The sequence below is a fragment of the Arvicanthis niloticus genome, chromosome 24 (genome assembly GCF_011762505.2).
Source record: "Arvicanthis niloticus isolate mArvNil1 chromosome 24, mArvNil1.pat.X, whole genome shotgun sequence".
Taxonomy (NCBI): Eukaryota; Metazoa; Chordata; class Mammalia; order Rodentia; family Muridae; genus Arvicanthis; species Arvicanthis niloticus.
In genome coordinates this window covers 35,742,026-35,802,973 of record NC_133432.1, presented here as the reverse complement: position 1 = coordinate 35,802,973, position 60,948 = coordinate 35,742,026, and the positions used below count along the sequence as shown (strand labels likewise).

At 47.1% G+C, this 60,948-nt stretch overlaps 2 protein-coding genes across 4 annotated transcripts; both read right to left on the bottom strand.

Moving 5' to 3' along the window:
• Positions 1-486: 486 nt before the first annotated feature.
• On the bottom strand, positions 487-15,959 carry Arpc1b (actin related protein 2/3 complex subunit 1B). 3 transcript variants are annotated; one of them, XM_076923710.1, is made up of 11 exons: positions 15,832-15,911; positions 14,617-14,704; positions 7,718-7,800; positions 6,806-6,910; positions 5,775-5,997; positions 4,716-4,823; positions 3,574-3,780; positions 3,396-3,471; positions 1,827-2,032; positions 984-1,074; positions 487-821 (listed from the first exon to the last, which is right to left on the bottom strand). In XM_076923710.1, the coding sequence occupies exons 3-11, from the start codon at positions 7,779-7,781 to the stop codon at positions 783-785; spliced, it is 1,119 nt and encodes a 372-aa protein (XP_076779825.1). In that variant the 5' UTR covers positions 7,782-7,800; positions 14,617-14,704; positions 15,832-15,911; the 3' UTR covers positions 487-782. The 3 variants fall into 3 exon arrangements, with proteins under 3 accessions (XP_076779825.1, XP_076779823.1, XP_076779824.1); XM_076923708.1 differs by lacking the exon at positions 14,617-14,704 and having other exon boundaries at positions 15,832-15,959; XM_076923709.1 differs by lacking the exon at positions 14,617-14,704 and having other exon boundaries at positions 15,750-15,906.
• Positions 15,960-22,081: 6,122 nt separating this feature from the next.
• Positions 22,082-45,143, bottom strand: Arpc1a (actin related protein 2/3 complex subunit 1A). Its single transcript, XM_076923660.1, has 10 exons — positions 45,004-45,143; positions 38,628-38,721; positions 37,462-37,566; positions 34,131-34,353; positions 33,175-33,282; positions 29,905-30,117; positions 26,239-26,314; positions 25,866-26,059; positions 23,695-23,785; positions 22,082-22,466 (listed from the first exon to the last, which is right to left on the bottom strand). The coding sequence occupies exons 2-10, from the start codon at positions 38,689-38,691 to the stop codon at positions 22,428-22,430; spliced, it is 1,113 nt and encodes a 370-aa protein (XP_076779775.1). The 5' UTR covers positions 38,692-38,721; positions 45,004-45,143; the 3' UTR covers positions 22,082-22,427.
• Between the last annotated feature and the right edge of the window lie 15,805 nt (positions 45,144-60,948).

The following is a 60,948-nucleotide window of genomic DNA, read 5'->3' as shown; positions in this document are numbered from 1 at the left end:
AACCCTGTCTCAAAAAAACCAAAAAAAAAATAAATAAATAAAAAATAAAAAAATGGGAGCTTTGCATGGCTTGATGCTTCTGGTTGGGTGATTTGCCTTACAGAAGGATGGATCTCACCTAGGGAATCTTTGAGGTAATTGTCAAATCATCATCAGTTCAGATGCTATGTAAAGGCTCACCCAAAGACAAAAGGCCTTAGACTAAAATAGAAATAGGGGATTGCATAGAAACCAATGAACATTTTACCAAAAACCCAGTGCCTACATCATAGTGGAGAATTAAGAGATTAACACTAAGGTCCAGAGTAAGGCGTACCCCGTTTGTATCAGAATCCCACCACTTAATGAGTGACTTGAAACAGATGGTTCAAGGCTGGTCCTGACAGCTGAAGCCCAGGCAGGAAGAGAGGATCCCTGTATTTGTCAGTTTGGTTTCCAGTGGCCCCATACATCAGATCCCTTACATCAGACACAGGCAGGCCTGTCCACATTTGGTCTGTTTATTAGCCCACATTTTGAAGCAGTTCATGACCAGCATTGTGCTTTGGGTTTTTTGTCTTGTTTTTGGTTTGCAATAAATGAAAGCATTTCTTTAAAAGGCACATTTTTGTTAAACAGGCGGGAAAGTTCCCCACCTGCCGTTTCCCCTCCTTGGAGAGAGAGCAGCCCCTTTTGTAGATCTGTACTGTACCCTAGAAGCATTCAGCAAAGCAGCCCTTAGCCTCCCCCAGCCCCTCTCCCTCCTCCCCAGCGGTTGAGATGAGGGCAGCATTGCTCACAGCTCATTTGATCTTCAGGTCCTTCAAGGCTGACTCCAGGCTCTGCAAGGAGAGAATGTATAGGCTGGTTCTCCACCGTCTGGCATATATCTCACACCCATCTCAGCCCCAGCACAAAAGGGTGCCAAGTTGGAATCCCAGCAGAAAGACATGCAAGCCAAAAGGTCACGAGCTGTTCCCCAGCCCAGGCCCAGAGTACCTCACCTTCACATCCCAGATGCTCATGCCGCCATCCATGCCCGTAGTGCAGAACTGTGAGCACTTGGCCTTGCCCCCGCTCAGCACCGAGATTTGACTGTAAGAAGGCTGGGTTTAGGGGCCAAGCAAGCTTGCTGGCCATGAGTTCCCAGACCCACTCCCACGAGAAATAATACCAAGATGAGGTAGGACCAGCCAGGAAACAAGGCTTGGAGGAATAGAGTCAGGTGAGGGAAACAGTCCTAGCTATGGACCAGGACACTTGAGGCCCAGACCTGGCCGAATGGGGAATGGAGAATGCGGAGAATGCAACTGATGTGCTGCCTTGGGGGGAGGGGAACTAGAAAAGGGTCTAGGAGGACACACAGTGCCTGATACTGAACAACCCTGGAGGCTGGGCTTAGTCTAGACGTTGCGTCAGACAGCCTCGTAAGGCTTAGCTAGCCAAAGTTCAGCAGAGTACATGCTTCCTAGTAAGATAGGGGTGGACCCCTGTGGCTGATAGCTTTGGGGTTTTGGAGGCTTTTCCAGAAAGGTTTTGATTCCTTCAACTGGAAGGAATCTAGCAAGATACCTACCCCCAAGAAGCCCACCAGTCACTCTCCTGCATCCTAGAGGCTCCAATGTGCCTAGGCAAGCCCTAGCCGGCCAGCAATGGCGAGCCAGGATAACTGCAAAGTTCCTACTGCTAGAGCACGGCCTGGAAGTCTGCCTGCTTCCCTCTGGAGTCCTGACTTACCCATCATGCCCATCTCCCCATGCCCACCCCAGCACTATGCTATGTAGCTTCACCTCCCTCTGGCTCCCACCCAGCCCTCTGAAGTGGTTCTTGGGTCTCTGTGGAAGCACCTGACACTGTTCTTGTGCAGTGAATCCAGGCCGGCCCCTGTGGCTGCACCCCCCTCAGAGCTGGCCTTCTTGTCGAGGTTCTGGAAGCGCTCTCGGGCGGTCATGCCACGCTGGGAGCTCTGCTTGGGCACGTCCAGCCGGCCACCAAAGCTCAGTGTCCCCGAAGCATTGTCATAGGTAAACAGCACCGGGAAGCAGTCGTGGCCCTAAGGAAGGAATGAGTGCCACTGAAGATCATCTGAGGTAGGGACCTCAACCCCAGATGTATCAAGTAGGGGCAGATGTGAAGGTCGTCCTCCCCGCACTCCAGCAAGGCCTGCACCTACTTCATGTATGTTTGGGGCTCTTTCCCAGGGCAGACTTCTACCCCAGCTGGGTGATCCTCCAGGCAGAAAAGAAGCTCTCCATATTAACAGAATAATAGACAGAAGGAACAGTAGCTTTGGGGACACTTGGTGACCCTTAGTCCATTCCCAGGGGCCTGCCTCTAAAACTTATACATTTTGTTTTTTTAATTTGGTGTGTATGTGCGCGCGTGCGCACGCGTGTGCCATGGGTAAATGTAGAGGTCAGAGGGTAACCTGTGAGAGTTTGACACTCCTTTGACACTGTGGGATCCAAGAATTGAACTCAAAGTCATCAGAGATTGGCAGTGCCTTTACCCTCTGAGCGGTTTATAGACCACAGGCCTGCCTTTTCGGTTAGATGCAACCTTGTCATTTGTACTAGTCAACGAGAGCAGAAATGTTAGTCTTAGAATGTCTCATGTACACTCCAGACAACTGGGGAAGCACTGGAAACAAGGCTTCCATCGAATCCCCCTTCCCCCTAACCGCCCCCCACCCCGACAGATGTGCCAGCAAGAACATCTGCAGTCCCAGCTACTGGGGAGGCTGAGGCAGGAGGACTGTAACTTGGAGGTTTGTAGAAGAACGTTTTGGCTGGCATAACCTGCAGTGATGGCACCTCGGGTTGAAGTAGCCTTTTGTCAGTGATTGTTATCTGAGATATTCTGAAGTTCTTTTGAAGGATTCTCAGAGCCTTTGCAGAAACTTAGTCTCCAGGCATGCCTGACAGACCAGGCTGTCTTAGATGGCTGAGAACCGCTTAGGTGATGGGTCTTTCAAGACAGCCCCTAGATCAGATAAGAGATTTTGGTGCATGGAATTGACTTGCTAAAGTGCTTTTTATGTTACAGTAAAAAGAACCTCTCGGAAGCTGTCAGAGTTCAGTCCTTGAGGAGCTGATCCCACGGCTGCTGAGAAGCCAGATTCACCCAGCAGTGGCTCTCTTCCTTGATCATTATGTAACCCAGAACAGAGTAAATGAAAGTAAATGAAAGGCCAGCATGGAGAGCGTAAAGGGCAAAGAGAAGACTAGCCTAGGCTACACAGTGAGACTTAAAAATACTTTGGGTCGTGCATTTACAACATAGGAATTTTGTTACCACCTGGTAACCCAAACTATTCTGCGTATTGTATGGATGAAGGAAGGCAACCAGGAGGGAAGGAGGGAGGAGTGAAGAGACTACTCACCAGCCCTGCCTTTGCCTCCCCAACTGACACTTACCGCTGCCACAACACTATTTTCTGTGATGAAAGTGATGGCCAGAAGTGGTAACGTCTCAGAGGCCAGGGTTGCCACACTGAAAGAAAGACTGAGTCAGCTACCCACCCCCACCCCCACCCCATCCTGCTCTGGGCTTTAGGCACAGTTAATCTCCCCGCATCTCTGGCCCTATACTCACGCCATCTTCTTCTCAGCATCAGCCAAGCACACGGTGCTGTCATGGCTGACCCAAGCAACTCGGCTCCCACTGGCCGAGAAGCAGACGCCATGCACCCAGCCACAGCTGCTGCTCGATTCAAACATCAGCTCCCCAAAGGGCATCTTGGAGCCCCACGGTGTAGGGGCTGGCCGTTCCTCCACCTCCTTGATATAGGCAGAGAAGATCCTGGACGGGAAAGTGAAAGGAGAGGGCTTGGGAGAAGCCTGGGAGGAGGTCTGCCCCCAAGCCAGACAAGTACACTGAGCTTGTGGACCCTACACCTGATCCCGAGGGACTGGCATATTCAGGCTTGATGGAGTCTGAGCCTCTGCTCTTTGTTGCTAAGATGGGGCTGGAATAGGAAGCCTCCTAGCTCAGCTTCTTGTGACCTGGCATCCTTGGGGTCCTGACCTGAAAGCTGACTGTCCAACTAGTATGGTTACAGAGGATGTCTCGGTCCCTGCAGGCTAGGTATTTACAACCAGTCCCCGGAACAGCTCTTGTGCTCCGATTCTGCCCCCTCCTCTTGGCCCAGACAATGCCCATCTACACTGGAGGGTCATAGATGATAGCCTGGGCTACACAGCAAGACACTATACTATCTCAAGAAAATGAAAGCAGCGGGAGTGTGCCAACCTAAAGCCTTCTGAGACGATACAGTCTTTGGGCCCAGCATCAGGAAAGGGGTCTCTGGTGCCTATAGTTTCCCAAGTGAGAATTCAGAGACTTGAAGAGGCCTAGTCTGCCTGGAGCTGGTAGGAATTTGGCTTCACTGGCCAAGAGAGTCAGGTTATAGGTCTAGAAGTGAAAATTAACAAAGCAAGTTCTGTTGAGGTTACCGGTCATTCATACGCTAGTGGGAATAAGTACACACCATTGTCCTTCAGTAGAAATCAGGACAGCTGGAGTGGAAGAGGTAAGGGAGGAGGACTTGGGGAGACTTTGCTGACTGACATTCAAGAGATGGCAAGGACTCCATCCACCCTGAGGTGCTAGCAAGCCATGATGGTAGCCATTTGAAACTGATGTCTCAGGGACCCCAGATCACCTTGCTGAACATCAGGAGTAAGCCCTGCTGTTTGCCCGGTAGGGGTCTCCCTTCCAGGTAGATGCCTGCTCACCTGCACTTGAAGTCACAGGAGCCTGCAGCCAGGAGCACGTTGTTGGGATGCCAGTCCAGGCTGAGGACAGTGGAGCGGATGGGCTTTTTGATGTGTTTGCACACCCACCTAGACACATGGGTAAGAAAGGCAGGCAGGTTGGTATAGCGGATTGCGGCATCCCGGGAACAGTAGGGTTAACAGGTGCCTCAGGTAAGAGGCACAGAGCACCCACTTCAGGCAGTGATATACTGGGTTCCTTCTGAGGTCAGAACTCTATGCCTTGCCACACCAAGTACATACGATTATGTGGTTCTAAATGGTTAGGGTGGAATATAAATTCTATTTTCCTAGACTCAAAACTGTCCCTGTCCTCCAACACAGGGGAGATTAAGACACAGGTAGGACAGGCATCTGGCACACAATAATAGAGAATCGAATTCAAGGGTAGTCATGGCTACCTAACAAAACCCTGACTCCAAACAAACAAACAAACAACCCAGGGTTGGGAATGTGGTTCAGTGGCAGGTTCTTACCTAGCATGCATGAAACCTTAGGCTCCATCCCTAACCCGGCACAGACCAGGCATGGTGGTGCACACCTGTCATCCCAGTACTAGGGAGGCAGAGGCAAAAGGATCACAAGTTCAAGGTCATCCTGGCTATACACTGAGCTTGAGGTCCTCCTAGCCTATATTCAGACCCCATCTCTTTTTTTAAAAAAAAAAAAAATGTGGCTAGGTGTTCATGAGTGGTCCCTGAAGTCTGACACCTACTGACACTTAGGTGTCAGGCCCAGTTCACAGTCCTTCCAGGAAGCTGGTGGCAGTGTGTGCATGAAGCTCGGCGTAGTATCCCCAGAACTAACTAGTGTGGTCTATGCCCCTTTTATTACCAAGTCAGAGCTGTGGAGTCGCAGTAGAGAGGGCCCTCTGCCTCACCGAGGACAGGTGTACAGGGACATTCTGATCCTGCATCATGTAAGTCTGTAGTTCGGGGCTCCACCAGCACCCATACCCCAACCCAGATTCCTCCACCCCCCCCACCCCCCAGCCTTCTCTAGCCCCGACCAAGCACCCACCAGTCATTCTCCTGCTCAAAATAACAGATGGAAATGACACGGGAGCCGCTGCCCACGGCAAACTTGTTCTCATTGGGGGCCCAGCGCACACAGCGGGCAGCTCGATTGATCCGAAGGATGACCAGTGTGGGCTTCCACGTGCGGCCCTTCAGTGTCCACACATAGGCATTGCGGTCTGTGCCGCAGGTCACAATGCGGTTGCTCTCAGGGGCCCAGTCGATGCCTGCAGGATCAGGTCAGAGGACATAAGACTAAAGGCACCCAAGCTCCAGTGGCCATGTCCAGATCTTTAACTCTGGTGCCCAGGGTCTTGTTCGCGCTAACCAAGTGCTCTACCACTGAGCCATGCCTCCAGCCCCTCACTGGAAAATTGTAGGCAGGTGCTCTACTGTTGAACCATGACCCTCGCCCGACTGGGGGATTCTATGCAAATGCTCTACTCTACTGCTGAGATCCAGACCAACTGGCTCGGGGAGAACTCTAGGGAAGTGACTGCTAAGTCACACCCCCAACCCCTCACTGGCTTCCCCAACCCCTCACACTCTAGGCGTGACTAATAAAGCTTATGGGGTGGAGGGGTTGGGGGGAGGCTGGCAATCTTCACTAGCTAACACCAAACGTTTTGGGGGTAAAGGCAAGAAACAGGTAAGGACCGTGTCTCCTGATGCTGGGCTGTCGATCAAGCCTCTCCTGAACATCTAAGTTATGTACACCAATATAACTTCTTTACCACCTTTTAAATTTTATTTATTTATTTATTTAGTGCCTTTATGTGTGCCCCGGCTAGTTTGTGGAGGTCAGAGGACAACTTGTAGGAACCGGGGTGTTCTCTGACCGTGTGGGTCCTGGGGATGGAACTCAGATCTTCAGGTTTCATCCACTGAGCCATCTTTATGGTCCCTAAGTCAGTGGGAATCAGGGTTGTTTTCATTGCAACCCCGACTATCCCGACCAATACTGTGATGAGTAGCCGGCCATGCTGGCCCTGCCCCGCCCCCTTGCCTCCTCCCAGGAGAGCAGCGCTGACCCACCTGTCACCTGCCCATTGTGCTCCTTGAGTTCGTGCACCTTGTTCCACTTGGCGCCGCTCTTCTCATAGATGTGCACCTCATGGTTGTTAGGGCAGATGGCAATCTCTGTGGGGAGACAGACGTGAGCTTAAGGAGGCGGCGGCGGCGTCCGTCGGCAACCACCCTCCCCACCTCTGCTCTCCGCTAGAGTGCTCTTCAAGAGCCAGGCTGTCCTCTGCCTGAAACCCCTGATGTCCTGCTGGGCCACTCCTGTACCTAGCACCCAGATTCCCCCACAGCAGTCTCAGGACCCTGGAGCCTCACTTCATCCCGCAGCTCTGTGTTAGCAGAAGTCCTGTTACCGCTGTTTCCATGGTGTTCCTCTCAGCCCTGGGGCCCTCCTATCTACCATGCCCTTAAAGTTTCACTTTGTGTGTGTTTGCGTGCGCCCGCATGTGCATGCGGCATGGCATGGGAATGTAAGTCAGAGGGCACCTTGCAGTCGTGAGTTCTTTTGTTCTGTCAATCACACTCATCAAGATTGCCTGGCAAGCAATGCTGAGCCATCTCATTGGCCCATTTGTTGTCTTTGGAAATAAGTCTCACTGTGTATGTAGTTCAGGCTGGTCTTAAACTTATAAGCCCCTGCCTCCCGAGTTCTCGGATGCTATAGATGTGCACCACCACCCACCAGAGCAGATCCGGAAGCCCAGGCTGTTAAACAGATCCACCCAACATGGCAACATCTCCCTTACTACCTGCCTGGCCACCTCTGCCTGCTCTTCAGTTCTAGGCCCCTCTCACAGGAGCAACCACGTGAGTCTAGCTGCTCCCCACCCCTCATAGCTGTCCCACTGTCCTGTCACTCCACTGGACCCAGCTGGTCCCAAGCAATCCCGGTTCGGAGGCTACCCTGCAGAAGTGAGCACTCACGCGTTCGGTCCTTGTTCCAGGCATGGCAGCTGATGGGCTCCACCAGGAAGCTGTGGTACGCCATAGTCACTTGTCTCCTGGACCTAGGGAGGGAGGCAGAGTGCAGGTCACCTGTGCCCTGCTCTTGGCTGGGAGGAACAGTCTGCTCACCCTAGTTTCCTGACTGGCCAAGTATGTTACAACCTCTTGAGTCCCAGTGTCCCTCATCCTAAGAGAGCATGTGTCACAGAGAGCTTGGGTCCTGAGGCAATGACACTATGTGAGTGGGGGCTAGGACCCTGAACCACACAGGCCTGCTACTTTTCACCTGTGCCTCAGTTTCTTCATAGTATGGGATACACTCCCCCCTCCCCCACAGTCCCATATAAGAACAATGTAAAAATTAAACAATATCCCTAATCCATTTAAAGCAGAGCCTAGCTCACAATACAGTTGGGCCAGTCAGTGCCTGATCCTCCCTTCCCAGGCCCTGTGGGTTGAACAAAGCAGATAAGACAGCTGGCATTCCGGGACCAGGCTCAGAGCTGGGCTCCCACAGCTTCCTCCCCCACATGTTGAGAACCACACTAGCCCCACGTTCGGGCGGCCAAAAATGTTGCGGGCCAAGCAAAATGTTGAGGCCCGAGCTGCCCCGAGTTTGGGCGGCCGCTGTATCCCGGCTTAAGCTGCCGTTCCGGTCCGAGGGTCGGGGTTCAGCAAGAGAGAGAGTGAGGACAGACTCGAAGAATGGAGACCAGACAGTGATTCAATCCCGTTTATTCTTCAGTCTCTCTTCCTAGTCCAGTCCCAAGTCTTGAGTTCCTAGTCCCTAGTGCCTCCAAGTTCCAAGTTACTTCTTCCAAGTTCTCTTCCAAGTGCCTGCTACCTAATGCCTAATTCCTACTCCAAGTTGTACTCTCTGAAGTGTCTGATTCTCTCTGCTGTGTCTCCCTAATGTCTGATCTCTCTCCGTCTGCCTCTGCCTTTTATATGTCTCACTTCTAAGCCATGCCTTTTGGTCACACCTTTAATCATGCCCTTAGGTCTTGTCTCTAAATCTGATCTCTAGGTCACACTCTTAAGTCACACACCTTTAATCTCACGCACCTTTAATCTCACACACCTTTAATCTCACACACCCAAGGTATCTAAACCAAGATTATCGGAGTGTGCTCAGCTGTTGTAGGCTATTGTAATCCAAGTCTCATGTCAGGGTATATGGCTCAAGATGGCTGCAAAGCTGATAGCCGCTTTCTGCTAAAAGTCGGCCCCCAACACCCACACTCAGGTTCAGAGATCTCGGGACTGAGGAGGGACACCCTGCCTTCAGACTCCCCAACAGCTCCACACGGCTAAGGAGCTGCCTCTGGGCCCTTGGCTAAGGAGCTGCCTCTGGGCCCTTGGCTGGCCCGAAGCACGGCCCCTCCCCCAGGGCACTCACCAGGCTTCTCCCACATCCTGCTAGACCTGCTTCCTAGCCACTCCTACCCACAGTTCATGCCTGGGAGCTCTTCTCTCCAGTTTTACTCCACTACAACACCCATCCAAAAACACCCAAAGTCACCTCCCCTAAATCCCTGCTCTGCCCAACCCCTCCCCCCCCCTCCCCAGAGTCAGGATGTTTCGAGAGAATATGGAGAGACATTATGGCACTGTCTGCCAGCTGTGTGTGCACCACAGCCAGCGTCACCTGTTGTCTCAAAACCTCATTTCCCATCTGAACAATGGAGCCTACCTCCACCCTGCCCCTACCCCACCTCCAGCTGATGGGAGAGTAGAGTGGGGTGGTATACCTAGGCTGGGCTTGACATCACATGCCTGTGATTCCAGCAATGGAATAGTAAAAATCTGAGGCCACCCTGGGCTACCCAGACCTTGTCTCAAAAAACAACTAGGGCTGGGGATGTGTAGCTCAGTGGGCAGAGCGCTTACCCTCCTCGGCACCACATAAACCAGATATGTTGACACAAGCTTAAGAGGCAGAGGCAGAAGAATAATCGTAAGTTCAAAGTCATCTTCAGCACATAGTGAATTCCATCCAAGCCAGTCTGAATTCCACGAAATGCTGTCTTATAAAATGACGACAACACTGCATAGCCGGTAGGTGATCAGGAAGTGGTCTACCAGGCTAGAAGGATGTATTCAATGGGTAAAGGCACTTGCCAACAAATCTGACAACCTGAGTTCACTCCCTAGGACCCAGATGATGGGAGGAGAGACCCGACTTCCTCAGGTGGTTGTGTAACCTCCACATGCATGTGTACCACAAACGTGAGCACGCATACACACATACAAGTAAATAGAAAAACAGTTTATGAAAGAGTAACACAGAAGAAGCCAGTTGACAAACCATGCTTTCGGTCCACAAAATGCATGATGCCCACACCTCTATTCATCGAGTCATGCCCTCCGTGGCCTCACAAGCTGATCCTGAGCCACACGGGCACACTCCTGCCTCAGGCCTATGCTCAGGCAGTTCCCTCAGCTTATAATGTTCTTTACACAGACACACACACACAGACACCCTGCTCTGGCCCACACCCTTGGCCATTTTCAATCTGGGCTCAGTTGCATCAAGAACCTTCCACAGTGCACTCCCCAATAAGCCCCGCCCCTGGCCTGTACAGATCCTGCTTAGAGGTGAAAACCTCGATTCCAGATACAACAGGGACATTCTAGAAAGTTCCTGGTATGGCATAGGACACCTGTGCCAATAGAAACCAGGACTATCTGTGTCATCACAACCGGGTGTAACTCATGCTGAGGGACCCAGTGCCCTCTTCTGGCCTCTGCAAGCACTGCAGTCACATGTGCATACCCTCAGAGACACACAGTTAAAAATTAAAAAAAAAATTTTTTTTAAAGTAGAAGAAACTCCAGTTTGGATCATAGCACTGTCATTGGTGGCTTTATCAGTCTCATACAGTTCCCTTTTAGTACAAAAAGCTTTGCAAAGGCATGTACCCCGAAAGGAGACACATGTCTTTATCCCAGCACTTAGGAGGCAGAGGCAGGAGGATCTCTGAATTCCAAGCCAGCCTGTTCTATGGAGTGAGTTCCAGGACAGCCAAGGCTACCCAGAGAAACGCGGTCTCAAAGCACAAAGAGATCAGCAGAGGAAGCTTGAAGTCAGCCTGATCCATAAAGCAGGTCAGTGGGGCCCGGCTAAGCCAGAAGCCACTCCAAAGCCCAGCTGAGCTCTGCTTGGTCTCTCTACTCCAGTAGAAGTAGATGCCCATCTTCCTGGTGGCAGATAGAAGTCCAGGGCTGTAGCCTGGGGGCAGAACCTGACTTCCCAGTGCATGATATTCTGCTGCCCGCTGCAGCAGGTTCCATGTGTCTTAGTGGATAATTTAAGACAACTGGAGGAGCCCTGACCCCAGTTTCCAGGAACCTAAAGGTTCTGTATGGAAGCAGTAAACAGCCGGTAACACTAACCAGAGGCATAGGGTGACTGAGGAAAAGGTTCACACACATCGGCCAGCCAATCACACGTTAGCAGGAGTGCTGACAGCACAGGGGAGGCAGAGAGGGGAAGACTCATCTTCTCATCGTGTCTGAAAAGCAACCCAGCTAACTAGCAGTGTCCCTGACGGCCCGAAGAGAAGAGAGGGGCAGGGAGTGTGACCCACTGCCTGTCATCCACCTTGATGTAAAAAGTATACCATAGCTGCACAGAATGGCACACACCTTTAAAGCTCAGGACTCACAGCAGAGGCAGGTGGATCTCTGTGAGTGCAAGGCTAGCCTGGTCTACACAGAGTTCCTGGACAGCCAGGGCTACACAGTGAAATCTCCCCTTCTCGCTCATGCGTGCTCTCTCTCTCTCTCTCTCTCTCTCTCTCTCTCTCTCTCTCACACACACACACACACAGAGAGAGAGAGAGAGAGAGAGAGAGAGAGAGAGAGAGAGAGAGAGAGAGAGAGAGAGAGAACCAGAACCAGGAGTGGAGTGTGGTGATGCAAACCTGTAATCCTGACACACAGGAAGCTGAGGAGGATTTTTACTTCTTTTGATACTGCTAAGATCTGATCCAGGCCTGAACACTCTATTGCTGAACCCTGAGACTTCTCTCTCATCATCTGTCAAAGAGGTGGCCCAGGGAGACTTCAAGACTGCTCCTGTTCCATTATCGCCTGAGAAACAGGGATCTCAGGGGAGCCTAAACCAAACTTCCTGTCTGGCTCTAAGCCATCTCCTGCCAACACAGGGCTGGGTCTCTGCTCTCCCAGGTGCAAGGCCCACACAGGGTTACCTGGGAGGGGCAAAGGAGGAAGCATGAACGGGGCAGTCACACTGTGGAAGGGTCTGCCTCCCTTGGACCTCCTAGAAAGGGCGCTGAATGTGACTTGGGTTTCTATCCTGAGAATGCCTAAAAACATAAAAGACTAGGGTCTTTGGCATGATCCTAATTTTTTAAGACAGAAATTCTTTTTTATTTTTAAGATTTATTTTATGTATGAGTACTCTATCTGAACATATACTGACATGCCACAAGAGGACATTAGATCCCATTACAGATGGTTGTGAGCCACCATGTGGTTGCTGGGAGTTGAACTCAGGACCTCTGGAAAAGTAGCCAGTGCTTAACCATGAGTCACACAGGCCTACCACTCTTTACCTGTGCCTCAGTTTCCACTGTGCCATCTGACAACCCCATAGACACGAACTCTTAGACTGTGCCTAGTAGCACATACTAGTAATCCCTTGCACTCTAGAGACAGGAGGATCATGAATTTGAGGCCAGCTTCAGGTACAAAACAAATTGAGGGGTTTTTGCTTTGTTTTCTTTCATACAGTTGGGGATAGTACCCAAAGCCTTTTACATTCTAGGCAGGGGCTCTACCACTGAGCCACACCCCAGCCCCACTGGGGGATTCTAGGTAGGGGCTCTACCACTGAGCCACACCCCAGTTCCTCACTGGGGGATTCTAGGCAGGTGCTCTACCTCTGAGCCACACCCCAGCCCCTCACTGGGGGATTCTAGGCAGGGGCTCTACCACTGAGCCACACCCCAGCCCCTCACTGGGGAATCCTGGGCAGGTGCTCTACCAATGAGCCACACCCCAGCCCCTCACTGGAGGATTCTAGGCAGGTGCTCTACTACTGAGCCACACCCCTAGCCCTCCAGGAATACTTCCTGACCATTGCTGAGTGTACTTCCTCTCTCTTGCTGTCTGTATCTGAGTAATGTGTCGAGGAACATGCCTGGTTCCATTACAGTAATGCATCAACTGGGAGAGGCCCTCCGTGTTCCTAATGAACAAGAGGTCAGAAAAGCCAGAAGCTTCTACCTCAGGACACCACGGCTGGGAAGTACCTATGCAGCTCGCCTTGTAAGCCAGCCAGGCAGAGCCTCGGGCCCCTCTGATGCCAAGAACATTGTTCCAATTCTTGGGTCCCAGAGTTCCTTTCAAAAGTGCTGGGTTAAAACTCTCCAACAGGGTGGGCTGTGGCACATTGGAGACATGGGAGGCTGAGGCTGGAGGATCATGAGATTGAAGCCAATCTTGGGCTTCATAGGGAGAACCTGTGATTTGATCGATCGATCGATCGATTGATTGATTGATAGATAGATAGACAGACCGATAGGCTGTTAAGATGGCTCACCAGGTAAAATTGCAGCTAGCCTTGCTGATGACCTCAATTTGATCCCCACAAAGTGGAACAAGGGAACCAATTAATGCTTATAACTTGTCCTCTACCCTACACCCCCCCACACACACACATAAATAAGTATAGTTATAAATAAATAATACTCTAGCACTCCATCCTGGCTAGGCATCCTTCGTCCTGGCCCCTGGGCTTTTCTTGGCTGTGTTTCCTTGGAATCACACAGTTTGGCTAGATTTGAGACTTAAACCAAGCAGGAGTTGCCTGCAGCAAGAACCTTGGCTCCACAGGCAATCCAGGAAGTCCCCGCCCAGCTCAGCTGAGTGCAGCCAGAAGCAGCTTTTTTTTTTTTTCTTTTTTATGGTGTTAAGCCTTACTCAACTTCCTGTTGTGGGTAGGAGCCTGTGTGGCGTGAGCAAACCTCCAAACCCCCAGTTCCTCTTCTTCCTCCTCTTCCTCCTCCTCTAGACTGCCCTTGAAGACTTAACTGAATGAGGGAAAGTCAAATCCAACAACACAGATTAAAATAAATTCTAAAATACTGTAAAATTCCAGTTTAAAGAATCAAAACAAAACTTCTCCAAAACACAGAACCCTCGGTGCTGGCAGGGTTGTGGAGAAGATCCTCACCTGTTCTGTGCCTTCGAAGGGCAGTGTGCTAACTTCTAATTCCAACAGCTTGTGTAAGAACAGATAGAACGTGGGGCTGGAGAGAAGGCTCTTTGCAGAGAACCTTCTTAGCTCACAACCACCAAATAAATACTCTAGTTCCAGGGGGGTATCATTTTCCAACACCCCGGCGCTCAAGTGTGTGTGAGTGTGTGTGTGTGTGCACGTGCGCGTGTGTACAAACCCATAAAAATAAATCTTTAAAAAGAGAAAATAAGCCGGGCGGTGGTGGCGCACGCCTTTAATCCCAGCACTTGGGAGGCAGAGACAGGCAGATTTCTGAGTTCGAGGCCAGCCTGGTCTACAGAGTGAGTTCTAGGACAGTCAGAACACAGAGAAACCCTGTCTCAAAAAACCAAAAAAAAAATGAGAGAGAGAGAGAGAGAGAGAGAGAGAGAGAGAGAGAGAGAGAGAGAAACACTGATGAACTTAATAACTTGAAAAAGCAAACTTTTAAAGCCCTCTTTCTTAGGGTTGCCTTACTACAGAAAACCCTTTTCTGGAGGGTGTGGACCATTGGTAGAGCACTTGCCTAATAAGTTCCAGGCCCTGGGACCAAAACAGACAAAACAGAACAACATACTTTAATTCTAGTTGAGGTTATTTGTTATTTTAAAAGATCCCAAAGTGTGCTCACCTTTAATCTCAGCACTAGGGTAGCAGAGCTCTCAAAGTTCGAGGCTAGCCTTGGTGGGGTGGGGGAAGGGAGACAGAGGAGAGACTATCTAAAAAACAAAACAACCCAGAGCAAAAAAGAATCACTGGAAATTTTCATTCACACAGAACGTTGCCTTACACTCTTCAGTGTGTGTGAGTGCCCGTTGGATGTCCAGGGATTTGAACTCAGATCCTCATGCTCCCCCATCAGTGCTTTTAGGCATGCTCCATCTCCCTGCCCCACACATTCTCTTACAGTCGAAGCCAACCTGGTAAATCTATTTCCTTTTTATTGTCCACGTTTAGAAGTCGTCCGCAGGGCTGCAGATTCGGACCCCACCCCATCCTACCACCACACAAGGCCAGGTTCATCCAGTGCAGAAAGGAGATCGGCAGCAGTAGGCGGGCAGACACACTGCCAAGTGTGTTGGCCACATCTGGCCGCTAAGCCTCCGGAACTGGAAGGTCCCCATTTTCCAGACAAGGCAAGTTGAGCTCTACACAGGCGAGGTGGCTCGCCTGCGTCACCAGCCACACCGCTCCAGGCTGGAGCTGCCTCGCGGGAACAAGCTCCATGGCGAGCACCTGGGCTGACTCCCAGTTCAGGATTCCTGCCCGCTCGCGGGCCCCACCGGACAGGACCTGCCCTGCCCGGGGTGGCCTGGCTGGGTGTCCCTCGAGCCGCCGGGGTCCCCTCGCCCAGGCCGGGTGAGACCCAGGAACCTGGACCCCCCGCTGGGTGGGCATGGTCACTGGGGGGTATGAGGCGGGGCGGGGGTGCTAGCTCATTTCCCGGTCGCAACAACCCGGAAGGCTGCGGACCGAGGGGGAAGTGACTGGGCGTGGGGCCCTGCGCCCGAAGTAACGGGTCGACACAGGGCGCAGGGATCGGAACGCGGGGCCAGGAAAGCGGAGAGGGGGCGCGAGGGCTGGGACTGTGCCGCCTCGGTGGCGTCGAGTGCGCAGGGAATCTCTGCGATTCTTCCCACCGCGCCCCGCATCCCCAGAACGCCGCCCCTCACTGGCTCCTCGCCAGCCCCACCCTCGCCGGGAGCCCCACCAGGCCCCCATGCACACGGCTCTGCACCCCTCTCTTATCCCCATCCCCCTCACCGTCGAACATCGCCTCGAGTCCCCTGACTTCTAGGCGGCCTCAGAGCGCACACACACCTCGCGACCACTTCAAGCCCCTCACCTCGGATCTCCTCGGCCGCGGACTCTGGACAGTCGACGCGCCGAACCGGCTCTGAGACCCGCGCAGCGCCGCTGCTACTTCCTCGTGGGCGAGGGGCGGGGCCTTCGGGCGCAGCCCCGCAGGGACCGGGGGCGGGACTCGGGAGGTTGTGGCCAGATCCCAGGTCCCGCCCACCCCTCGGGGTACCAAGCCGCCCGGACCTCAGTTAGTCCAGCTCAGCTTGAGATTCGTCCGGAGATCGTGTGCCGTGGCCCCTAACTACGTTCTGAATGGGGAAACTGAGGCTGGAAGACGGGGGGGAGCTGTCTGAGCAGCTAGAGGACGGAAGAATTCAGAGGTTTTGAGGCCACACGCAGGCACCCCTCAACTTAATGACTCCCGCGGGCCCCCGCCCCTCGCACTCCCGGTGCACCCCAAGCGTCGTTCCCCCGGACTCTCAGTGTCCCAAAGGTGGCAGGGTCGCTGGTGTCCAGGAAGAAGAGCACTGCCACTCCAGGTGACTTCTTGCTTCTGTAGTCCACACACTTCCCTCCAAGTTACTGAACAGCTTTGCAGCCACCTGAGTCAGGTGATGCTCCAGGGTCAAGGGTCATCCAGGTTAGCGGCTTCTGAAGTTTCTTTGCCTCCCCGCTGAAGAGAGATCCTCCCTAAACTCCCAGCAGTAACCTGTATCACTAATTCCGGCTTCGTTTACAACCCTAACCCAAACCCTGAGACCTGAACACTTTCCCTAGCGGTGGCCAGCGTGGGTAGAGGTGCCTGTGATAACCCACACCTGTCATCCCAGCCCTGGGGAGCTGGAGGAAGAAAGATGAGATTCAATCAAGCTCAACCTTGGCTGTATAGCTAGTTGAAGGGCAGCCTGGGTTACATGAAACCCTGTCTCAAAACACAAAGAAATGGGCCAGCAAGATGGCTCAGGTGGCAAAGGTGCTTGTCGCCCAGCCTAAGGACCTGAATTGAACTCCCAGCACTCACAGGGTAGGAGAGACTGGACTCCTTTAGGTAGGGTTTCTTCTGTCTTCCACACTCATGCCAGCCATAGTGAACTAGAGTGTGTAAACACACACACACAGGGTAAGTTAATAAATGTCATACTTCTTTTGCTTGTTTTTGGTTTTTGAGACAGGGTTTCTTTGTGTGGCCCTGGTTGTCCTGGAATTAGCTCTGTAGGCCAGACTGCCCTTGAACTCAGAGATCCACCTGTCTCTGTCTCTGAGTTCTGGGACTAAAGAAGTGCACCACCATGCCCGGTGCAATAAAATATTCTAAGTTTGATTGGGCTGGACTTGAATTTAGGCAAGCCTTGAGCTTGTGATTCTCCTGCCTCTGTTTCCCCTATGCCACCAGACCCACCCAGCTCAGTAAGATTTAGCTCAGATTTTCATGAGTCATCCTTCTGTCACCAACACAGAGGAGCCTTGACCCTGTGCCCCTGCTTTGCCGTTCCTGTAGGTTTTATCTGTATGTAGCCTTGGCAGTGCCAGGTGTTTTTGGTTTAGCTAAGAAAACCTGCACCAGCAGTCTTCTTCCTGTGGGAAGTGCATTCCTGACTCAAAATGTGTCTCTGCTCTCTCAGCTCTATAAAAGCCCAGCAATGGCCCAGGAGGCCTTGAGTGATCTGACTCCCGTAAGCTTGTGGTATCCTACAGTCCTCTGTCCTGGGCTAGTGACCTTAAATGACCTAGTGTCTTCAGAGGATGGACAAAGCAAAACCAAGCCCAGGACTCTAGGCAGTGACCCACTACAGAGAAGCCCCTCCCGATGAGCTATACAGGTAAAGAGCAGTAGCCCCCCAAGAGGAGAGGAGTCCTCAAAGCAGAACACAGGACAAGACAATCCCACAGAGAAAACCAGAGTGCTGATCAGCTCTGGTCAGCTTGAGCTCAAGCTCCTTTCAAAAAGGTTAAGATTCATGGACCAGGTTTTTGTTTTGTTTTGTTATGATGGTGGGTATGAACCCAAGGCCTTACACATGCACTGAGCCACGCCCCAGCCCCTCACTGGGGGATTCTAGGCAGGGGCTCTACCACTGAGCCACACCCCAGCCCCTCACTGGGGGATTCTAGGCAGAGGCTCTACCACTGAGCCACACCCCAGCCCCTCACTGGGGGATTCTAGGCAGGGGCTCAACCACTGAGCCACACCCCAGCCCCACTGGGGGATTCTAGGCAGGGGCTCTACCACTGAGCCACACCCCAGCCCCACTGGGGGATTCTAGGCAGGAGCTCTACCACTGAGCCACACCCCAGCCCCTCACTGGGGGATTCTAGGCAGGGGCTCTACCACTGAGGCACACTCCAGCCCCTCACTGCTCTAACAGGTATTCTCAAGGCCCTATCAGCTTAATTAAGTTGGTTTGTGGTTTTTTAAAATGAATCTCTAAGAACTGCTTCTTTCTGCTGTGGGAATGGACCTGGGGTCGAGGGGATGAAAAAACTCATGATGTATGCTGCACCCATGTTTGTGCCACTGGCTCTCCTGCCCTCAGACCCTGGCAGAGAGGCTGCGCACCCGTGGGGTTCACTTTGCACCATCCATAGGATGAATGAATGATAAAATGCTAGAAAAACGAATAGAATTCTGGTTCTGTCACTTAACCTTGACCTTGGTCAAGTCACCCTTGCTCTGCCTCAGTTTCCACAGTAGTGAAGTCAGGCTTCTCAGGCACTGCCTCCAACCCCACCTCATGGAGGAAAATAGATGTTAAGTATTTCCTGAAGCCTCCCTTTAGGTGCTTGAACCTCTTGAGAAGAAAGTCACTGTGGGTAGTGCTGACTCGCTCACTCTGCTTCCTGGCACATGTGAGGTGAGTGGCTGGGCTCTACCTTACCCCTCCGTGCTGCCACAGGATGCTGGAGCCAAATGACCATAGACTGAAAACTCTGAAGCCACAGGGCAAAGCGGATCATGGGAGTGTGCATGGCAGAGTGTGTTTGCGGGAGGCCAGCCTTCCTCAGGCAACTTTTGAGTTTCTCACTGTGTATGTTAGGTTGCCAGGACTTTGCACCCCAGGATCCTTCGGATTTCACCTCCCAGATCACAGGTACATGTCACTATGTCTGTTTTTGTTCATTTTTGAGGCAGGTTCTCACAGTGTAGCCCTAGCTGGCCTAGATTTACACTGACCTGCCTGCCCCTGCCTCCTGAGTGCTAGGATTAAAAGTGTGTGCCACTGTGGTGGCCAGATAGCTTTTTTTAAAAAAAGAAAATCTAATTACTTTTATTTTGTGTATGGATGTTTTGCTTGCATGTATGTGCACCAAATGTATGCAGTACCCTCGGGGGTTGGACAAGGGCACCGGGTCCTCTGGAACTGAAGTCACTGTTGTTGGAAGCCACTGTATGGTGCTGGGAATTAAATTCAGGTTCTCTGCAAGAGCAGCAAATGATCTTAAAGGTTGAGCACCCCACCCCCACCCCAGACAGGGTCTCTCTATAGCTCTGGCCCTTCCGGACCTCATCATATAGTCTTGCTTGCCTCTGCCTCTGTGTAGGGTTAAAGGCATGTGCCACCACAGCTGCCTTTTTTTTTTTTTTTAAAGTAGGTTCAGGACTGGAATTCGGATCCTTACAAAACAAGCATTCTGCCACTTCCCCAGCCCTTTCTTCCTTTTCTTTTTCTTTTTTTTTTTTAAAAACTTCATTTTATGTACATTGGTGTTTTGCCTGCATGCATGTCTGTGTGAGGGTGCCAGATCTTAGAGTTACAGACAGTTGTGAGCTGCCATGTGGACGCTGGGAACTGAACCCGGGTCCTCTGGAAGAGCAGCCAGTGCTCTTAACTGCTAAGCCATCTCTCTAAGCCCCTTGTTTGTGTCAGTTGATATGGACATTAAAAACAGATGGTTCAGATGGTAATGACTTCCATCAGTTGTCCTATGACCTCCACAAGTGCACTGTGGTGTGCATGTCCCTGATACAAAATAAATAAAAATACAATAAAAACTAACACAAAAAGGAAACCTCAGACTGCAAAGCTCTCCCCCACAGCCTCCTGGCCCCCCTTTCCACCTCAGGGTCTTTATAACCCAGGCTGACCCAGAATTCAAACTCCTCCAACCTTGGGCTCCCTGGTTGCAGGGATTACACTGACAGGGTGCACCAGCTTTATGGCCTCAAGTGAAGCAAGTCTTTGGAGAAGAGGGCTTGGGGGACGCCACCTCAGATGGCTTTCTGTCTCTTCTGGGAATGTGCGCACACAGTGCCTTGTGAACCAAGATGAGCCACTCTCCTCTCTGCTGCATCGCTGGTTTCCAAGAAATGCAGCCTCACACAGGTCACTTAGGAGGAGGGAGTTGGGTGGGGCTGGTACAGCATCTTCCATTAGCATGCGCTGCTGATTATCGGCTCTCCCTCCCCCACCCCCCTGCATCAGCTGCCTCCCAGGCACAGCTGACTGGACTGGTCAAGATAGTGGGAGACCTTCCCCAGCAGCTCCAGATATAATGTCCCCTTTGTTGCAAGGGCCAGAACACAACTTCCGGCCACCCAAGGCCACACCTCTGTGTAACTGGTCAAAGGGCCAGAGGCGGGGATGTCCACCAGCAGCCTCCACCCATGACATCCCAGCCCAGTTCTCAAAGGCCCTCAGCTACACGACCCATCTTCTCAGTCAGAATATTCCATGGACAATTGTGGAATTCAAGGTCTTGTTTGCAGTCAGTACCTGTTTTAGCATATTCAAGTACACAAGTCCATGTGTTTACAGAGAAGCTCCTGATTTCAGGGGCACAGAAAGGACACTGTAGCATGGCGCTGAGGAGGCAGGGCCAGCAGGCCAGCACTCAGGGGCTATGCTACAACTCTCTCATGGAGACAGTAAGGTTTCCCATGAGTCACCAAAAGGGCCACTGTCTTTGCAAATATCACGACATCCTCTAAGACCAACTAGCCTCCAGTGGAATGCAAACTACTGCCCTGGGCCTGGGGCTGAGGCCTAGTTAGAAGACTGCCGGCCTGCCATGCACAGGGCCCTCGGCATCTCACAAGCAGTTGAATACATATGTAATCTCAGCACACAAGGTGTAAGCCAGAGGATCAGTTGTTCAAGGTCATCCCATGCCACCCTGGGATACATAAGAACCTGCTTCAAAAAGATAAACATAAAAACTGCCTATCTGGGGCTGGAGAGACAGCTCAGAGGTTAAGAGCACTGACTGCTTTTCCAGAGGTCCTGAGATCAAGTCCCAGCAACCACATGGAGGCTCACAACCATCCGTAATGAGATCTGGTGCCTTCTTCTGGCCTGCAGACATACATGCAGGCAGAATGGTATCTATATAAAAAATAGATACCATTAAATACCAATAAAAAATAAGTCTTGCCGGACGGTGGTGGCGCACGCCTTTAATCCCAGCACTTGGGAGGCAGAGGCAGGTGGATTTCTGAGTTCCAGGCCAGCCTGGTCTACAGAGTGAGTTCCAGGACAGCCAGGGCTACACAGAGAAACCCTGTCTCAAAAAACCAAAAAAAAAAAAAAAAAAAGTCTTAAATCAAATTAAAAAAAAAAATGCCTCTCTGGCTTGGCCAGTGACGTAGAATGAAGAGATGACCTCATAGTATTCTAGATTCATTTTTGATGTTGGTGTTGGTAGACAGGGTCTTGAATAGATCGTCTTGGCTGGCCTAGAACCTACTATGGAGACTGGAGTAGCCACAAAGTTACAGCAATCCTCCTGCCTCAGCCCCCTAACTGAATCTGACACACATTTAGATCTGAACCTAGAATGGTCCTTAGTCCTGCCCATACTGTGTGATACTGAGTTAGGGTGGAGATATCTCAGGCTGGGCACAGGAATCTCTAAGCCAAGATGACAGCAGCTCCCTTTCCTCTGCTTATGGATGGGGCACAGGAAAGAGACTGGATAGATCACGGCCTCCCAGAGCATGCTCTAACGGGCTTTGCTCATCTGTGGAGGAGGGACTCTCCATGGCTCACTCCTCAGCTCTCCAGTATAGGGTTTCTAACACCAACTCTGCAGACAGACCACAGTGTCCCAAGACCAATCAGCAGATGCCCCTGTTCCCCATGAGGCACGTTAATGTCCTGTCTCCGCCTTCAGGGTGCTGGGATTATAGGTGTGCAGTGCATGCCCAGCTCAATACATGGTCCTCTCTGGCTAAAGGTTGTAGAGGCTGGTGCAGTTTAAGAACTGAGATCTAGGGCCTGATCTTAAAAATGAACTAAACTAATAAAGATGGATTTGTTTCTCTGCTGAGAACAGAAAAAGTATAAAGAAAAAACACATTTGTACACTTGGGATTTTTCTTTAATTTTTTAGCACACAATGTACACACTTCCCTTCCCCTTTAAGTTAGTGTGACAATCTTCCATAATAAACTACTTAAAGAGAAGCTTTGGTCAAAAATGGAATGAGATAGCAAAATCAAAACACAACAAAATGAAAGAAAAAGCAAAACAAACCACTGCTGTCTCTAAATTCCACACTTCCCCCACGACATCCACACGAACACACGCTAGTTGCTTCAGTGTGACAGTGTTTCCTTGGGCCAGTGACTCTCCCCACCAGTGAACGGCAAAGCGTTCATGAAGAAGTCCCGTTCTTCATGCTGGATGGCAGAGGCTGACGGCTTCACATTATCCGGAGACCCTGGATGGAAGACTCTAGGGTCTTGGGAAAAGCACAACACTGATCAGCCCGAGGACTGGCTGCCTGTCTTTCCTGCAGGCCACGCTGCTGCCTTCCTCCCTGGTGGAGCACAGGCCCACCTTCCTCAGCCTGTACTCTCTAGGCCTCAACTCTAGGCTGGTTCCCCAGGCCTGGATGTCTGTCCCCAGAAGGCTCACACCACCTCGCCCCAACCCTGCATATTCTCCCTTCCTTCCTTCCTTTGGTTTTTATTCCAAGTGTACTGGAATTAAAGCCATGGACCACTTCACCCTGCTTTTTCCTTTTTTTTTTTTTTTTTTTTTTTTAGACAGGGTTTCACTGCACAGTCCCAGCCAGCCTGGAACTCTACAGCTCTACACAGACCAAGTTAGCCTCCAACTCACAGAGTTCTGCTTTCCTCTAACTCCTGGGATTAAAGACATGCATCACTATGCTTGGACTTTTAAGATTTATTTATGTATTTTAAAGTGTATAATGTTTGTCTGCATGTATGTATATGCACCTGTGTGTGTGCTGTGTGTGTTGTGTATGTGTGTTTCTGTGGTGTGTATATGTGGTATGTGTATATGTGGTGTGTGTACATGTATGTGTGGTGTATGTGTAGTGTGTATGTGTGTGGTATATGTAGTGTGTATACATGTGATATGTGTGTATGTATGTGTGGTGTGTGTGCGTGTGGTATATGTAGTATGTGCATGTGTGTGTGTGTGTGTATGGTGTGGGTGTGTATTGTATATGTGTGGTGTGTGTTTTCCATCTTCTCAGCTCATTGCATGGAGGGGGAGGGGCAAGATCTTATTCTCTAGCACAGACTGGCATTAAGCTCAAAGCAATCCTTCTGCCTCAGCTTCCCAACTGTAGGTATTACAGAAACGAGCCCCACACCCAGTTGTATTTATTAAATAAATTGGTGTAAACTATAAAAATATGTATATCAACAGAAATGTTGGCTGGTGGCCAACACTGGGCTTGCTTCAACAATGGCATCAAGGTGTTTTGAGAACAAAGAGCATCTAGGAGACATCAACCACCCACTGAGAATGGAGTCCCTCATGCTTAGAGATTCTGGGGCCAGCTCTTCTGCCATACACTGCAGCTGACACTGTAGTCCAAGAAGGAAGACTGTTTCGCAGAACTACCTGGAGCACGGGCTAGGGTAGTTCAGTGTGAGGGTCCTCGCCTAACATGTTCTGTTCCCAGTGCTGCAAAAACCACCAGCAAGATTTACCTTGAAATCCCAAATTGTCATGGCTCCATCAATGCCAGTAGTGCAAAATTTGCGACAATCTTGCTTGTCCACTTCATAAATAGACACTTGACTAAAAGAAAAGCAAAAGATGGTGAGGTCTGAGGTGGAAGTGAGCCCAACTCTCCTCAGCAACAGGAAGGTGCAGTAAAGAAAATGAACTCTCATCACTCTTGAATATCAACTCGTCCATCAGTTTTAGGCTGTAACAATCAGAGTCAGAAAATATCCCACAGATAGCTGGTGATATATTAAGTTCTAGATTCATCAGGGTTACATAGCAAGACCCTGTCTCAGAACAGGAGTGGACTCCATAGCTTGGGATAGCTCAGCTGTGGCTCAGAGTGGCTGCCAAGCATACATGAGGCTCTGATTGAACCCCCAATACCACATAATTGGGTGTGTCTGTACATACCTGTACCCTAATGATTTAAACGTGAGGCAGAAGATTAGAAGTTCAAGGTCATCCTCAGTAACACGGCAATTCTATACCCATCCATTCCCTTATCCAACCCTCCCAGTCTATCCAGTGAGTCTGAGGCCAGCCTAAACTATATGAAATCCTATGACAAAAATGAGAGTGTAAGTAAGGGAAAAGAGAAGGACGATGGCCTCATAGCACGTGATAGGTAGGAGGAGGAGAGGGGCTCAGGGGCTCGGTAGTGATGCAGATATAAAGAATCGTTCTGCATTTTCAAATAGAGGCACGGCTAGAGCATGACTGAGGCCAACTGGTCCCCAACATGCTCTCTCAAATCAACCTGCTAGGACAGCCACGACAGGAGGCCCAGAGCCTTGCACTTGAAATTCGTCTTTGCAGGGGCTGGTGCCGTGGCTCAGTGGTGGAGTGCTTGCCTAGCAAGTCTTAGGTCCTGGGTTCAATCCCAAGTCCAAAACACCAAAGACAAAATAAATGAGATGACTCATTATAATGTCAACAGCAGGCAGTGACTCCGCCAGATCCCAGCAGAGCTGTGCAGATAGACAAAACAACCTGTGTGAGCGAACCGTCTGGACAGCTTCCAAGACTGACTACAGACAGCGGCGTCTTTCTCATCTCAAGTGTCCAGACTAGCAATGTCTCCTGCCTGTCTGAGGGAGGAGACAGCAGACTGCAGCACATACACTGAGCTGAGACTGGCCCACTACTGTTCTTTCTCATCTAGTTTATGTTGTGTGTGTAGAGGGCAGAGGACAACATCTGGGACTAAGTCTTCCCCTTTCACCAGGAGGCTGTGGAGAGCTTGCTCAGTCGGTTAGGCTTGGCAGCAAGAGACTTTGTCCACTGAACCCACTTGCTGGCATGTTACCAACACTCTTGCCTCAGCCTCCCAGGCACTGGGACTACAGGCCTGTGCCACCACGCCCAGTGTGAATCTACCTCCTACACACACTGACAGACTCAGCCAGGCAGGCCTTCTCTGACAGGAGCCACTCTCCTCCTTCTGAATGCTGACTGTGATTTGCCTCATAGCAGAGGTGTGGTTTTCCCAACTGCAGATAGTTTCTGTGATCCTGTGACATTTGGAATTCTAGGAACTTTTCAGAGGGTGTATAAATGCTAGGCCCCATAGGTGGAGTTGGTGGTCTTTCAGGGGTGCTGGCTGTAGCTCAGTAGTTATGCTCAAAGAAGAAAAGTAGAGATCCTTGAATCTGGTCTCTGTCTCGGTCTCTCTCTCTCTCTCTCTCTCTCTCTCTCTCTCTCTCTCTCTCTTCCCTCACCCCCCCCCCATCCTTCTTTCTCTCCTATCTAGTGATGGGGGTGAAATGGGAGATAAAAGATGGGGAAAAGAACTCACGAAGTAACACAGACTAGCTACACTGTGCAGCCTCGGCAGGCCTGGAATTCACTATGTAGGCTATGTATATCAGGCTGGCCTTGAATACAGAGATTCACACCTACTTCTGTCTCCTGTGGGATGAATGGCCTGTGCCACCACACCCAACCAACTCCCTCTCTGACACAATGAAAGTAAGACCTTAGTAGCTGGCAGGCCCAGGCTTACTACTGTTCTCATTCCTTCAGGGACACTGAGGCCTGCAGCACAGGGGGCTTTTATAAGAAAATGACATGGGGTGAGCACCTTGCCCAGCCAATTTTCTCCAGAAGCCCAGTGCCTGGACTCCAGGCTGAGGTGGCTGATGGTACCTACGTGATGCTGTTCTGGTGCAGTGTTTCCAAGGCTGTGTTGCGGTCCTCAGTGGTGGCCCTCTTGTCCATGTTTCGGAAGCGTTCCATAGCAGACATGTTGCGCTGGATGCTCTGTTTTGGAACGTCTAGTTTGGACACAAAGGTCAAACAGCCACGGTCGTCGTAGTTAAAGAGCATCGGGCAGCAGTCATGGCCCTGAAACGGGAGGTCAGTCAGCACAGAGCCGCCTGCCCACCTTCCACCCCAGCACAGTGCTCACAGCCGTGGCCTCTCAGTCTGGTCCTGTGAAGGATGTGCTCCTGGGCCTGTCACCCAGCATGCATTGTTTCTGGCTTGGAGCTGCACGTGGCACACTGAGGACGGCAGATACTTACAGCAGCCACAACGCTGTTCTCTGAGACAAATGACACACTGAGCAGCGGCAGGAACTCCGTTCTCAGAGTTGAAACCCTGAACACAAGAGCATTGTTACACAGGGGAACCACAGCCCACGCTCCTTCACAGACAAAGGCCCCATTCTCAGTGTTCCCTGACCTCTCCTTACAGGAATCTCAAGCATAAGGTGACCTCAAAGTGACCTTCAGAAACTGAAGCCTTAAAGTTGGGGGCATAATATGTGCAAGGCCCTGGTTTGACCCTAGCACCCTCGATCAATTAAGCAATCAGTCAAATAAAAGTCAAGGACTCTAGCCTGGGACCTGGCCCTTGCTAAAGGGTCTCTATTCATGGATCATAAGGAGTCCTTCCTCTCTGTCTTCGTCCCAGTGCACTGGCTCTGCTCCTCTTAGCCATTCAAGTCCTCACACCGTGGCTCTGACCGTTGCTTTCCTCCGCAATGGCTTTTCCTCCCTTACCTGCCGCAGCTCTTCCCGTCACTCCTGCTGGTGAGAGTACTGGTGCCGGCGCCACAGAGACGCTTGCCGGCAGTTATGCCTGTGTGAGCCTGCACTGTGAGATGAATCTTAGCCTCAGCCAGCTCACACTCAAATAGGCCTCATGCATGTCTGTGTGTATGTGAATGTGTGTGTAAACAGATGTGTGTAACTAGTCATGGCAAAAAACACCTAATGATAATTAAGAAAACCTTACTGTTCTGCAAAGATGATGCAATTTCTTACTGTGCATGTGTGCACACCCATATCTGTGCATGTGGAGGACAGAGAAGGCTATCACCTGTACCACGCTATCACTCTCTTTCTGGCTTATTCTCTCAGAGTGTCTCTAAATGAACCAGAAGCTCAATGATTTGGCTATGCATGCTGGCCAGCAAGCTCCCAGGGTCCGCCTGCCTCTACCCCTCTATTCTGTGGTCACAGGCACATGGACATGCCTAACTTTTACTTTTAAGCACTGAGCCATCTGCCCAGATTACCTGATGCACTTTTGAAAGCTAACTGCTGCAGGCTGATGGACACATCTATAATACCAGCATTTAGGAGGTAGAGGCAGGTGGACCTTGCATTCCAGCCCAGTCTGAGCTCCACAGTGAGCCTGAGGACAGCGTGGGCTCAGAGACCCTGTCTCAAAACACATACACACCCCCCACAAAAATAGCTTATGTCTCAGGAGGCCCCTTGATCAGGTAGCTCCAGAATCAAAAGACTAACCTATTATCTGAAACCCATGCTGTGGTATAGTTATGCTAGAGGAGGTGAGGGGTGGAGCGGACTGGCCTGGAAAGGGCAGCTTCCTAGTCAATATGAGTGCGGAGGAGACATGCAGCACTAACAAGTGCTGAGAACTATAATTGCTACAACAGCCAGCACAGAACCAGCCCTGCATCAAATAGTGCCAAAAATAAAAAGGGAGATTAATGTGTGAAGTGTAAGACATAGACCTACTCTGCTAAAAGCAAAAAGATTAAATGCATATATACGTTGTACGTGTGTGAGTGTGTGTGTGTGTGCGCGCGCGTATTTATCATAGCATGTGTGGAGTCTGTCCTCTTCTCTACAAAGTGGACTCCAGGGATCAGACACCTTTATTCACTGAGCCATTCCCTCAGTTTCACATGTTTGGTGTTTTAAGGATTCTACTATGTAGCCCAGGATAGCCTCAAACTCATGACCTCCCCTGCCTAGGCTTTCTGAATATTGGAACTGCAGGTTTGCGCCACCATGCCTGGCTTATAAAAAAAACATTTACCTGGGAGGCTGAGGCAGGAGGATTATAAGCTTGACACCAACCCAGGTTACATAGGAGTTCCAGACCATATTTTTAACATGGGTGATCTTTTTCAAAAGAATTCCTATAGCAAGTTCAGCTTAAGAGAGAAGGTATCAGCCAGGTGGTGCTGGCACACGCACTTGGGAGGCAGAGGCAGGCGGATTTCTGAGTTCGAGGCCAGCCTGGTCTACAGAGTGAGTTCCAGGACAGCCAGGCCAGGACTACACAGAGAAACCCTGTCTCGAAAAACCAAAAAAAAAAAGAGAGAGAGAGAGAGAGAGAGAGAGAGAGAGAGAGAATCAGGATGGACAGATGACTCAGAAGTTAAGAGCACTGACTGCTCTTCCAGAGGTCGTGAGTTCAATTCCCAGCAACCACATGATAGCTCACAACCATCTGTAATGGTATTCGATGCCCTCTTCTGGTGTGTCTGAAAACAGCGACAGTGTATTCACATGAAATCAATCAATCTTTGGAAGAGGAAGAGGAAGAGGAAGAGAGAGAGAGAGAGAGAGAGAGAGAGAGAGAGAGAGAGAGAGAGAGAGAGAGAGATCACCTCTGAAATGTCCTGTTTTGTGCCTCTTACTGTGACTACTTCCATACATACAGTGGCCAGTCTAGAGACCGTCACAACAAGCTTCTCTTAGCTGCCCACGGGGAAGGGCTCCCAGCAAAGTACAAAGATTCCTAAGAGAAAAACTCCAGGTTCTTCCTTTGCTACTGAGCAGACTTTACTCCCGTGTCTTCCAGGCTGAGCTGGCGACCGCCTCACAAATGAGTCAGCGTCATTCGGGTTCTCCAAGCAGCATGAAAGCTGCATTGTTCTCAGATAGCGTGGAGTAAGAATGGATCTCTTTCTTTCTATTTTGTTGGATGGGGTTAGAAAAAGGAACTGAAGGTGTGTGCATGCTAGGCAGGTGCAAGAGTCTCAGTCCTGGCTTTCTGAGGCAGGGTTTTGGTATGTAGCCCAGGCTAACTTTGAACTCATAATCCTCCTGCCTCTACCTCCTGAGTGCTGGAAGTGTAAGCATGAGCCACCATGCCTCAGTCATATTTCCTTTAAAGTTGGTGGGTAACACTGGCATAAGGTAACAGCCATAGATGTATGCAGTGCTATCCTCCAACCTTGACAGACATCATCTTCATCCGAGCAGCTGTGACTGTTTTCCAGAGACTCTCAGAGTGGGCCTGTTTATTGACACTGCCTCATAGGTGGGTAGGGTCACTGGACCCTCACCTGGGATCCCAGCTGCTCTGTCCTGTGCCTTGCAGCTAGCTGTATAGAGTTCTGCACTAACTGCAAGTGGTCTACGGAGAGGCTATCATGTACAGAGCGTAGATGGCTAGCTGAAGTAAGGGAATCCCATCTATGCCTCTCTGGACAAGTCATCATCCATGCCAGGTAAGATTTTTTGGTGCTGTGTGTGCTTTGGGGGTCACCCACGCTCCTGTGAGTAGCCTCTGACCTGTGCTCTGTAGGTGAACCCAGTGAGCTCCTTGGTTGGGAAGTTGGACCTTGGTGGAGCTATCCTTTGGCTGTCATGTGTGCACTGCATCAGGTGAATGGGTGCTTGTTCACATCTCCCCAGGGAAAGACTCACAGACACAGAATAATCTGGCTATTCTGAAGGGACCCTTGTTAGCAATACACCAGGAGGGTCTTCAAAGGGACATTACCAGTACTGCCACCAAGAAGTGTTTCTGGAAGGAAGTCCCAACTCTTTAAAGGCACTAAGAGGTATTTAGTAGCTGCTTGTGACTCTGAAGGCAGCTGCAGCTGTTGGGGTGTTTGCACGCTATAGGAAGGGCAGCCTCAGTGTGGTGCTGAGACTTTCTACCCATGTCCCACCTTCCACCTGCAAAGAAATACTCACTGCACGCTTTTTGAGGCATCAGCAACAGACACGGTGCTGTCGTGGCTGACCCAGGCCAGGCGGCTCCCACTGGCAGAGAAGCTGACCCCATGGACCCAGCCGCCTGAGCCACTGCCACCAAACTCAGACATCAGCTGACCAAAAGGCATCTTGCTGCCCCAGGGTGTGCTGGCTGGCTTCTCATCCACCTCTTTGATGTAGGCAGAAAACACTCTGTTATTCAAAACATGGAAAAGAAGAAAAAAGCAAATGAAAATATGAATACAGAAAAAGGCACCTGCAGCTGCCGAAGACAATCCAGAACAAAGGGGTCAGCTGGAGAACAACACATGATGGGCAAGGTCAATCCACAGCAGCTGCAGACACAGAGGCACTGAGGTCTCCTAACCACATGTGAAGAGGGCTGCTGTCATCCCCCCCTCAGACTGCACTGACAGCAGGGGTGCCCTTTTCTTCCTAAGACAGCAGAGTCCTCAGTGCGGCACTCCCAGAAGCCCACAGTCGGTGGCAGGCGAGAAACGGCCCATACCATGGACAAGCCAGGCACCAACTCACTTAAAGGCGGATGAGCTTGGGAAACTGGGCAGTGCACACCTTTAATCTCAGTGCTCAGAATGCAGAGGCAGGAGGGTCTCTGTGGGTGCAAGGCCAGTCAGTCAGGGCTACACAGTGAGACAGTGTCTCCCAAAAAAGGGGGACTGTTGGGGAGCCAATCAAGGAGATGGCCCATCAGTGAAGTGCTTGCTGAACAAGCATGAAGTCCTAAATTCAGCTCCTCATCAACCACATAAAAAGCAGGGTGTGGCAGTACCTGTAACCAAGTATTGAGCAGGGCGGAGACAGACCCTGGGGCTTGCTGGCCAGGCAGTCTAGCTAAAACAGTAAACACCAGGTTTGGTGAGAGACTGTGTCTCAAAAACATAAGGTGGAGAGGGAAGAGGAAAGTATCTGAAGCCAACTCTGGTACACACACACACACACACACACACACACACACACACACACACACACAAACACCGAGATAGATAAAGCTAGAGGTGAACACACTAAAGAAACAGCTAAAAGAGGGCACTGAGAAAAGGCAGACAGCTCCCCAGCCCTGGCAGGAGGGGCTGGCTCCCCACCTCAGGCCCACCTTTCCGGCAGAGATAGTCTGTGATGAAGAGGATCTTTCGCAGCCAATGTCCTCAGTCTTTTGCTAACTCCCTGTCTCTATCTAGTTCCCCATAGCTGTGTGTAATGTGCCAGACTCAGGAGGGGAGGAACGGAGAACTGCTGGACTCTGCCTTCCAGTGTCTTTCTTCTTACTCCTCTTCAGAGAACACCTGAACCTATGTGGTGCTCACCCATAACTCCAGCCCTGGAGGCTAAGGCAGGAACACAAGTCCAAGGTAGCCTAGTTAGGAAGAAGGAGGGAGGAAATTGAACTTCGAGTCTCCATAAAAGAACTCCGGGCTGGGCGGTATGGCTCACACCTTCAATCCTAGCACTTGGGAGGCCAAGTCAGGTAGACGTCTGAGTTTGAAGCCAGCCTAGTCAGCCAGGGCTACACAGAGAAACCCTGTCTCAAAAAACAAAACAATCAAAAAACCCCAAACCCCTTTGGCTCCCTAAGCCCAGCCAGAGTGGCAGCTGAGACTCTGGGACTCTGGAAGGTTAAGGCATCAGCAATGCATCCTCTTCCTACTTCTTGGTTTTTTCTTTATTTGCAGTGTAGAGGATTGAACCCTAGGCTTTGGTATATGCCAGGCAAGTGTTCTTCCACTGAGCCATACCAAAATTTTGTTTTGTTTTGTAGTTAAATGTAAATATAAATCTCTGGTCAAGATTTCTGGAAATTTTTCACATAGGTCTGGTTCTCAACCTTCCTAATGCTGCAACCCTATAATACAGTTTCTCATGTTGTGGGGCCCCATCCCCTCAATCATAAAGTTATTTTTGTTACTTCATAACTGTTAACTTTACTACTGTTATAAATGATAATATAAATACCTGTGTTATCCAGTGGTCTTAGGTGACCCCTGTGAAAGGCGTCACAATCCACAGGCTGAGAAACCCTGACATAGGTACTGAAAGTGGTTTTATGTTTCAACTCTGCCACCAAAAGTCAACACAAAACAGTAATGTTTTGTTTTTCTTTTTAAGAGGAAAAGTCCCCAGTGAAGAACGACTTTTAAAAAGCAATTCTGTGGTATGATTCTCAAAGCTCTTAGCTGTATGGCTGACTTCCTCTAGCCTCTGGCTAATGATAGATAAAACACTTTAACTGAAAAGGATGGTGCAGTAACAGCTCTTAGTTCACTATTCAGTTCAATGACATTTGGTTATATCAGGTTCACTCTGTTACCTGCAGTCAGTGGCCTGGGATACAAAAGGAAGAACTCCAACTGTGGTCAAGAAAGACAGGCTGGCAGGCATGAAGATGCACATTGGTAATTCCAGCACAAGGGGAAGCTGAGGGAAGATGGTGAGTTCTAGTCCAACCTGGGCTACATGTTTCAAACTTTCTGTCCCATCAAAACTCAAAGAACAGGACTGAAAAGACGACTCAGTGGTTAATGGCACTTGCTGCTCTTGCAGAGGACTGGAGTTGGGTTCCCAGCACCCAGATGGCTCCCAACCACCTGTAACTCTGGCTCCAGGGATCTCATGTCCTCTTCTGGCCTTTGCCAGGCACATATATACACATGCATATAGATAAATAATAAATCTATTTTTAAAAACTGAGAAAGAAACTGAAAGAGAGATGGACAGATGGGTACAGCATGAGTTAATCCTGAACTTGAAATTACCTATACTCTGCCTGAAGAACTCTCACTGTGCCCACCGAGCTGTATCTTTTACTACTTGTTCTTTTAATCATTGTGCACCAGTGTGTTCTCTCTCTCTCTCTCTCTCTCTCTCTCTCTCTCTCTCTCTCTCTCTCTCTCTGTCTGTCTGTCTGTCTCATATAGCCTAGGCTGGCCTCAAACTCACTATGTAACTGAGGATGATCATGAACTGATCTTCCTGCCTCTACACCCAGGGTGCTGGGGTTACAGGTATGCACCACCCTGCCTGGCTTATGCAGGCCTGGGGGATGGAGACCCGGGCACTGTACTAGCTGGAAGTACTCCACCACTGGGCCCCGGCCCCAGCTCCCTTTCTAGACTGTAAGTTCCCTCATCTTTGAGTCCCCCACAGTGCTATTACAGACTTTGGGGGAAAAAAAAGAAAAAAAAAAAAGGAACTCTAACTGAACAACAGGCAGCTCAAGTCTCTCTCTCCCACCTGCATTTGAAGTCGCAGGAGCCTGCAGCCAGCAAAACATTGTTGGGATGCCAGTCCAGGCTGAGGACCGTGGAACGAATAGGCTTCTTGATGTGCTTGCTCACCCACCTAAGGAAGGAAACTAATTTACACTGTGCTCATAAACAAAAATGCTTACATTTTCCAAACCACCCCACTAAACCCACTTCAAATCCAACAGCTGAACTACACATTTATAGCTAACATTTAAGTTCTGGAATCCACAAGAAATGTTAGCTACATTATTGCAGTAAGTCCTATAAGTACAATTATTTCTAATGTTCTAATGATGTCCTTTGATTTATATCTGAGTACTTTTTTATGGACCACCCACAATGCACAGCTGCTCCTGAAGGGTGGCCCATACGCTTGTACTTTGTTAGATACGTTTCCTATACATGGTTCAGGCTGGCTGTAGACTTGCTATCTGTACCCCACACTGGTCTCAAATACCTGAGTGCTAGGATTACATGTGTGGATGTGCACCATACCTGGCCTGATGGCTGTTCTACAGCTGGGAAACCTCACTGAATATACTGCTTCTTTTCAGACTACATCTGCGACCACAGTCAGGTCTCATTTACCTATGAAGGGGACAATCTGTCCCACAGTAAACAGTCACTGTGGCTGAAGCTCAGCAGGAGGAAGTGTTTCCTATACAAGTTAAGAAAAGTCGGGAGCTGAACACGGAAGGATGGAAGGGGAGGGAGGAAGTAATGGACAAAAGGAAGCAGGGAAGTAAGGAAGGGAAGGGAAGATGAAAAGAAAAACTGTGGGACCTGGGTCATATGCGCAGGAGCAGGAATTGAGAGGGAGAAACCCTCACCAGCCCAGGAAGGGGCACTGCAGTAAACACAGAGCCTCAAAGGTCCCAGAGCACAGCACCCAAGCATGGGGTATACAAAGCAGAATGAGAGGGCACATGCAACTTTGCTCACCAGTCATTTTCAGACTCAAAGTAACAAACAGAGATGAGCCGGGCTCCACTCCCCACAGCAAACTTGTTCTCAAGTGGGGACCACTTCACAAAAGTGGCTGCACGGTTAATCCTCAGGATCACCAGGGTGGGCTTCCAGATGCCATCTTTCTGACTCCAGACATAGGCGTTTCGGTCCGCCCCACAAGTGACAATCCGGTCACTCTTAGGAGCCCAGTCAATACCTGCAAGTGAAGCACAGGTCACCTGCTGTGCCTGGCCAGTGACAAGGGACTGGGCTGTTGGCAGGTGACAGCTGGGCATGGGGTATCATGGGCTTAATGGTTTCTTCCCCACCTTCTCCTATCTATGGTTATCATCTCATACAAAACCAAGGCTGTTTCTCTCCCAAGGACATGGGAGGACGAGGAATCCTTACAAAGCCAGGTAGAACAGAACTAGGAATTTTGTCTTCTTTTGGGACAGGTTGTCAAGAAGCCCAGGTTGGCCTTGAATTCACAATGTAACTGAGAATACTCTTAAATTCCTGATGCTTCTATCTCCCACTGTTGGGATTACAGATGCCATCATGCCTAGCGTGCATTCACACAGACACACAGTCATATAAGATTTCTATAATAAAATGGTTTTGCTTTGTTTTTGCATATGTGCTGCACACGTTCCATATGCCTCTGGAGGCCTGAAATTGTCATCAGGTGTCTTTCTTGATCATTCTCCACCTTTATTTACTGAGGCAGGATCTCACTGAACTCAAAGCTTGGCATGTCCTGCTACTCTGGCTACCTAGCTTGTGCTGGGTCTCTACCCGGACTGTCCCTTCAGAGAGCTGGGGTTCTGGCCGGCAGACTGCCCAGCATGTCTGTGGGTTCCAGGGGTCTAAACTCCAGCTCTCACACTTCCACAGACAAGCACTTTATCCACAGAGATGTCCTCTCAGCCCAGGAACATATTTAAACAGTTAGGGCAAGAGAAATCCTGGCTAGACAAAAACAGAAAAGGAAAGGGAAGGAAAAAAAAAAAGGAAAAGGAAAAGGAAGGGGAAGGGGAAGGGGAAGAAGGGGAAGAAGGGGAAGAAGGGGAAGAAGGGGAAGAAGGGGAAGAAGGGGAAGAAGGGGAAGAAGGGGAAGAAGGGGAAGAAGGGGAAGAAGGGGAAGAAGGGGAAGAAGGGGAAGAAGGGGAAGAAAAGGGGAAGGGGAAGAAGGGGAGGGAAAAAGAAATAGCAGCCATGTGTGGTGGCACATGACTTTAATCCCAACACACAGGACACAGAGACAGGCAGATCTCTATAAGTTCAAAGCCAACTTGGTCTATATAGAGAGTTCCAGGCCATCAGGATATGAGACCATGTCAAGAGAAAGAAAGAAAGAAAGAAAGAAAGAAAGAAAGAAAGAAAGAAAGAAAGAAAGAAAGAAAGAAAGAAAAGAAAATGATGATCAAAGGAAGGAAGGAAGGAAGGAAGGAAGGAAGGAAGGAAGGAAGGAAGGAAGGAAGGAGAGAAAGAAAGAAAATGATGATCAAAGGAAGGAAGGAAGGAAGGAAGGAAGGAAGGAAGGAAGGAAGGAAGGAAGGAAAGAGAGAAAGAAAGAAAGAAAATGATGATCAAGTAGCTAACTCCAAGAAATAAGCCCGGAGAGTGGCCAGGACTCTGCCACATGCCACACTCTGCTCTATGAAATGCTGATAGTCTCTTCTAGAGTTTGTCAGATTCTGCCCCCTCATCTCCCTCATATTTACAGTCTGAGAGAACACTGTTAAGCCTAGGTCTGTTAGAGGTATATTTAACTTTTCTAACAGATGCCATCAGAAAATGGGTCCAAGTTCAAAGGACCCCAAGAGATGTAGGGGAAAAAGTTATAAGTATTTTACAATTTTGGCTCTTTTGAGGGAAGGAGGGAAGGGTCCTTCCATTTTAGTCTTTTCACATTTAAAAATATTTCCTAATGTCAAAATTCAAACTAAGATGAGTGTCCTTATTTGCAGGCATGAGGCCAAATCTATAGGGACATGGTCATGTACAGTCAGAGGGACCTAGTTGTGATGCACACGGAGCTCTAGAGCTCAGAAGCATCGCATACAGGCCACCCAGTAAACAAAGAAGCACGGTCAGGAACCACGATGTCCTGGGGTGCTGGACAACTTCTCTGTGTTCATGCAAGCGCCATGTGCACAGCAGCCAGATCAACCTTGGGCACCTTCCTCTACTGCTCTTCCCCTGTCTTTTTGAAACAAGACGTCTCCCTGCACCGGAAGCTCACTGTTTTGGCTAGACTGACAAGCTGGCTGGCTACCCCAGCACCCAAATCCCAGGAGTTTATGTGCATTCAGCCATACCTGGCTTTTGGGGATTCAAACTCATGTGTTCATACTTTCAAGGCAGGTATTTTATGTACTGAGCTATCTCTCCAGCCTTAGTGCTGAACGACTTCAAAGGGCACAGAAGGTCAAAAACATGCTATATTGTTTTTTATTTGCTGCTTTTCCGATCTGGGCAAGGATATCTTTAGGCTAATCAGTATATGACAGTCTCTTGTAGACCAGGTTGGCCACAAACTTCCTTATGTAGCTGAGGATAATACTGAAATCCTTATTCTCCTTCCTCCACCTCCCAAGTGTTACACCTCTCAGCGACAATGACCAAATATAAGAGCAATCTTTAAGCAATGAATGGCTCAGTGGTTTCTGGACAGTTTCATACTTGCCAGCACTGAAAACATGTCATGAATATCTGAGCACCCGCATACACACTGAACAAGCCTGGATGATGTCTTCTAGGGAAGAAGGAAAGACCCCAGACAAAGGGACTTCATTCCTTTTCTCACTCCTGTATACCGTTTAAGTGTTCTGGCATAGAAAGCAAGATGACTTCCTGACTCAGGAAACTCTGTTAACTGTCTGAAAAGTAATCTGACAAGATGCTGGCTGTATCTCTCCTGCTCTGGTTTTAACAACCTGTATTTAGAGTATGAGCATGTGGGCTTGTTCATGTCACAGTGCACATTTTTCCTCAAATTTTTTCTAAAGAAAAATTTAGCCAGATGACTTTAACTCTAGGACTTATAAGGCTGGAGCAGGCAGATCTCTGTGGGTTCAAAGCTAGCCTGGTCTACATAGTAAGTTCCAAGGTAGCCAGGGCTACATAGAAAGACCTTGTCTCAAAAAACTTGAAAAAAAAAAGAAAGAAGAGAATGAAGGAAAGAAAGAAAAGAAAGAGAAGACTCAGTAAATCCTCATGGGGCTTGAAATGCCAGAGTCCACTTAGCTTGCCGAAGCTCTTCACTTCCTGAGGAAGCGCTTTGTTTGGGAAGAGCACACTGAGCCTGCAGCTGCCTTACCTGTGATGTGTCCGTTATGTTCCTTCAGCTCATGAGCTTTCGTCCACTGACTCCCATTCTTCTTGTAGATGTGTACCTCGTGATTATTGGGGCTCAAGGCGATCTCTGGAGAAAGAAGGCAGCAGAACTGTTAGCATCCTGCCATCCCTGTTAGTATCTGCAGCGGTGCAGTTTGAGCACGGAGAATTGTGACTGCAGGGATCTACCACTGAGCTCGGTCCCAGCGTCTCTCTCCTTTAGGTCCTAGAGTTGCACTTACTAGTCCAGGCCAGACTGAGCTCCTGCACCAGCTTTGCAAGTGCTGAAACTTCAAGCATGAGCCACAATAAGCCAAAACGCAAAATTGTTGTCCATCATGTTGGAACTCAAAAAGTTTTGGGTCTCCAAGCATTTATGACTTTCATATTAAGAAAACTCAATCTGAGCCAGGCAGTGGTGGAACATGCCTTTAATCCCAGCACTTGAGAGGCAGAAGATGGCAGATCTCTGAATTAGAGGCCAGCCTGTTCTACAGAGTTCCATCATAGCCAAAAAAAAAAAAAAAGAAAAGAAAATTAGACAAAATAAAGATTGGTGCAGCGGATATATTAAAACCACTGATTTATATGCTTTAAAAGGTTGACTACATTTTCTCACAAAACTGAAATATGTGAATCCCAAAAATGCCTACAAGTGAGGTGTATCAAAAGTATTTTTAAAAGGGGGCCAAAGATGTAGCTCCATGATAGAGAACTTGTCTAGCATTGGAGAGACCTTAGGGTCAATGTTGTTACACACACACATACACACATACACAGAGCTGGGCGATACCTCAGTTGGTAATGTGCTTGCCATATAAACAGGAGGACCTGAGTGTAATCCCCCAAACCCATGTGAAGACTAGTGTAGCACCATAAGTCCATAACCTCAGCAATGGGGTGGGGGTGCGGTGAGGCCAAGATGGAGGACACCTGCAGCTCAATAGCCACTGGCAGGCCAGCCTAGCCAAACTGAAGTGCTTCAAGTTCACTGAGAGATCCAGTCTCAAAAAAAAAAAAAAAAACAAAAAAACAAAAACACCATCAAGGAGCAATTAAGGAAGACACTGGACAACTGGACGTGGATCTCTGACCTCTAAACAACCCCATCTTCATACAAAAGCATCAGGAAATTCAAAGCACACTTACGGGTACGATCCCTGTTCCAGGCATGGCAGGTGATTGGCTCTAGCAGAAACTGATGCAGAGACATGATTCTTAAGTGTTTCCACAGGTCAGAAAGCTGTAACGAGCAACGGAAAGAAAACACTCAAAATGTCATGCAATAAGAATTTAAGTTGTCAGAGGGACCCAAACTATTTGGGGATAAAGACAACATTGGTCTCCCATTAGAGAATACTCAATCTCAATGCAAAAATCAATTCCGTGACAAGGACTAGAGCACGGTAAGCACCACTACAGACTCTACTCTCCAGGGTCATCAACCGATTCGCAAACCACAGGTCAAAGACCGACTGAGTGGGATAGCCTCAAACTATTACTCCACACAGGACTGACTAAATAATGAGAAGGAAAGCATGCCTTCATCATAAAGAAATCTGATAGGCATCACCTTGACCAAGTAACCAAACCTATAGCTACAAACGGGAGTGGAGCAATCTAAACCAACAGTCCTGGAGGAGGGACCATGACTTAAAAACAATGATTTGTCATCCACACCAGGATACTCGTAAAAACAAACGGATACTCATGTCGGGAAGGCCTGGGCTCAATGAGATAGTGCTAGTCCAGCATGGGAAGGGCCTGGTTTAATTGCAGAGATGAGGAAGAAGAATGGGGCTGAAGAGAGTACATCCCGCTACTACAGAGGACCTGGGTTAGTCTCAGCACCCACAGTGATCCGAGTCACAGCCCCACAGCACCAGCTCACAAGGACAAACCCTTATCGACACACAACTCAAGTAATTTTAGAATAAAAGTAAATCTGACCAAGTGTGTCTCAGCACTCAACAGACAGAGGCAAAAGAGGAACTCTCCGAGTTCCTGGCCATCCTGAGCTATGGAGTAGACGCTGTCTTAAAAGAAAGTCGGTTAGTCAGTCAGTCAATCTAACAGGAAGTTACAGGGCCATCCTAAAGAAACCTTGGAAGATGATCAACCCAGTTATGAAGCACACCTGACAAACATATTTACTCTACATCCAACCAAGGTCTGGATCTCACTTTCAGTATATAGGAGATAAAGTGGAAAGGTTTAGTTTAGCAACACAAGAAATGAAGTCAAAACTGATGGAACTCTTCAGATAGACTCAGCAGTTAAAGCGCTTGCTGTACAAGCTAGATGACCTGGGCTCTGGTCCCCCAGATCCTGAAGAGAGCTGGAAACAGAAGAGTGCCTCTGTGTCCCCCGCCCCCCAGTGATCCTACAGGGAGATAAAAGGTGGAGACAGTAGACTCTCAGGAGGGCCCAAGGGCACACAGTAGTATGCAATGGAAGGGTGTTTCTCAAACCAGGAAGAAAGTGAGGACTGACACCAGAGGCTGTCCTTTTGCATCTGAGCACACTGTGACACATTCCCATGCATGTATACCACAAACACACAGTTTCCATGTATGCACAAACACATACATAAACATATACTCACACACTCACTTGCTCTCTGTCTCTAAATTCCCAGAGATGCCCTCTAGAAAACAGCTTGCCTGGACTTTAAAGGCAGTATGGACCGGTATGGTAGCAAAGATCCCAGCACTTGGTAGGTAGAGGGAAGAATCTGTAGTAGATTTCAAAAGAGCTATGAAAATCAAATTTCATAAAAGATGGCTGATTATAATTGGTATGTTTAAAAATAACCACAAAAGACATGTGTAACAAATTTGAACTTGAACTTGATTATTATATAACAGCATGAAATTATCTTCATCCTAGCTATGATAATGATATTGCCTTAGGTAGGAACAAGTCTTAGCCATTAGGGGATAAAATGATGATGCGTTTGGGATGAAACTTCCTTTCTTCTCACTATACAGCCTTGGCTGCCTGGACCTCACTATGTAAACCAGGCTGGCCTCAAACTAATAGAGATCTACCTGCCCCTGCCTACTAAATGCTGTGATTAATGTCTTTTCATTTGAGATAGAGTCTTTATATGTTTATATGGCTGGTTTCCAATTAACAATCCTTCGGCCTTAGCTTCCTGATTGCAGACATGTGCCTCCATGCCCAGCGACAAAGGAATTCTGACACTAGCAGAAAATGAATGAAGAGACATCAGAAAGTTGTGAGGCAAACAACAGGTAAACTCAATAAACAAAAATGAGTGCCTGTGGCACAGAAAAGAAACACTCTGCTAAAAGAACCCAAGGTCAAAAAGAAGTAAGTACACCCTTAACTAAAAACACCTGCTATCTACCTTCAACAGACTCGGCACTGTGTGAGAGTGAAGCCATTGTGCTGGATGTGGTGTGCACATCTGTAAAACCAGCACTTTGGAGAGGGAGACAAGAGGATCAGGATTTCAATATTATCCTCAGCTATTCAGTAAATGCAGGGCCAGCCTGAGCTACCTGCAAAAACAGTGAAATATTTTAGTACTTTTTCCTCTTGTATGTTCTAGAAAGCAAACTCCAACTCATAGAGAGCCTTTAATTTCACTTTCATCTTAATTTACTTTAAAAAAGATTTTTAAAATTTTAAATTGTGTGTGTGTGTTCATATACCCAAGTGCAGTGTCTACAGAAGCAGAAGAGGGTGCTGGATCCTCTGGAGCTGGAGTTATAGACAGTTATGAGGTGACTGATATGGTGCTAGGAACCAAATCTGGGTTCTCTGCAAGAGCAGTATCATGCACGCCTACACACTGAGCCATCCCTCTAGCTCTTTAGGGTTTTTTTGGGGGGGGAGGGGGCGGAGGGATGGCTTGCAAAGTAAAGGACTGGGCACTTCAAACAAGCTAGGTAGGCCTTACTTGGAAATCACAAAACTTTTTTAAAAAAATAAATTCAAGTGAGACTGCTTTTTTTTTTTTTTTTTTTTTTAAACATAAGTTCCCATCTTGGTGTGGTGGCACTGGGGAGGTGGGGAGGTGAAGGCAGTTGTGTTTTCTATGAGTTTCAGGTCTGCCTGATTTGCATAGTGAGTTCTGAGCCAGCCAAGGTTATGCAGTAAGACTCCCATTCTAAACAAACAAACAAACAAACAAATAAACAAACTTTCAAGATGGCATGTGCCTGTAATCTCAGCACTCAGAAAACAGAGACGGGAGACTCACCATTCATTCCAGGCCAGTCAAAGTTATACAGTGAAACCCTCCCTGTCTCAGAACAAACAGCCAAGGGCTAATACGATGGTTTGATGGCAAGTCTAATGACCTGGGTTTGGTGCCTAGAGCCTACATGGTAGAAGAGAACTAAGCTGTTTCTGACTTTTACATATGCACCACAGCACATGTGCACATACACAAAATAAATAAAAGTGTGTGTAAGTGTCACAAGCAAACAAAAAAGCTTCCAGATGCACACTTCGTGCATCTCTTGTTTCTAATACCTGACACGCTTATTATAATCTTGTCACATATTAAACTCAAAATAACATCTTACGGGGGCAGGGGAGAGAGAAAACTCAATGGTCATCAGCACTTGCTACTCTTCAGAGAACCAGAATCCAGTTCCCAGTACTTGTGTCAAGCAGCTTCTGTGTATATCCAGGTCCAAAGAACCTGACACCTCTCTGCAGGCAACCACACACATATGGTAACACACACACACACACACACACACACATCTTTTTTAAAATGGCTCTTTACAAATATTACTAACTGTAAGCAATGTAGTTTAAAACCCAAATCTGATAAACTCGATTGTTAACTGAATCAAACTGGTTTCTAAGTTAATAACTTGGATATTCACATGTAATAGGGGCACCTATTTCAGGAAGAGCTGAAAGACTTTTTCATTCTTCCATTCAGTTTTTCTAAGGGCCTACATAAGTTTCCAAACTCAAAAGAGGTGAGCAGTCACACAGCAGCAGAAACACTTCTACAACTGCATTTCTAATGTTGTCCTATCAGTCAGGCCATATAACTGAATGGACATTCAGACATGCCCTTCCATTTATAGTCATTTGGCTATTTTAAGCCACAATTTTGTACCAAGTAAAATAAACCTTCATTCTTTTGGTGATAATTTTAAGTCACTAAACTTCAGGTGATATTTAAGTAATGTTTGAAAATCTTAACAAGAAAGAGGAACACCATAGGCAAAGGCATGAACTTAGTAAGTTTTTCTGAGTACTCAGGAGGGAGAGGCCGAAGGATCTCTGTGAGTTCCAGGCCAACCAGGACTATACACAGTTAGGACTCTGTCTCAAACAAAACCAACCAACCAAACCCAGGCTTTTGTTGCCTCTGTCCAGCACTGAGGGATGAAAAGGACTGAAGGGAGAGGTGGCTCCATGGGCTCTATCTTACCTCTTCAGCTTTCACTTGGCATAGTCTTTTCTTCCTGCCCTGCTGGTGAGCCAACCTATGCACTGTGCACACCAGGCAAGGGCTCCACCAACTCAACCACATTCCCAGCCTTCAGGTGGAGTCATTAATGTCTGGTCAGCCATGGGTTCTGGAGATGAGGGGACCTGAGTCTGAATCTTTTAACACATACATAATGAGATGCTGGGCAAGTTTTTCACTTCATCTCCAAATGAAATGTCAAGACAACTGTCAGCCAGGTGGTGGTGGTGCACGTCTTTAATCCCAGCACTTGGGAGGCAGAGGCAGGCGGATTTCTAAGTTCGAGGCCAGCTTGGTCTACAGAGTGAGTTCCAGGACAGCCAGGGCTACACAGAGAAACCCTGTCTTGAAAAACCAAAAAACAAAACAAACAAACAAACAAAAAACCGAGGACAACTGTCAGGTAGATTAAATGAGACAGCACATAAAAGCAGCTCAAAACTGATCCCAATAAGTTAGTTCTCTGGTCTTTTGGGTTGTAAGTTTAGCCTTTAATGGCCAAGCCGTCTTATAAGCCCAGTAAATTACTTCTCCTTCTTCCTCTGACCCAAAGCTTTGGACCAGCCCTAGAAGAACTTAAAAACATCTACATATGTTGGTGTCTTGGCCCCATTCTGCTGGAACTTGACAGATTCACATAAGTTAGAGTTTCCATTCCCTGTTAGGGTCAATTTCAAGTCTGTGATTCATCTAGTTTCTAATTGCTCTCATTACCCAACCCAGCAATACCAACAAGTGCCCCAACAAGGTCACCACACCCTACCAATGTTCAGACAGGCTTCATTCCAAATTCCAACTTCATCAGACCATCTCCACACTTCCTGTAGAGAACTTATTTTGACCTGACACTAGATAATTTAGATCAAAACAATGCCACCCATCTTCCAAAGGAGTCTGCAATTTCCAAAAGGATCCCCAGCTGTGAACAACAGATATACTGAAGAACCCCCCCCCCACAAACGCCCAGATAGCCAGCAATCAATCACCCTGAACTGGTAAGTTCTAGAGACCTGAAATCTTAAAGCCAACATGGAAACCAAATATTAAGTGAAACTAATAAGATAGGATGCCAAACTAGGTCCCTTCAGAAAACTGGGCAACGAGGAGCTAGGAGAGAGGCACACCATGACAACAGATGGTTTTATTCTCAGAGATTCTAAGAAGCTGCAATTTATTAAGTGCCTCTCATGTTCCCAACAGTGTTAAGTATCTGAATGGGGCCAGAAACATAAATAAATCCTAGTCCTCACGTCCTTCTCCGTAAGAGGGCAGAAAGGAAAGGAAGGCAGACATGCATCGAATGTCTTAGAAGCACCAGTAATGGCTATTATTTATTTTCAGGTCATCTGAACAGCTACTCTGGGTTAGGAATTATTGTAAGAAAATGAACTCCACGCGAACCCCATAAAACCAAGTAGACTAAGAATCGTCTTACTGCAACTGGGGAAACTGAGGCACCAAGAAGGGTCCTTCCCAGTGACACCTGACAAAGTGGCAGAGTCATATGGGAATTCTGGCGGTTCTACATAAAGGACCCTAGGAATCCGAGTACAGAGGAGAGTGCAACTTTGACTTGCGGGGGCGGGGGCGCGAGCAAAGGAATCTTAAGGTTATTTGAAAGATCGCTGGGGAGGGTTCCCCAATAACTGACTGATCGAAGGCTGCTCTAGGCAACATCCTAGACGTTGAAGAGATGAACAGATACTCGTGACAAGCTATGGTGGGTGGGGTGGAGATCGGTCCGTCTAAACTAATTGTACAGATTGTGGTAAATGCTCCCAGTAGGGTGCAAATGGTACTGTGGGGGTGTCGGAAGCCAAGCTGTTCCTTCTCTCCTCCGAGATGGAGGGCAGCTGGAAAGTGCTCAGAAACGCTCGGTCTCTGTGTGTGAGGGGGACACCAGGGACTCGGAGGTAACCACGAAGAACGGAGATCCCGGCCCCCTCAGCTCGAGACCCCGGCGCCTAACCGCCCTGGGCCCGCCGCCCCCGCGTGCCACAGAACATACAAAAAAATGGAGGCGACCCGGACCAGACTCTCGGCCCTGCGGCCCCTTACCTGGGGTCGGGGAGGTCGGGAGGTCCGGAGCGGACGATTCGCGGACTCTGGTCAGTCGACGCGAACAGGCTCCGGCGGGCGCGGACGGAGGAGGGAGGCCTAGAGGGAGCGGCTGACAGATCCCGGAAGTGACCAGGGCGCCTGCGCAGAGCGGCCGAGCTCAGCTGGCGGGCGCAGGCGCAGAACGTAGCCCTTGTTGGGATGCTCTGTCTGAACAGCCGCTGGAGCTCAGGTGAGGCAGCCGCTAGTCCGCGCTAGGGCGTGCTTGTGGGACTGGATGGGAGTCCTACTCCTTTCTTTTAAGAGATTTTTGAAATACACACACACACACACACACACACACACACACACACAGATATACATATTTCTGAACCATGGCCCAAGTGTACAGTAGTGGACGCTTCTCAAGTACTTTTTGTTATAAATTACTAAGATAGGATCTCTCAGGCTTCGTGGTCCTGAAGAACAATTCAAAAAAAAAATTTTTTTTTTTAAATATTTATGTGGATGTCTGTGTTGGTATGCACATGTGAGTGCAGGTGTCCCTGGGGGCCAGAAGAGAGCAACAGATCCTCTTGGAGCTGGAATTATAAGCTACCCCATATGAGTGCTGGGAACTGAACTCAGGTCCTCATGAGGAACAATATAGTCTTTTAAGCTGGGCCATCTAGCCAGCCCTTGCCACCATGTTTGTGTTCCTTCATAGATGGTGGGTCAGAACTAGTAGACTATGTCTCAGTAGAAAGTCTCATGTCCACCTAAAAGTCCCCTTGAACCACTCCTGGATCAGGATCACTTGTTCTTGCACCCACAATAACACCACAAGAAGGCACAGTGGAAATATGGGAGGAGTGTCTGCTATGTAGATGTAACTTCTAAGAACTGCCCTGAACCCCACACCCAGTCAGACTGTTGCCCCTGCCCTGGTAGAAATTACAAAGCAACCAGTACCCAGGTTCCACTACAGGGTAGGTACCCCAGCCCTTGACTTGTGGTGGTCTATATAGTTGACCCAGTGGACAGTAAACACTGCCTTAAAGGAAAGTAAGGAAATAGTTTATTTTGAGCTAAATATACATGAACGTTGCTCAGCAGTGCTCAGATTTGTTGCTCTAAGCGCTTGTTCCACCTTGAGACCAGTTGCATTGTGGTCTTTAGAGTCATTATTACTGTGTCTGTATGCTGTGTGTGGTGGTCAGAGGACAACTTTGTGGACTCAGTTCTCTGCTTTCACCTTTACATAGATTCCAGAGATCAAACTTTACATGATCGGGCTTGTTCAGCAACTATTTTTTCCCACTAAGCCATCTCATTGGCCTTTGGTGAACTTTTATAGTTGCAGGACAAGAGAAAGCCATAAATCAGTACATTTAGCAGTGTTACACTGTTGGGAACACCAGGTCAGTGGGCTGTATGTAGCAAGAAGAGTCAATCTTCCTTAGGTTTCAACTTAGGTTAGAGTACTCTTAGCTTTAGGGTTGGAGGAAGCTAAAGGTCTGCTTATATAACAAGCCTGAGAGTGTTAAGCTAAGTATAAAAATAAAGATATTGGCTGGGGATGTAGCTCAGTTGACAGTGCTTACCTAACATTCACAAAACCCTCTGTCAGCTCCCCAGCCCTGTACAAACTGGAGGCGGTGCCACATGCCTGTAATCGTAAGCACTTCAGAGGTAGAGGGAGGAAGATCTGAGCCATCGTAGGCTACATAGGGGTTTGAGGGCAGCCTAGACTACATGAGCTCATATCTCAAAAATGAGGATTCAATGGACTGGAGAGATGGCTCAGCTGTTAAGAGCACTGACTGCTCTTCCAGAGGTCCTGAGTTCAATTCCCAGCAACCACATGGTAGCTAACAATTGTCTGTAATGAGATCCAATCCACTCTTCTGCTGTGTGTGAAGACAGTGACTGTGTGTGTGTGTGTGTGTGTGTGTGTGTATATTTATTTAAAAAATGAAGATTCAAAAAGGGAAGTGAAAGTTAGATAGCTACTAAATGGCCTGAGATGCCCTGGGATACTTTTGGAGTCTATAACATTTGATCTCTTCACACTGCATCCTAGTTGAGCAAGGTCAAGCAGTCTGCAGGACTTAAATAGAGAAGAGACTTCAAGAAATTTCCATTCAGAAGCCCTTGATTGTAAGGCACTGTCTGCAGACGAATCTGCAAAGCTCCCAATCTCACACCCATGTAATATCATTTACAGTTAAATGGTTCAGTTGTTCACAGAGTCTTCCTGACTTAGAGCTCTTGTGTTTTAAATTTGTTCGGTGGCTACAGGTTCTGTCATGGGGGAGCAAGGGAATGGAGTGGGAAGATAATTATAAGATGAATATCACTCCTAAGAGACAACTGGACAGAGGAAAAATGGCATTCATGGAAAGCAAGTATTCCTTATGTGTTGTAGGGTGAGCCATTTCCTGAGTGTTTACAGTTGGTCTGTTCCCAGAGCCTAAAGCAAACAAAGAAAACCTCAGCTGTGTTTTACTTAAGATTCTTTACAACTCTTTTTTTTTTTTTTTTTTTTTTTTTTTTTTTTTTTTTTTGGTTTTTCGAGACAGGGTTTCTCCACCGCCCGGCTCTTTACAGCTCTTTACAAAAGACAGTTTCTTCTTTGAAGAAGGTTGGTCTGGATAGATGAAAATATACTGTCTATAGTAAATGACAAGAAGTGTGCGGCCATGTTGGTTTGTTACTTTATCTTGGTTGTGAGAAAATCCATGCAGAAACCACTTAAGGAAGAAAGGGTTTATTTTGACTTGTGGTTTGAAGGGATTCGGTCCCTCTTTGCAGGCAAGACACAGCAGAGGGAACTGGAGGCTGGTGGTTACAGGCATGTGCCCCTGCAGCCAGCCCACAGTTGGGAAAGAAGCAACAAGAAAATAGTGTTTAAGAGCCCCAGCCATGGGATGGTGCCGCCACATTCAGGCACGTCCAGATGTGTCCCCTAGGTGATCCAGCCAAATTGGCAAAACAAAACAGCACCCATAAAATAAGAGCCGTTTAGTAGATAATCTGATTTTTTTTCCCTTTGAGACAGAATCTCATTGTGTATTCCTGGCTAGTCTGGAACCTTGCAGTGTAGCCCAGGCTGGCACAGACTTCACAGAGATGTACCTGATTCCACCTTCCAAGTGACAGGAATAAAGGTGTGTGTCACCACAGCCAGCTTCAGTTCCATTTTTTTGGGTCACTGTTAGCCTAAACAAAGCCTACAACTTTCACACTTTATGGGGGCGATTGAGGAAGTCGAGTTCTTAGTTTTACACAAGGCTCGTCAAGTCAGGCTGCTTTATTCTACAACAGAGGAAACTGTAAACGTATTTTGAGACTTGAAATTTTTGATACAAGGTAGGGAGCAAGAAATGGCCTCCTGCGCTGGTCTCTCCCCGTAGACCATCGTGGCCTGGTATAATCAGTGGAATTCCAAAGAGAGTTTAGTATTGAGTTAGTCATTGCTAGACTTCTGCAATGACGCTGAGTTAGTATCCAAAATGAGAAGTCTGCCTGTAAAAAACAATTAGTTATCTGGGTAGATGGTGCACTGGCTTCTCGTTGCTTTTATAAAATTCCTGAGATAATTAACTTATAAAGGGAAAAGTTTGGGGTGGAGAGATGGCTCAATATAAAAAGCACTTGCCATACAGCTCTGAGGACTGCAGTTTAGATCCCCAGAACCCACACAAAGCTGATGTGGCAGCCACATCTATAATCCTACTGTGTCTGCAGCTGGATGGGAGAGGGACAGGGTGAAATCCTAGGAAGCTCATGGGCCAGCTAGCAGCTAGCCAGGAATGCACAGGTACAAACAGGAGAGCCTGCCTCCTACAAAGTATAAATAAGACAAGGACCAACACCTGAGGTTGACCTCTGACCTTCAAAAGGTGCACAGTACCTGTGTACCAACACTCACACACACACACACACACACACACACGAATGTGTATACATACATGCACACTATTGTGGGGCTGTAGTGTGCGTGGGTCCTGAATCTGCCCCTCCCAAGGGGCTAGGGCCACAGCTCAGAGAGGCAGAGGCGTGGGAATTTGACTGTGTTCACTCCGTGCCGGTGCAGGGTTGAAGTGCAGGGCTGAAGTGCAGGGCTGTGTGAAGCTGCAGGACTCCACTCCCGGGTTGGGAAACACAGGCTGAGGTCCTGCGGGGAGGGGGAGAAGCTTTGGCTGCATCTAGCAGGGATGAGACTCTTGGTTGTGGCGACTCACTTGGCTGGGTCTCCATGGCTGGAACGTAGAGAGGTCAGCGGTGGGAGATTAGACAGTGGCTTGGTAGTTGAAACCACGGTTCCTCATGCACAGGTCCCAAGGAAGAGAAATAGTCCATGTTCTTAAAATGTTTATTGTCATGGTGGAAAATGGATGAAGCTATACTCCAGTATTTTCAGGGCAGGCCTGAGGTTAAATATCTTTTGCAAGGAGGAAGGTCTGGGAAGGAATGCTTAATTGGCTATGCCCTCTGGCCTTTAAGTATCTCATTAATATGGAGATCTGTCTTGAGGCTCTGTGGCCTGTAGTCATGCCCTCTACCTGTAGAGGGGCTAGTAGGGGTGTTATGCTATGTGCCTGAAAGGTGCGGATCAATGGAGGTCTTTGGCCTCATGTCAGGAGCCTGGAGTCTGGGAGCATGGCAAAATGCATGCCATCCCTTGCAGGGAAACCTGTGGGGTCTCCAACCTGCTGGGTCTCCGGTCATCTCTAGCCGGTGCTCAACCAGATACCATGCTGTCCTTTCAAGGTCTTACACACTGTATACATATATATCATATGCATGCATATCATATGAGATTGGGCAGACCCATTGGTTTGGGTCTATGGCGGATGTACGGGATCCACAGGCGGCATGAGGCATAGCAAAGCACTTGCCTCAAGACTAGGAAGTAAAAATAAAATGTAGAAGAGGTCAGGGCACCATGATACTCTTCAGAGTTGTGACCCTATGGGGCAAGCTCTCACTAGGTTCTGACTCCTGGGGGCTCTACAACCTTGCAGTCTTGTTACCTTGGGGGACCAAGCCCTCAATACATGGGTCTTCAGGGGACATTCAGCATCCTACTTATAGCACTGATGCCTAGAAATGCAGAATGCCAGGGCCAGAGAGATGGCCTCCTGGTTAAGAGATGTACTCCTTTACTAGAGTACCTAGTTAGTTCCCAACACCTGTTGCCGCCAGCAGCAACAGTTGAACTGGGTTCACCTGTAAGAGAGGCTGAGGATAGGGAAACAGGCGGGAAGAGATGAAGCCAAGATAATGTTCTCTGATCAAGGCTCAAAGTTTAATAATTTGCTTTCACATATAAAGGGGAAGCCCCACCCCCCAGAGTCTCTTCTCGGTTCAGCCCAGGGACTGGGCAAGGAGATAGCAGTCCGGAAGGCTAGCTCAGCAGGCAGTCCATTCTTCTTAGCTCAGGTAGCAGGCTCCAAGGCACCAAGGCTGGTAATGCAATGCATCTCCTAGGTCCTACTGTTGCTTGGTCTATTGTGGTAAATGACTTTGCAGGCCTGCTCAGGCCTGGGGGAAGGGCACAGTTCCCCCCTTAATTTTTAAGATGGCAGTGCCAATATCTGGACGGGGCACAATTTCATCCTGTCTAGGGTTTCCAGTGGCCGGGCGACCGTGCCTGGCTTAGGTTGGCATTTATATTACTCCTATATTACCCGTCATTGAGGAAATCATACATAGCATATTGAAGTATGCCTCTGCCTTAGGTTTATAGGAGCTAAAAATTACTCCTATAATTACCCATCATTGAGGAAAACATACATAGCATAATGATGTATGCCTCTGTCTTAAGTTTATAGGAGCTCAAAACACTCTTACCCGTCATTGACTAACCGCCCATCATTGGCACACTCTTTAGACCAAGACCACATTCAGACCAAAGGACCTGTGAGCATGCACTAGATGCAGTTCTTTGCAGCGATGTGTAACTGCCATGATGAATAGCTGAGCTTGCTGAGAGCGATCCTGTGTGAGGGCAACCAATCTGCTTAAAATACAAGGTTCAAAGGTTAAAAGCAACATGATTATCCAAGCAATGTAGAAAATAAGGTTGGAAGTGGAAGTATTTTAGTATCTAATCCAACTGCTAATTGGCAGGGATCAGACACAAGTCTAGCCACCAGGTAGGTGGCTTAGTATAAATTACTCACTCTCCAGTAAGAGTGGAGATTATATGTCAAGTTAAATCAGCTGGTTGATAAAGATTTTAAGCCATCTTTATTATTGGAATCATAATTATTAGGCTCAAGATCTGTGTCCACTTGAGGACCAGTCTTTCAAGCAGCCATCAGGCTCCAATTTCTTTTTCTGAAAAATGTAGACTGACCCACAACCCCAAATTAAAACAGTATCAGGACCACACCAAGTATAGTTAAGGGGTCTCTCCACAAGACCCTGGCAAATGAGTTAGAAGTAACTGGATGCCAGTGGCAATCCACTGCAGACTGACCTTTAGCATTAGTTTGCAGAAAATTTAAAACAAGACAAAAGCAAGGTGTGCTTTTGGTGACCTTGGGGTATAATTCCCCCTTTCTAGTTTAAAAAAGCCAATTTTTTAGAATTACTTGTAAAACCTGGGAAGAAGCACCACTAGCTGCTTTTTCCACACTCAGAGAGTTATGAAGATATTATTTTAAAGTTTCATAATCTCTCTTTTACAATTTCTTGTCCTTGAGGATAATAAGGAAATATCAGTAATATTAAATTGTCAACAAACATCTCAAATGTTTGACAGTAGCCAAATAACTGTAGTAGCCAGTTCCATTATCTATCTTAGTCTGATATGGAACACCAAGCACAGGAAAATAATATAGGCAATAACTAATTGTATTTTTAGTTGCTTCTCTTGTTAAAGTAGTTGCAACTAAAAGGTCTAAAAGACATCAAGTCACATGTACATATTTTCATTTTTTTAAATAAAAAATGAGTAACATCTATTTGTCAAAATTGATTATGTATAAGTTCTCAAGGCTTAAGACCATTATGAAAAAATTGAAAATTTATTGAGAACAAGTTTTTGCAATTTAACTTGTAGACTTTCTAGAAATGACAAATTATTGTCTTAAGCTATTACTCTTTTGATATTGTAAAGAATAAGACTGTATGGCCAATTATCTTTGAAAGGCCTAGAATATGTCTACTATATAAATCTGCTCTGGCATTGTCCTGGGGTTCAGGCAATCCAAAGAGCTTTTGAATGTCTTTTTTTTTTTTTTTTTTTTTTGGTTTTTCGAGACAAGGTTGAATGTCTTATAAAGTTAAGAAACAGTACATGTTTCATAAATTAAGCTGTATTTTTATAAATAACTATAAAATTTGAGAATTAGCTATATCTAAAAAAAGGAATAATTTTAAGCAATTATAAATCATGAGCCATATACTGGCTATGAATATATAAATTGAAAGCTTGACTTTTTAGCATTCCAAACAGTGGCTACAACACATAATTTAACTATTTGTGTTGAAGCAGGGGAAACTCAAGAAAATAAACATGTGATTTAATTACATATACTGTCTTCTCAATAGATGAGGCATCTGTAAATACAGTAAATACAGCAAACATCTTTTCTATGGGCTGCATGCATAGTAAATTTTAGGAAATATAAAAGCATGCATAGAGAAAAAGTGTAACAAATGATTATCAAGTTTGTCTAAAAAGTTTGTCATGTAATAGGCCAAATATCATTATTTTTCAGTAACCAATTTAATTGCTATTTGGAATAAGGAATAAACCTTTTATCCAAAATGCTTTTAGGATTTTATCATATAATCTTGTATTAACACAATTATAATTTTATAATAGGATGTTTAAACTTTATTTGTAGATGAAGAAAGATAAATCCACCTTAATGGTTTCTTTTATCAAAGGGCTGTTGTGGACATATGAGTAGTAACAACACAAACAGCCAACAATTTATCAGTCTATATAATCTATCTGTTGATAACTAACAGCTTACTCTATTTTCAGCAAAGCTATCTCTCCTTTATTAGTTAATTGTCAAGGGGAATTAGGACTTGTATCCCTTTGAAAATATCAAACAGAGGTTTAAATCCTCCTATGGTAAGCTTAAGATGAGGTTTTAGACAATTAATATCTCTTAACAACTTTTAAAAATCACTAAACACAAATCAAGATTAAAAGGAAACCATTTTCTTTTTGCATGTACACTTACAAGCCAGAAGAGAAAGCTAGATCCCCACCACAAATGGTTGTGAGCCACCATGTAGTTGCTGGGAATTCAATTTCTCTATTTTTAATTATAAGTCTAGCCTTTAACGGCTGAGCCATTTCTCTAGCCCCAACTATCTATTTTTAATTAGAATTTTCTGTGCCACAGTCTGCTTAGGATATAACTGAGGTCTCAAATATTGAAAAGATACTGCCTTTGAATCCTTTCTGGAGCAACAAGTACTCCAAATTTTTTAAAGCTCGTTATATTGAAGCAAGAGCTTGCAGAAAAACTCCTTTAGAGAAATCTGCTAATAAAGTATCACATAATGAATAATATATATTAAAAGATTTAAACTCTTAATTTTCTGTACTAAAGCAACAACAACAAATGTATATATATATATATATATATATATATATATATATAAAAGCAATTAACCATTCTTTGAGGCAAACTTTTCTAATGATATCACTTCATGGGCTCTTAAAAATTACGAATAAATTTACTGACTGCAAACCTCCCACCTTTACCAGAAATGAAAAGGAATGGTATAAAAACATCTTTTATATCTATAATAATTCTTTAAGTATATACTGGAATGGCAGCTGGAGTAGGCAAGTCAGGCTGTAATGCCCCATTAGTTTCATAAATCTTAAGTTAGAACTTTGTTTTGGGTTAATTTAATAACCAATCTTTTTTAGCTGAGTGAGAATATTGGATAAGGGCCAACCTTATCCTCTAATAATTGTTACATATATTAGAGGAATCCAAAGCATCTCATTTTTAACAACTTTGGAAGGAAGCAGACGCAAAAGAACCGAAACAAAATTGAACAATTTTTTGTCAGCAGGTATAGTTATAACTCATGGAGGGAAGTAGGCATAATTTAATGTTTAATGTCTCCAGCATAATTATAACTCTCAGCCCACAGACTGTTGTAAAGTCTTTGGGTCTTAGATTTATCTCTCTTCTCACAAGAAACAATGAAGGCAAAAGACAAATTCCTCACCCATTTCTAGGATCTGGTCGTGAAGACCCAGGACAAAAGGAATTCTTGGCACCTGAGCTGCAGAGCTCAGTCTGCATTGTCTTAATTCAAATGTAAATGCTCTTAATCTCCGGCCTGTTCTCTGAGGCCTAGCTAGGCCTGAACTTCGCTTTTTTTTTTTTTTAAACTTTAAATTTAAACTTTAAAAGATAAGTATTGTATCTTTTCTCTATAAACATGGGTAAATCAAAAAAAAAAATCTCAAATTCTAGATAGAACTACCAACTGTAGCCAATGGAATATTGGCAGTTTAACTATGTTTTTAAGCCTCTTTTGCAACATTAGAGTATAACCATATTTTTGAGAAACAAAAGCAATCTTTAACGATGTAAGCAATCTATTTTTTCTAAAATCAACACCAAGTAGATTACCTTTATGTTATAAAGTTTTGCTGCCAATTTTTATATATGAATGCATGATAGTGCTGCTTTTAATATCTCACTAAACAGACATTGTTCTTAAATCTTATCTTTATACATCTGGTTTCTGAATGACTCTAACCCCGAGTTACCAATCTTAAGCCAACCTTTGTTACCAAGGTTGTAAACTTTTTTTTTTTTATCATATCCAATAACTTTAAGCCGATAATCTATAACCAAGACATGTAGAACATATTTATACCTTAAAACCAATTAGAAACAAAAATGAAGTGACAACACATCTTATATATTTAAACCAAACAAAATTTCTTGTTTTTTCTAGCTCTAATTTCAAGATAAAAGCACCTTGTCACAGAGATTTTTCCACGACAAACAACTCTTAACTTCCTTATAGATTCTAAAAAATTGCTGGTCCCTTGAAAAGCAGCTTATACCAACAACCAACTGTTAGGAAGGCTTTTCCACCTCAGCTCTTTAGCTACAGGTGTTAAGCAAACTTATCAGCCACTGCTCTGCATATTAAAACTGCCTTTGAAAACCAAGTTAAACTAGACCAAGTGTTGGATCAAGCAATTTTAACGATCTTTTAAACAGATATTTTATGCCACAGATATTTTATGCATCAGCTTGACTGGGTTACAGGGTGCCTAGATATTTGGTCAAACATTATTCTGGTTCTGTGAACATGACTCAAATTAGATTGATATTTAAACTGGTCTGCTAAAATAAACGGATTGCCTACCCAGATTGTATCGGCCCCATATCCAAACAGTCACAGGTTTACTGGACCCAATGGCTCATGCCTATAATACTGAGGTAAGAAGGTTGTTCAAAGGTGTGGTTCAGTGGTAGAAGACCTGCCTAGAATCCCCCAGTGAGAGATGGAGGCATGGCTCACAGGTATAGCACTTTCCCGGTATGTATTATGTTCAGGGTTCTATTCCTAGCATCAGCAAAGAGAAATCTAAAAAAAAAAAAAAAAAAGCAATTAGAAATCACAAGATTCTTGGTGGCTCCTGGACTCCAGCTGTTGTCGTTGTGCTCCTGAGACTCTATTAAAAGCTTTGCTTTGGCTCTTACCTTCTGGAACCAGAAAACCAGGTGTGGTATTCTGCTTCTGTGTGGCCACAGCTACTCAGAATCCTGGAATCTGGGACTAGTCTGGGCTAAATGTCAAGATTTATCTCAAGTAAGGTAAAGAAGTTTCACATATGGGGCTGGTGTGCACTCTCTTTTGTTTTGTGTCTTTTTTTTTTTTTTTTTTCAAGACAGGGTCTCTTTGTGTAGACATAGCTGTCTTGGAACTTATCCTGTAGACCAGGCTCGCCTGGCCTGCCTCTGCCTCCAAAGTGCTGGAATTAAAAGCGTGCACCACCACTGCCCAGCTAGGAGTTGGCTCTCTTGTGTACTCTTTGTTCTTGGGACTTGACTTAATAAGGTAGTAAAACCTTATTAAGTCTATCTCACCTTTAAGCAGCTATTTTGCATATTTTGTCTACTTTTCTAATAATCATGAATGGGAGAGTTGCCTGTTGCCTCCTTGGTAACGAGACTATAAGTGTTCTATCGCGTATATGCAGTTTTATCTTTGGTATATATTATATTGTTTACTCTGTCTTATTTTGTTTTGTTTTGTTGTTGTTTTAGAGCTTAGACTTACACGGAATTTCTCTGTATAGCAGCTCTGGCTGTCCTAAAATTTGTGCTGTCCTGGAACTTGTTCTGTAGACCAGGCTTTGAACTCACAGAGATCTCTCTGCCTCTGTCTCCTGAGTGCTGGGATTAAAAGCACATGCCACCACCACCTGGCATGTTTACTGTATTATACATGTGGTTTGCAGGATAGTGGGAATATTTATTTATTTATTTATTTATTTATTTATTATTTTTAATTTTTTTTGAGACAGGGTCTCACTATGTGGCCCAGGATAGCCATCTTGTTTGTTTCTCACTATGTAGCACTGGCTGTCCTAGAACTCACTATGTAGACTAGGCTGGCTTCTAACTCACATTGATCCACTTGCCTCTGCCTCCCAAGCACTGGGATTAAAGGTCTGTACCACCACACCTGGCTCCCAGGCTTGCCTTGAAATCTTGATGTTGCCACTTTGCCCTCCCCCCAATGCCACTGTACCCTGCGGAAATATGTAATTGTCGCTCAGTAGAATGCATATCATCATAGGCTGATCAGAGACATAATCATTACAGGGTTCATTAGGTCCTAATTGCTTAATTACTGTTCAAATGTTTATATATATATGAGTTTAGGAGATTGTTTTGTGGGCTATGAAGGGTTCTAGTAATGTTTAGAGCGATTGGCTTTGCAGACAGGGTAGGAATATATTCTTTATTTCTCAAATAAAATAATGTAATATAGGCTATTGTATTGTCGTTGTTTGTTCACTGAGGGGGTGGTTAAGCCAGGGTCTTATGTAGCTCAGAAGCTCAGATTTGCCTCAAGTTTGCTGTACAGCTGAGGATGACTTTGGAACTCTGGTTCTCCTTTGCCACCCCCGGGAGTGCTGGGATTATAAACAAATGTCACCATGCTCAGCTTGACCCTTTTATTGAGAATATTTTCAAGAATGGATTAGGGGCAGGAAAGGTGGCTCAGTGTTTAAGAGCTCTTGCTCTGTTTTCAGCATGGCAGATCCCAATCACCACACTGGCAGCTGCCTATTGCCTGTAAACCTGGCTCAAGGGATTGCTAGCCCTCTTCTGGCCTCTGCTGGTACTGCATGCCATGTGGTATACCGTGTGCAGACAAACACATACATAAAAAATAAATAAATAAAAGAATCTTTAAAAAAAAAAATAAAAGGTTGGACTCGGGGCTGGAGAGATGGCTCAGTGGTTAAGAGCACTGACTGCTCTTCCAGAGGTCCTGAGGTCAATTCCCAGCACCCACATGCTGGCTCACAACCATCTGTAATGGGCTCTGATGCCCTCTTCTGGTGTGTCTGAGGACAGCGATGATGTACATTAAGTACAATCTTAAAAAAAAAAAAAAAAGGTTAGGGTCATCTGGAACAACTGTAACTCTAATTGTGTATATAGCATACATCTGTGTTATACACATGCTTTTTTTTTTTTAATAAGGTTCTAACTATCTAGATCCCAGAGGATGATTGTATTCCTTTCTTGTCAAAAATACAATGGAGGAGAAAATAAGGGAGAAAAGATTAGTTTTGGTGTAGGGTTTCACTCCATGGTGGTAGAGAAGGGGGAGCGAGCAGCTGGTTCCAACGAGGGTATGGGAGTGGGGCGCTTGGGGGGCGGAGCTTGTAGCAGCTGTTCACAGCATCAGGCAGGAAGCAGAGAACAAGCCAGAAATAGGCGGGTAGAGCTGTCACAGCCTGTCCCTGGTAACCAACCTCATTCAATCTGCTGGGTCTGATGTCACAAAGGCTCTTCAGCCTTTCGGGACAGCACTTTGAGGGGCCGGAGAGAGGCTCGGTGATCAAGCGCACACATTGTTCTTCCGGAGGACCCGGGGTTGGTTCTCAGCATCTATGTTGGGCAGCTCACAGTTGCCTGAGTTCTAGGACATCCAACGCCCTCTTCTCACCTCCTTGGGCACGGCACACCTCTCTGTCTCTGTATTTGTTTCTGTCTCTGTCTCTCTCTCAAACACACACACACACACAAACACACACACAATTTTTTTAAAAATTGTTTAAAAATAAACCATGAAAACCAGCAGCTGGGAACCAAGTGTCAAACTCATGAGCCTGAGGGGGGCATTGGGCATTTCACCTCTGAACTGAGGGAGAAGTTGAAAATGATATAAAATTTCAAGTTGGATGATTGTTTCTGTAAGAGCCCTGAGTGGCACTGTTCACAAGCATAATAGCTCCTGGTTGGTTTCTGTGCTTACACCTGCTGAGGAGCTAGGAGTCTCCTCCCCGCCCCCACACCCTCTCTGTCACTGTGATAAAATACCATGACTAAAAGCAACTTAAGAAAGAAAGGATTTTATTTTAACCTATAGTTCCAGAGTGATAGTCTATTAATGGTGGGGGAGCCATAGCATGGGGGGGGGGGGAAACCATGGCATGAAGGGAGACGTATAGCATGGTGATGGTGGCAGAAGCAGGAAGCTGGTCAATCACATTTTATTAGCTATCAGGAGATAGATAGATAGATAGATAGATAGATAGATAATGAACTCATGCAGGAAAATGCAGTGAGTGAGATGGGACAAGGCTATAAACCCTCAGGGCTCACCCCCAGTGACATTTTTTTTTTCCAGCAAGGCTCAACCTCCTAAAGGTTCCATCACCTCTTCAAACAGCACCACCCGTCGGGGACAACGTCTTCAAATGCATGAGCCTCTAAGGGGCCTTTCTCACTGAAACCATACCCTCTGTGAGTTCTCTCACCAGCTCCAGGCTGCCATTCTTCTCTGAGGTCTTTGTCTGGACCAAGTGTTTGCAGGGTCTTGGTATCTGTTCAAAGAGTAGAGGAAGCGTGAGTGAATAAGGGTAGCAGCAAGGGGGTTTACTCAGATGTTGGGAGCCGACCTTTAGCAGAAAGCGGCTAGAAAGCAGCTATCCACATGCTAGCCACGCCTCCAAGGCTTATGCCATATCCACGGGCGCCTACAAGGGGCGTGGCAAAAGTGTATAAATACCCCAGATTTCCCTTCAATAAAAGAGACTTGATCAGAACCTCTGTCTTGTCTCCATTCCTTGAGTCTCTTCCCCTTATCCCCACTCTCTCTCTCTCTCTCTAGACCCTGACCCAAAGACCAGAGCCCAGGCAGTGGTGGCATACGCCTTTAATCCCGGCCTTTGAAAGGCCAAGCCAGGCAGAGCAGAGCAGGCCACAACATAGTAACTATTCAGGCATTGTTAAGTCTTTTGTCTCAAGCCAGGTAGAGCAGAGCCGGTTGCAACACTCAGAGGCAAAGCAGAAGTACAGCGTGGATACGCTACACGGGAGCTCTGGGCTCTGAGCAAGCACGCAGCTCAAGAGTGTCTGCTGACAGGGGCTTTCTCTCATCTCTACAGGAGGAGCTGGTTGGTAGGGGTGGGGAGGGGATAGCATTCTCTCTCTCTCTCTCTCTCTCTCTCTCTCTCTCTCTCTCTCTCTGTGTGTGTGTGTGTGTGTGTGTGTGTGTGTGTGTGTGTGTGTGTGTATTTACATGTCTGCATGCACAGGTACACATGCATGTGGAAGCCCAAAGTTGACATTAAATGTCTTCCACAGTTACTCGTCACTTTATTTATTGAGGCAGGGTGTCTCCCTGGAACTGGAGCTCACCAGTTCAAGCTGGCCTAAGAGCCAGCAAGCCCCAGAGATCCTCCGGCCTCTGCCTCCCCAGCGCAGGGATTACAAGCATGCGCCACTGCTCCTGGCTGTCTCTCATGGGCCTGGTGGTTGACCCCAGGCCTTCATGTTTGCATGGCAGACACTTTACCAAATGAGCTATTCTTTACTCCCAGATCAGGTTTTTCTCCCTTTTATTAGCCTACTCCACAGCCTAGGAAGAAAGAGAAAGAATGGCTCCCTGTGGGCTGGGGACGTAGTTCTTTTGGAAGAGTGCTTATGTACCATGCGTGGAACCCTCTGAGTTCCATCCCCAGTGCCACATTCAACCAGGAATAGTACTGGAGGCAGGAGAATTAGAGTTTAGGGCCATCACATTGAGGAGGTTGAGATGAGCCTTGGTTATACGACCCTGTCTTCTAAACAACAAAACCGAAGTACAACAATAACCATCCCCCTCAAAACAAAACAACAGAAAACCCTCTGTTAATTCCTAGACTCTAATAATTCCTAGCAGGTTCTCTGTGATTCAGCTCTAATTCAGAATGGCTTTTTTTTTTTTTTTTTTTTTTTTTTTTTTTTTTTTTTTTTTTTAACAATAAGCCCTCGCCTTGGTTTCTAGGAGATTGTGAGTGGGAGGCTTGGGAGGTTTGTGATTTCCTGAGTCCTGGCAACACCCACGAGTGTGCTGCATAATAAGGAAGTCTCAGAACTTTCTGGGTGCCCTACTGAGATTCATGATTGGTTCCCAGAGAAAACTTCCTTTTCTCTTCTCTCCTCTCTTCTCCCTTCTCTTCTCTCCTCTCTTCTCTTTTCTTCTCTCCTCCCTCTTCTTCTTTCTTTCTACTTTCTCCCCCTTTCCTCTCTCTTCCTCTCTCCCTCCTCCTTTTCTCCTTCCTTCTTTCTGTTTTATATTTTTTTTTTTTGGAAAAAGGTCTCACTATATAGACCAGATCCACACGTGGTATACACTCATTGATAAGTGGATATTAGCCCAAAAGCTTGTAATACCCAAGATACAACTCACAGACCACATGAAGCTGAAGAAGAAGGA

Excerpts from the sequence above, each read along its gene's own strand:
- Arpc1b (XM_076923708.1), bottom strand. The coding sequence starts at position 7,781 with ATGGCGTACCACAGCTTCCTGGTGGAGCCCATCAGCTGCCATGCCTGG. Across the intron at positions 1,075-1,826 it reads CTGCACAAGAACAGTGTCAG|TCAAATCTCGGTGCTGAGCG; the intron begins GTGCTTCCACAG and ends GCCTTCTTACAG. Across the intron at positions 822-983 it reads TGAGCATCTGGGATGTGAAG|AGCCTGGAGTCAGCCTTGAA; the intron begins GTGAGGTACTCT and ends CTCTCCTTGCAG.
- Arpc1a (XM_076923660.1), bottom strand. The coding sequence starts at position 38,691 with ATGTCTCTGCATCAGTTTCTGCTAGAGCCAATCACCTGCCATGCCTGG. Across the intron at positions 30,118-33,174 it reads TCCTGCGACTTCAAATGCAG|AGTGTTTTCTGCCTACATCA; the intron begins GTGGGAGAGAGA and ends TTTGAATAACAG. Across the intron at positions 26,060-26,238 it reads AGAACAGCGTTGTGGCTGCT|GGCCATGACTGCTGCCCGAT; the intron begins GTAAGTATCTGC and ends CTCCCGTTTCAG.